This window comes from Danio rerio, chromosome 16 (assembly GCF_052040795.2).
Source record: "Danio rerio strain M-AB ecotype USA chromosome 16, GRCz13ab, whole genome shotgun sequence".
NCBI classification, from domain to species: domain Eukaryota; kingdom Metazoa; phylum Chordata; class Actinopteri; order Cypriniformes; family Danionidae; genus Danio; species Danio rerio.
In genome coordinates, this window is record NC_141036.1 from 12007458 (window position 1) to 12079546 (window position 72089).

Genomic DNA, 72089 nt, shown 5'->3' on the forward strand with positions numbered 1-72089 from the left:
TCATGTCATTGCTGTTTCTACATCATGTTGCGCTGTTGGTCTATTAGATCAGCAGATCGCATTCGCAATAGAGGAGTCAAGAGGGTTAGCATATTACCTGCTTTTCACCCACAAAGTAGACCTACCTGAAATGTTTATTTAGAAAAGCCTCAGTAATACATTGGACAGATACTCAACGCACTTATTTCTTCCATTTAAGCTGCTGTTTTTCAAATGAGAGTGTTGCGCCTTTGGGCCCTATCAAACACCAGGCGCAATATGACGCAAGGCGCGACGCAATTGTTATTTGCTACTTTCAGCTCGGCGCAAGAGTCGTTTTGAGGTGTTGCGCCACACTGTTTAAATAGCAAATGCATTTGCGCTCATATGTGCGCCCATAGGCGTTCTGGTCTAAAAAAAACAGGCGTGCTTTGGCGCATTGCTGGCGCGTTGCTATTTTTAGAAACTGTAATAGATTTTTCATTAGACCAAAACAAAGCTGGTCTAAACTCAAGTGCAGAGTTGCACCTCGCTTACACACTGCTTAATACACACAAGATGTAGAGCAATACGCAAATATCTTTACATATGAAAAACAATTAAAATATTAAGGATATAAATAGGATATAATAAGAATATATCTAGGACATAAATATAAAGGATTAAAATATTACCAAACATTATTTTCTAGCCTACATAAATATGAAAAACAACTGCTTTTATGCCTTCTTCATCTCGGGAGGCTTTTTCAGTTCATTCATAACAATTTGCTTTAGTATAATGTTATTTTTATTAGCAGTATTATTTATTATATCCATATTTATATTAGTTTTATTAAAAACAAGCTTAGATTTGCCCACCTGCAGGTTTTAGACCATATGGGGCACAGCATGTGTATTTGGATATAACTCAGGTTTTTGAAAACACTTCGTTATTATTGTTCATTTATTCGTTTGCTGGAAATTAGAACTGAATTTAGAAAAAGTTTTGAAACAAACGCTTAACAAACTAAATTAATTATTTATAGGCTAATTGATGTCTGTGCGTAAAGGTTTCCCTATCCAAGAGCGAAAGTGAAACTAGATTGATTATCTCTCCTTCTTGCGTGGTAGATGCTCTGTTTAACTGTTTTCTGTTAAAAAAAAACTGTTAACTGTTTGCTTGTGAAATGCTCAGTTTTTCCACTTCCACTTACTTTACGTCCTGTAAATAGCAAATGCGCTTATGGCGCATTTGCATTATGAAGGCAGTGGTTTTTAAATTCATGTAGGCTAGAAAATAATATGTTTTGTAATATTTTAATCATTTATATTTACATTCTTTTTCATATGTAAAGATATTTGCGTATTGCTCTACATCTTGTGTGTAGTGTGTAAGCCAGACGCACTCTGTGGCAGACAATAGACCAACTTTGTTCTGGTCTTAAGAACAGACGATTTACAGTTTCTCAAAATAGCAACGTGCCAAAACACGCCTGCTTTTTTAGACCAGAACACCTATGGGCGCACATATGTGCGCAAATGCATTTGCTATTTTTAACAGCGTGGCGCAATGCCTCAAAATGACCCTTGCGCCAAGCTGAAAGTAGCAAATAACAATTGCGTTGCGCCTTGCGCCACATTGCGCCGGGTGTATGATAGGGCCCTAAATCATCATAGCCTGTTTATGATGCAGCTCCAGGCAGCACAGAGGCGATAAGCATCAGTGCTGGTTTGTCAACTTGTCTGTCAAACTGTGTCCAGAAATATCCATATAAATAGAGCGAGAGATCAGAATAAAAGGGGATTATTTTATCAGAATTTTTTAAAATGAATTAAATGTATATTATTATGTTACAAGAAACTCATTCTGATGAGGCAAATGAGATAGATTTGGGTTTGTGGTTGGAAGGGAAGTACTCATTCATGGTTCAAATTTAAGTGCTGGTGTTCTTTTTTCAAAATTTTTGAATGTTGATATTTTAAAAAATTGAAGAAGTAGTAGCTGGAAGGATATTATTTGTTCATGCATAAGTTGAAAGAATTGAATTTTTATCCATTAATGTTTATGCACCAAATGTTGGTTCTGAAAGAATTTAAATATTTTTAAATATAAAGAGTCAGATTTCCAAATATGATAGTAGTGTTACAGTAGTATAATCATGGCTGGAGATTGGAACCTTACTGTAAATTTTAAAGTTGATAGAAACGGTAATGAACCTCATTTTCAGTCAGGTTATGTACTTTCTAAAGCACAATTTAATTGATGTTTAGAGAATTAGGAACAAAGATATAAAGCAATATACATGGGTTAAAGTAAATAATACTGAAATGAAGGTGGCTAGATTAGATAGATTTTATACATGTAAGTCTTTTAATAGTAGAGGGGTAGATGCTGCTATTGTCCCTAGTGGTTTCTCAGACCACCATATGGTAACTATAGATATAAATAAGAAAACAACATCTAGAACGCAATATTATTGCCATATTAATAAAAAATTTGTATATGAGAAGTTATTCTGTGAGAGTTTTACAGATCTTTGGGAAAAATGAAGATTAGAGAAATATAATTACGAAACTATATGCCAGTGGTGGGAAGTTGGAAAGGTGCATATATTTTGTCAGAGTTATGAATCTCAAATTTCTTTTAACCACCTAAACTCTGCGGACCCGGTACCGTGACGTCATCGACTTTCGCTTTCAGATTTAAAGGGCTAGCGTTGTACCAGACCCACGTAAGTGGTGTCGTTTGAAAGTGTAGAATCTATATTTTATGCACATATGCATCACTTTGGTTTTTTTTTCTACTGTAGAAAAGTTATCTACACTTAAATACACAGTATTTTGGATACCCGAGCTGGGTATTTTACATTGGTTCATTTTCATATTGTTCATATGACACATGTACAAGTTATAGCTCAAATGAAAGCTCTTGCCGGAGCTCATACAGTTCTAGCATTCTTTTTTACTGAATTATATTCATATGTCAAACAGTTGTTGAATGAATTGTGGTGTTTCCATGGCGCAGAAATGTAAACAATACATTCATGATCAATAAGCAGCCCCAGATAGCACAGACAGCTGTCATCTCTTACCTTATGCTGTGCCCTTCAGGGCCATTCTCCTCTGTTTTTGAGGTGATGTGCATAATAATCCTTTTATATGTCTGACGTGGTCCAAACACAGTGAATTATATTTGATCAAACAAAAGAATAGTGAAATATGTAAACAAGGATCAGTCTCTGTGGCTTGTACCGCACCTCTCATCAGTTGGAATACAATAACTTTTGCATAGATTATGGTAGACACATTTTTCTTTTTTCCTATGATTACAAACATGTGCAGGAACCAGCATAATTAATTACAGCACGCTAGACCACACAGAACCTAAAAGGTACACTTTCAAATTTGAGTTTAGAAAAAAAAAAATACAAAAAGCGCTTTTTAGGTGTTTATTATAACACAGACGACATATACAGTTATTTTAAACAGTTTCAATAGTGTTTTATGAAAATTCAAAGGATTTTCTTTGAAATGATACCAATTTTTTGCATTTACACCTCTGCATGTGGATTTGGGAAGGTTTTAGATTTGGGTAGACAAAATCCAGGCGGAAATCCCCAAATAGCAGCAGAGTTTAACTGGTTTAAAGTTAGGGATGCGGTAAAAAATGTCAATGTGATATATAGGGCAAATAGAAAAAATTATGTTAGACAATGAAGAAGGAACTGATAAAAGCGAAAAAATACATAAGAAGAAGTTAGAGTTAAAACAAATTTTACAAGAACAAGTCAAAAATGCTTTAATAAGGTAACGTTTTTGCACTGTTAAGGATACGGATGCGCCTAGTTCCTATTTTTTTAAACTGGAAAGAAAGGTGGGTTAACATAATCCTATGCTTCATTTAAGATATCCAAATGGAAATATTACGGACAATCCAAATGAAATGAAAAAAGTTGCAGTTGATTTTTATTCTGAGCTATTTAGTGCTGAGCAGTGTGATGAAGAATGTGTGATGGACCTTTTTAAAGATCTTCCTAAGCTGCAAACTAAACAAAGAGAAAACTTGGACAGTGATATCAGTTTGCAAGAGCTCACAGATGCATTACAACAACTTTCATTAGGACGTTCGTCCGGAATTGATGGAATAAGTACAGAATTTTAGCATCATTTTTGGAACATTTTGGGACAAGATTTTTATGAAGTGGCAAAAGAGTATTTTGAAAATGAACTTCTTCCAAGTAGTTGCCGAAGAGCAGTTTTGTCTCTTTTGAACCACTTTTTAGAAAAATACGACACAATGACAATAACTTTTTAGTACCTAATTATATAAATTGTGATAAGATTGTGTTATCTGCTTATGCTGATGATATAACAGTTTTTATACATGGAGAAGATGATGTTAATAATCTCACAAAACATATAGATTTATATGAAAAGACTTCTACTGCAAAAGTTAACTGGAATAAAAATGAAGCATATGCAGTAGGTCGATGAACAAATAAAAGGCTTCCAGATGTACCAGGAGGATTAAAATGGGGGAGGGAAGGTCTTAGAATTTTAGGTGTGTTTTAGGTTCTTCTAATTTTGAGGGAAAAAAATGGGAGGGACTGCTGGAGAAGGTGGTGGCCCGATTGTCTATATGGAAATGGCTAATACCAAAAATGTCTTATAAGGGGAGAGTTTTGGTAATAAATAATCTGGTAGCATCTGCCGTATGGCATAGGATGATGGTGGTTGAACCACCACAGGAGTTGGTGGTGTCTATACAAAAGAAACTAGTAGATTATTTTTGGACTGGTCAACATTGGATTTGTGCTGGACAACTGTATTTGCCTAATTGTGAAGGAGGGCAAGGATTAATAGACTTCAAAAGTAAAATTCAAGCTTTCAGACTGGTTTCACCCCAAAAACTTTTATGTAAAAGCAAGTTGTCATGGATTTATACTGCTTGCAAAATCTTGAGAACAGTAAAGGGGCAGAATTACAGTATGATCTACATCTTTTCTGGATACAAACTAATGAGATGGATTTGACAGGGATTACACCCTTTTTAAATCAGTGATACAAGCATGGAACAAAACTTTCAAGATTAAAAGAATATTTGACATCCCTAAATACTGGGTGTTGGAGGAACCCCTTTTTTATAATCCAGTGGTTCATGGCACATTGATATTTTCGAGGAGTGTACCAAACAACATAATTAAAAGGAACTGTACAAAGTTAAAACATCTGGTCACTGTGGATAGATGGAAGTCGGTAGAGTACATAATGGTTTTTACAGGATTGAGATCCCATCGTTTAGCTACACGATTCTTGGAGGAAATATTACCTTTTTTGCCTGGACACTATAGAGCGATTTTACAAAAAGAAGATTCGAATGAAGAATTTAAAACTCTCCCTCTGGTGGTATCTTCAAATTGTGAATTTGGTGTGTTCGAGGAAGAGACTGGAATTTCTAAAACATAGACAGTTGACGGAATGTCCAAAGAGGTTTTATACATCTTATGTGTTAAGAATGTTCACAAGGACATACTTAAAGGACAGCTATTGAAAATGGAATAAAAAGTTTGGACCTAATTTCCTATTAAGATATCAGTGGAGGTCCCTGTAAAAGTCTCCTCTTGAGAAAAGAATCAGAGATTTGCAGTGGAGACTTGTTCATGGGGGGATACCAACAGACGTGTCTAATCTTAATCCAACAAGGGGGGAGTGTATTTTTTGTGGTAAGGAAGAGAATGTAGAACATTTGTTTTTAAGTTGTATATGACTGGAAGACCTTTTTAATGTTTTAAAAGTCTGGTTTAGAGGTTTTGGTGAAACCTTTTCTGAATGTATTTTTTATAGAGGGAGTAAAATACAGAATGTAGCAAATATAGCATTTACTCTTTTAAATTATGTTATTGGTACAGCAAAATTGTCAATTTGAAAAACTAGAAAAAACAGAATATCAGGTGCTTGTGGAATAGATTCAGTGATGATTTTGAAAGGTTAATCGCAAACCAGAGCCCTGCAAAATGACCTCCAGCAGACCACAAATATGCATGCAATAATTTTTTGTGTAATTTTGTTGTCAGCACATTTAACTATGTAAAGAGCAGAGTATTTAATAATAATATTTCAATAACTAAGATATATGATGTGTTATTTTAGTGTTCTTTATTTATTTGTATGCATATAATGAGACAATATTTGTGTAAACTTGAGTGAACTGGGCCAGAAAAAAGCTATGCATGGGACACAACCAGTTTTCCTTCCTTTATGTTTCATGCTAGAATGATGATTTTTTGGTGGCCCAGATCTCCATTTCAAATGGACCACAACTAAAGATTTTATTTCATTTCTTTATTCTTTATCTTTTGCCAACACAGAAAAAATTAATCACCTCACGGTCAGTGGTCCACTTGAAACTGAAAAATTAATCGAGGGAGAATCATCTGCTAACATCACCTCTAAGGGAAACGGCAACGTCACCTCTGTGCAGTGGATGAAGGATAACAGTCCTCTGTCTCCTAGCAGCAGCATCATCTTCTCATCTGATAACAGATCAGTGTCCATCAGTCCAGTGCAGAGATCAGACACTGGAGAATATCAGTGTACATACAGTAACCCTGTCAGCTCTGAGACGGCAAAACTCACCCTGATCATCAACTGTGAGTGTGAAACATTTGATCATCAGATATAATGATGAAATCTAGACATTCTTCAGCTCTCAGTTTGTTCCTCTAACACAGATTCTCTTGTCTGTGTTGTAGATGGACCAGATGGTGTTTCTATTACGGGTCCAGATGTGGTGGATTTAGACGTTCAAGTGTCTCTGTCTTGTTCTGCAAATTCTGAACCTTCTGCTTCATTCAGCTGGACGTTTAATGGGTCAGACACTGGTGTGACCACAGACAAATACACCATAGAAAAGACTGACTTCACATTCAGTGGAGAATACATCTGTACAGCCTTTAATAGTGTCACACAAAAAAGAGAATCACACAGACATGCTTTACTAGTTCAAGGTAAGTGGATAAAGCCAACTAATCTACTATTTAATAAAAAACACTTTTTGTTCTATACAATACAAAACATTACACATCTGGTGGTTACACACTTATATACATAGGACAGTAATCAGATAAGAAAACATGATGACAAAAAAAAGATTAAGCAAAAAAAAAAAAAATATATATATATATATATATATATATATATATATATATATATATATATATATATATATATATATATATATATATTACAGCAACTGTAATGCACTCACACAATCTGCAGATTTGTGAATAATGAATCACCTAAACATTCTCAAAAAAATTATATTTTGTAGTTTTAAAATTGCATGTTTAAAAAAATATATACTGTTTAATATATACAGCCATTGTGACATTTTATATTACTTTAGATCTGCAACATAAAAGTGCAGTTTTTGTTTGATACAGCATAGAATTAGGAATAAAATGGACCATTTACAAAAACATTTCAAAATGTATATAGGGTTAGGTGCATTACAGTTTTTATTGTATACACTATATGATCTGCTGTCTTTCTGTATATTTGACAGAGGGTGGTGAAGCTGGTTTAGGAGGAGGACTGTCAGCAGGAGCAATAGCTGGGATTGTCATTGGGGTTTTATTGTTGGTTGGAGGCATCTGTGGTCTTATTGTCTACTTAACAAAAACCAACAGAATGTGAGTAAAGCAACATATTTTTAAATCATGCGTAATTCTTTTATAACTTTAAACTTTTCTTGAAAATATCAATGTTTATGCAGGGCCAGTTTTACAGTATCAGTACACTATGCTTAACACCAAATACAACACTGCTAACAACCAAACACAAGAGTGACCTTAGATGAAACTGCTCTAGTGTAGAGTAATAGTGTAACACAGGTTAAAAAAGAAGATGACTGCATTGATTTATTGCAGGGGTGACCAACCTTGTTCCTAGAGATCTACCTTCCTGCAGATTTCAGTTGCAACCCATATCAAACACACCTGCCTGTAATTATCAAGTGCTGTTCAGGTTCTAATTAATTGGCTCAGGTGTGTTTGATCACCCTGATTTATTGTAATATAAATAGAACAAATGTAATTTACAATAATTGTACTTTTAACATAAAAAATCATTAAAAGTACAAATATAAAACACCTCCTTTGAGATTTTTAAAGGAGGAGAAGCTAAAAATATACTTTGAATTCACCTTATCAAAGCAGTTAATTCCACTAATTTAAAAAGAGTTTTGAACTCAGTGTTAAAGTGAATGAGTTAATTAAGTGATTAATTACATGTTGATTGAGCATTAATAATGAACACCAGCTGTTAGCAAGCAGAATTACTGAAGAGTTAAGCTGCGATCACACTGGAATGCGTCAGACTGGTTGTGGGTCAAGTTTCACAGATCACTGCATTGGAAAGTTCAAGCTTGGTGAATTCTGACCTGCGAAATCGCATCACTTGATTGCGTAAGACCTATCGGGGATCAAAACATGACCTGTTTGGACAGGAATTTAAAACATGCAAATCATGTTTTAAATCAAATCAGGACATTTCGCAATTGTATTATAAGTGTTGTGTATTTGGGCTTAAATAGTGAGCCGCTGCAATTTTTTATCATACATTTATTTCCATGACAAGTGTTTCGAATTAAGTTTACTATTGGCTTGTCCTTATTTATTGTTTTCTAGCAATACCATACAGCACTAATCACTGAAGAGGCGCTTGTTCTTTTAATTTTACAGCAGCTTGTATGGAGCCACAATAACAAAACAAAATTATTTTAGCAAACCAACAATATTTTAACTGTCTATTGATGGGGAAAAAATGTGGTGACCAACTATTTGTAACAAAATGTTTGTCTTTTTGCTACAGCCCAAAACTAAGTCATCAATCAAAAGGAAACACAAGTGGAGGTATGTCTATTATTTATTCATAATATTAGGATGAGAGTGATCAAACTGATCCAAAAGAACTGATTACATAAAAAGAATAATTATTATAACCATATTGTAAATTTCATATGATATATTTGTGTTTCTTTGTTTAAACAGCACAAAGAGGACAAGATGCTGTGAGTTACCTGTTGTTGACTTTCTTCTCAACACAAGCAATTTTGTCTTTGATTATATGAAACCTAATTTAAAACTGTAAATCTGATATTAAATTATACATTACAAAACATACAGGTAAAGCATTTTTCAGCAGTATATTACATTTGATTTACTTCTTCACTCTCTTCTGTCTCTTGAATCTTTTATATCATTAAAGTATGCCTGTTTACGACTTTTTATAGCAGGACAAATGAGTTTATTTTACCATCAGCTCAAATGGACTTTAATCTTTCACATATCATTCCACTAAGACATACTATGAAAATAGAAACTATAGATATCAGCATATAATCAGTCATTATGATTATTATAATTATGACTTTAACAGTTAGCTTTTGTTTTTATCAGTTCAAGTAATAAATTCACATTTTCACACAACAACATCGTGTCTGAAATTTTGATTATAATATAAGAAAAACATTTAATTATCTGTAGGAGCTGAACTATGCAGACATCAGCCATTTTCAGAAGAACAGTGGAGAGAGAGTGGTTTTGGGAGATGTGAATGAACCGAGAACGGAGTATGCAGAAGTACGGCATGGATCAAAGTTGAGGGCTCCTCCACCTCCGTATGGAAGTCAGGTTAGTTGTTTCATAAAATAAATGTAGAACAACCATATGTGCACTTTGACTGAAGTAAAATTTTACTGCATCACAGAATAGCGTAACTGCTATTTATTCTGTCCTACAGCCATGCAATAAAACCATAAGTCCGTTGGTTGGTTTCTTTAGTGACATGTTTGTAAAATGTCTCTACTCAGGTATCGAACCCTCCTCCTGTGCGCAGGTGAGGAAGCGAAGACACTGAAACATCTACTGCACTGAGTCTTCCTGCACATTGCACATTTCACACACTTTGTGTTCTATTTAATTTTGTTTATTACTCTGGATATAGTTGTGTAAATGAAATGTAAATCATTATTTAATTATGGTTTGGAATGAAAGATTCAACCTTGTCATTTTCCACAAGTAAGAAACAGGAAGGGTTGTAACCTTTTGCTTTAACCGCTATTGCTCAGTGCTATTTACTTAACATTTTGAAACAATTCTCCAACATTTATCTGATAAGCATTAATGTTATTTTGAAATATACAGTGTAAAAGGAAGATGATGAACAAACTGTTGTTACAACATATCACCTACTCGATTAACAGTAGATGAGGTATCAACAACATTATAAACCTTATAGAATTATCTATGAATTCTGCGGATGCATTTATTTTCACTAAAATTAACTGGAAAAACAGCCTTTCACTGGCCAAGCTTGTTGCAACCCTTCCCTACTCAGAGATGATATTATTTTTGTTGTTATATATTAATGGAAACTTTGAACCAAGTTTTAAATCCTGTCCAGTTGATTAAGATGAAACTGAATCTGTCATTGTACATACATAAAGCTGAAACCACAATGAAACTCAGAAACAAAATGTTGATTTTTCAAATCTCTCAAATCTGTTTTTGTCCTATAAATTCTTTATATTTTTACACAGAGACTCACAACCTCTACTGTCACCTCAAGAGGATGGTGCTCATGTATGATTTCATCCCTGTACCCCATTTATGAGCAAATAAAATTACTGTATTACAACCTACACCTTGATACAACCATTCCTGAGACCTCATTTATAAAATGTTGCCTAAAAATCCTTCATTTGATCTAAGATCTCTTCTCGAATGTGCAAAAATGGTTTAGATAAACACAAGTACACTCTCAGAAATAAAGGTACGCGAGCTGTCACTGGAGTGGTACCTTTTCAAAAGGTACAAATTTGTACTTTAAAGGTGCAGTAGGTGATCAGCCAAAATGCTAATCGCTTAGCATATTATCTTTGGACAGCAGGGAGGGACTGTGTTTCAAAGCCACGCCTCCTGAACTCACGAACACACGCACCAAGACACGACAGCAGACAACCCTGGTTCATGTCATTCGCCAGTTAGAAATGTCAGCCTGATCTCACGAGAAAACTCAAGTATTTTACGTTTTGCCAGTTTAGTGGCTAATTCGTACGAATTCGTACGAATTCATACGAACCGTCATTGGGGGAAAAGCAAATCGTACTAAATTGTACGAATTAGATCATACGAATTCATACGAATTAGCCACTAAATAAAAAAGTTAGGAATTGCCGTGAGATTGTGTTGGAAATGTAGTCAGTGTTTGGCACGGCCGCATGCATAAATTTCATTAGTATTAAGCCACAGTTACATGCTATTTTAGAGCGAATATTCAGAGTAGCGTGATAAAGAGTATAAGGAGGCTGTCATTGTTCAGAAATGACCCAATGTAAATATAAAAGCAATTTCACCTCAGTAAACCAGCATAGCTACGCAGAATAGCACTATTTACAGAGTTTTTGTTGTTAAACTAAATATAAATCTACATTATCGATGCTATCAAAGGTGCCTTATGAAACTGAAAATAGTCAAATCAATCTTTCACCGGGAGATTTCAATGGCTGAACAACACATCTGTGCATATAACCCATCCATAACACAACACACTCTAAATCAACTCTGCGGGACTAAAAGAGTTTGAAACATAACATAACAGAAATACTTCAGCCATGGTTTTGTCCTTCCTCCAGTGTGCAAAAGTAACTCCAATACTTATTTAGGATTTTAAAAAGTTTTAATCCAGCATTTGATTTTTACGGCGACTGTGACTGGCTCGTGTGCACGTGTCCTGAATGCGCGGCGCTCATCTAGATGGGCATGCTAATGGCGGATATGCGTGAACAGAGATGTTCAAAGCCCAAATCCACATTTGTTGACAGACAGTTTGAGCTACTTATCAGAATTATGGTTGCTGTCGGCCCGACAATATGTAATTGGATGAATATTTTTTAGTTTCATGCCTTAACCAGACATCTAAACACATTTAGATTATTTACTGTAATCATTCCTATGGGACTGTAAAGAGAATTTCAACCAGCACAACAAAAATGTTTCTGAAGACAATAACCTACTGCACCTTTAAAGGTCCATATTAATGCCTCAGGGGTAAATATTAGTACCTAAAAAGTACACAAAATTTTAAGTACTAATATATACATTTTTGAGGTATGAATTCTTTTGAAAAGGTACTACCCCAGTGACAGCTTGTATGCACAAAAATACATGAGTATGCCATGAAGAAAGGTTTGCTTTTGTCAAACTTTGATTTATGTATGCAAAATTTACATAATAATAAAATGAAGTTTAATCTCAAACTTACTCAGAGGGTTAGCATGCGAATCCTTTACTTGAGGAGAGTGAGCAACAAGAATTGCTTACAGTGCAACCAAAATGCCTGTCTAGATACTTCATTAAGATTTAACTTAATTCATAATGGAATGAATGTATATGTCCCATGTTGTTGCTACATTTGCATTGTTTTCACTTCTATTTATAAACAATGAAAAGCCTAATCAGCAAAGTCGACTTAGTGAAATCTCCATTTAATGCAGTTTTAGAAACTTGGCTTTAGTAGATCCGGTTACTTTTTTAAATAAATATTAAGAATTCATATATACTACAGTACTTAGCTAATATACTGTTTTGCACAAGCAATATGTCAGGGATGTATGTGATCTTGTGTGCAGCATTAGGAAAATGTGGGGTACTTGTTTAAAAACAAACTGTTGAAATGGAATTTAGCATATACACACTTGAGGATCATATTTGAGCATACATGTTTTATAAATGAAGTCCCTGGTCTCCCTTCTAGCATATTTTTATGAAACGCACCTTCATAAAAGATCCATCATTTGTTTTACATAAACCACAAGCTTTTAATTGTAACCTGTTCCGCACTGGACAATATTCATTATAAGATCATTCAGAATGAAACTGCAACAAATGTGTACACAGCATGTATGTATTAAATTTATTAAATATCTATTATCTGCATCCTGATGTACTCTTTGTCTAAATATTTCTCTTATTTTCAGCATTTCAAAATCAAATGTAATAGTTCATTCTTATCTTTAGACAATTTGTTTACCGAATAATGTGTAATATTAATAGACTAGAGATTACGTATACTTTACATCAAACAGTTTCTCGGAAATCATCAGATTGATTTTCATTCTTTCATTCCCGCATGGGCAAATAAAAAAGGATAAAGGTTGATAGCTGGTAATGAAAAATAGTTTACATTCATGACTAAAATCACCTTTAGACCTGAACACACATCATCACTCAGGGAGAAGAAATGAGGAAGCAGCATTCTGTTCTGGTCGTAAACAGTGTGTTTTTCTGGACAATTTAATGTGGATGTCGGTTCTATTATCTGATTGTTATTTATGATTTATGTAGACTTTTGTCATAAGAATTTAATTTGCTCTAAATAAAGAGTATATTTATTGTTCTCTCCAGCTTCTGCTTCTTCTTCTTTTTTCAAGTCGTTTGTATATTTATTAGGTCACATACTGTATTTTTTTCCTTATGGTGTGATAACATAGAACCACAACTGATAAGCTTTTATCAAGGCAGATGGAATGAGTTAAACTTTAACTTTATTGGTGGGTTTTATTATGGCAAGTGACCTAAAAACAATGAACACAACGGTGAAAAATATACATAATACTTATTCGTTTTTAATGAGTCTTATTTCACATTAAGATAAATAAGGAAGGAAAAAAGCTTGATTAAGAAAGTAATTTTCATATAAGGACATCGTAAAAGTTTTTCAAATTCTTTAATCGCAAAAGAAGGGAAATGTTGACATATGCACTGACTTCACATTTGCTTCTTCCTCTTTTTCCCCCATGAGAAATATATAAAAGAATCTTCCTTCCTTTAACTATGAAGACTGTTCATTTTACATCCTCATCATTTCTTCTAAATGTATTGCTATCTTTTAAGGAACTTGCATTCCCTATGTCTGCACTAGCCTATAAGCATAGATAAACAACAATGATGTGATTATTTTATAGTTCCTATAAATCAAACTGAAAGGGTGTTGTTTAACTGCTGTTGCCCTGGTACAAGGACACAGACAAATTGCTTGAATCAGAGATTATGTTGAGTCTTTAAGCTGCAGGACAGATTCTCCTCTGCTACCCTCTGTTGTTTATTAAGAGTATGTTTTTACTGGCGACTGCACGTGTACTGAATACAACAAACATTTTCTATTAAAGTTCACCTGTTACCTTTAAAGACAAAACATTTTAAACATAAAAAACAATAACCACCACAATAATTCCAATATAAATCAACCTTCAGTGCTATTTTAAATAAAGAAAGCTTTGTTAGGATATTATTTAAATTATATCACAAACAGGGGTGGACTCAATAAGCGAGGTAAGCTGCCGCTTAGGGCACCAGGGAAAAAAGGGGCCGCGACCAATGCCAAGAAGCCTATATTAATCATATAGCTCATTTATAAATTTGCTATCATATGTAAAATCTGTCTATAACCATTAGAGTTTAGCGATATTACTTCTTTTCAAAATCAGTGGCCCCCATGAAGAGTGGAACGTTCCTTCCGTACTGCACATGCAAATAATAAAATTGAATCACAAATATGGCTAATGAACTGTACATAGTTTGAGCAGCTTATTATTTGTTAATTTATTGTATTTAATTGTACATTAAAAATATAAAGGTTCCACTTAAAATGTATTTTAACATGCTTATTCTAATCTACAGAGAAAAAAAAATATATATATATATTTATATAGGAAGAGAGTGTTTTGAGTTTCAATGTTAGGACCCAATACCTGGTATTGCTAGGGCCACTAAATTCACCCCTGATCACAAAATCTTTAGAAGCAAGTTGCAACACTGTGAATTTATGTGTTCAATCAAGTCAATACAACATTTTTTTTTTATTTAATTAAATATTCAAGACTGGCTTGTCAGTTTAATCTGTTAAAATGACTTTAACAGTTGACTTGGTTGAATCAAAATGTAAGACAGCAACTACACTTTAAAAAATTGCTGCTGGCCATCCCCCCCCTCCCCATTTCAAAATTACATAACAATAAAGTTGAATAGGAAATATGTTTTAAAAAGTATGCTGTCTTGCTTTTGATCATTCTGATTTCAATATCTGTCTTTCTATCATTTGAATATTATGACACTGTGGTGGTATCTAATTCCATTTCTAAACTAAGTCTATGTACACAGTTGAAGTCAGAATTATTAAATCCCCTGAATTATTAGCCCCCCTGTTTATTTTTTCCCTCAATTTCTGTTTAACAGAGAGAATATTTTCTTAACACATTTCTAAACAAAATAGTTTTAATAACTCATCTCTAATAACTGATTTATTTTATCTTTGTCATGATGACAGTAAATAATATTTGACTAATATTTTTCTAGACACTTCTATACAGCGTAAAGTGACATTCAAAGGCTTAACTAAGTTAATCAGGTTAACTAGGCAGGTTAGGGTAATTAGGCAAGTTATTGTATAACGATGGTTTGTTCTGCAGTCAGAAACAAATCTTGCTTAAAGGGGCTAATAATTTTGACCTTAAAATGGTTTTTAAAAAATTAAAAACTGATTTTATTCTAGCCGAAATAAAACAAATAAAACTTTCTCCAGAAGAAAAAAATATTATCAGACATACTACAGATACTGTGAAAATCCTTCCACTGTTAAACATCATTTGGGAAATATATATATATATATATATATATATTTTAAAAGGGGTTTAATAATTTAACTATTGCTAATAACTTCATCCTGCGAGAGGATTTTTACATAAATTCTGCACACCGTTGCCTGCTTTTGACTGTCAAATGTACAGTTTAGCAGTAGCGGCATAAAAAATGACATGTGGTGGAAACTTTTGACATAATTCGGTCCTTTTTTCTTTTTAATCACATACCAGATCACAAAAATGCTTAATTTAGCAAAAAAACTGATTCAATATTTAAAAAGCATAAATAAAATTATTTGTGGGAACATATTGGGAAAGTGTTTATAGAGTGTTGATTGTTTTACTTTAAATGTACCAGCAGAATTTTATTCATTCATTCATTCATTTCTTTGGCTTAGTCCCTGATTTATCAGAGGTCAGCACAGCGGAATGAACCGCCAAATTATCCAGCATATGTTTTACACAGCGCATGGCCTTCCAGCTGCAACCCAGTACTGGGAAACACCCATACACTCTCATTCACACATGCACTCATTCATTTTGGCTAATTTTATTTACCCAATTCACTTATAGCGCATGTCTTTGGACTTGTGGGGGAAACCGAAGGACCCGGAAGAAACCCACGCAAACACAGGGAGAACATGCAAACTCCACACAGAAATGCCAACTGACCCAGCTGAGGCTTGAACCAGCGACCTTCTTGTTGTGAGGCAACCACAGCGCCCAGTGGAAATGTATATATTTTATATTATTATTATATTTATATATTATACTTTTTTATTTGTTGTTACTGAGAATAAAACGTTTTGACACAAACTTTGTGATTATAACACATCAGTGTGTTAAAAATCTCAAATAACACACTGGTGTGAGAAGTGTTAAGTAATAGGTTTTGCACATTTTTTTAATAGTGTAACAAGTCCATTTGTGTTAGCTTAATTTTTATAAAAGTTTTATGTTCAAATTAGCATTAAAAGTATTCTGTAAATATTGTCATTTACTACTATATCACATTATGAGCTGATTACATTAGTCTGTTCATAAAATATAAATGTCTCATGATAAAACTTACTATATTAATGGAAATTATGATTACAATGAAGAAACATTATAAACCGTCAATTTTAATATATTCTGTAAAAAGCCACATAAATATACTAGAGTAATAGTAACTGTATGTTTTTAAATACTACTAAATAATAATATGGACCATATATTACAGACCTTAAAAACTCTTTAATACATTCTACGGCATACTGTACTGCGTACTATAGTGATTTGATAAACTATAGTTTGCATTTTACTGCAGTAAAATATGGTATATTGTAGCCTAATATAATACATAGTTGTAGAAAATGCAATACTGTGTAATTTGTTTATTATTATAGTTTTTGTAAAAGGCCAGGGGTTCCTTTCAGCCCACGATCCCCAAACTAACAATGTCAGTGACTCATGACCCCAATTTTCCACGGTGATTATACTGTAAATATATAAACGTTGCAGCCACAACTATAGGCAAATAAAAACATGAGCATATTGACAACACAAAAATACAACAGCCTATTAACCATATAATGTTCTTTTTGTCATTTATTAATTTAATAACATTTTAATATAAAAATTAAAGGCTGATGGTTGATAAAATATGGTAATTCAAATAGTTTAATAGAATTTATTTGAGTTTTGGAAATCACCAAGCGACCCCTTGTCATTGTCCCGACCCTCACTTTGAGAACCACTTAAGGCTACCACAGCAATTACAATTGCTTACAAAATATTTCTAGTATGCTAATTACATAGTATGGTTCAAAAACAACTACATTTTACTTCCTTTTTTCATGTAGATAGTAAGTAAAATATCAATATTTGATTAAATCATCTGTGTAAGAAAATCAGCTCAAGAATGTGAACACTGTAACATTACAGTCTAATATCTACTGTTATATTTTACTAACATTTCCCTCAAGATTTTATCAATCAGGCGCAAGATGGCGCCAGTTGCGTTTGTATGAAAGAGAAGTCACAGACAAAAGTGAGAGCAGCGGTTTCAGATTTCCCGAGTGATTCAATCAGTATCGAGAAATCCAGAAGCCAGTCAGGCACCACATACTTATCCATCATTGTGCTCGTTTGCACGGTTGCTTGTATTTGCATTACAGAGCAAACATTTTACCCTCCACACAGAGAGCATTGCATTCTGTGCGTCTGTCCTGAGGTTTAGCCTACAGATTAATAAAACCAACAGATGCCTTTGTCTCAGATGCAGTCTTGCGACATAAACGCAAACATACATCACCAGACAAATATTTCCAGACAAGTGCATTGTAACATTAAAGGTTATTCCAGCCCAGTCAGAATAACGAGGCTTTGGTATATTATTTGTTTTCTGATCACTCGTTGAAGATATAATTGTACCTCTTTTGGTGTCTTATTACTGCTTTGTTACTGACTTTTTACAGATCCCCATACTCAAAGTGCATAATGTTATATATTTTCTATACTGGTTGTTTGTAATTTTTTTTTTTTTAAATCGTTTTTATATGTATTACAGACCTAAAAAGGATACTCACCATGCCAGATACAGTTGATTTCACAAAAGACTAAATGCAAATGATTGAAATTATGGTGAAAATTATTTTATTTGATTTTACAGATGTGCTTAATTTCGGGGGGATAAACTTTAACTTTTCAATCAATAAATTGTCCCAGTGGTGCTGTTTTTCTTTCTTTTTTTTCAGGGATGACAGTAAAATCACAATTTCATGCAAATGTGTCACTATAATGCTTGCTAACTACACTATTTACAAAAATTACAGTAATTAAAACTCTAATTCTTGGTTTAACAGTAGTTAAATATAAGAGAAGATCAGATAAAACACAAGAACACCAAAACCGAAAATATCGGATATTTACTCAAGGTGTGTAGCAGGAGGGATGACTTACCAAACTAGTTCTTGTATTCTTAGTTTGTTATAAAAATAGATATTTAAAAAATTATATAAATAAAGGTATTTAACAGTATAGTTATTTTTTGGTTCTGTTCCCAAATATCAGTTTTTATCCCATCAGAAAGATTTTTTATAACAGAAATTAATTTTAATAACCTGACTATAGGTGAACCAGATGCAGTACATGTTTGCTTAATCTCAAATCAGGGTGTCTGACATGAGTTACCTTGAATTGTCAAGGTAGGCACAGTTGAAAAATTCAACAACCAAGTATTTAACACACAAACAAAGCTATGTGGCTATTTTTTACCATCAGTTTCATGATTAAAACCTCTGTTGCAGGTTTCTCTGTTGCGAGTCCTTTCCTGTCTAGACTACAAGATCATATGACAGAGTTTTATCATACACTTGTTCCACTTCCCTTCTACTGCTGATTTCTACACAGCATTTCAATGTGAATTTTCATATTTGTGCACAACTAATCTTTGTCAATTTAACATTAACAATTAACAATTTTAATGACGTTTCCATCATACTCTGGGTCATTTGACAATATTTTGTTTTCAATTTATACAATGTATATTATCTACCAAGCATTGAGGTGTCTTTGCACAGTATGCCTTAATAAGACAGTTGTGTAGCTATGTAACAGTTATGACTGCTAAAATGTTGTATAAAAGCATGGTTTACCTCAGTGCTACATTGAGAAAAACATACTAACAAAGAGAAAGTATATAGTAGCTGATACAGAGTATCGCAGAGTAAATTTCAAATAAGCAAGTCAAATTACTCAACAAACAATGTTATCTTTGCATAACAGAATTTACTTAAAGCAATAGTTCACCCAAAAATGGAAATGTACTCACCATTTACTCATGCTTAAATGGATCCATTGGGAGTTAAAAACAAAACAATATATACTGAAGAAAGCTAAAACACTGACTTCCAAAGTAGGAAAAACAAATACTATGAATGTCAATGGTTACAGGTTTACAACTTTTCATTGTTTAAAGCAGAAAGAAACTCAAAATGGTTTGGAACAAGTGAAGGGTAAATGAAATGATGAATACAGAATTATCATTTCTGGGTGAACTATCCCTTGAGGAACCTGAGCACAAACACTTCCAAAAGTAAACCTGAGTATTTTTTTTCAGTGTGTATAGGTGCTTTTTTTAAATAAATAAACCCATTTTAAAGGGAAACATGGTTAAAAATCTGCCATCTTTATCTTATCAATTAATAATTAATCAATATCTTATCAATCCACTGATCAAACATTTAACAACCCATGGTTTACATATTGATATGTAACCTTTACTGTATGTACAAGAGGTTCATATGAATGATATTACCCCAACAACTTGTACTACCAGTTCTGAAGTACAAGGTGGGGGAAATTCCACAATTAAGAACAATGTGTTTGTACTCTTGAAATGTAACATATATAGATGTAAGTTATATAAGGTATATATATATGTAAGATGCCACCATTGGGAATATAGGAGTAAAAAAGTTTTAAGCATGTTTAATCAGTTGCATACAGTATATTCTGAAGCACAGTATAAAAAAATACTACATAAAATATCTGAAAGAGAAAACACTGATCAAAATAATAGAATATTTTCAGATTGTATCCTTAAAATCCTCTAATTGTATGGGCCCTATCATACACCCAGCGCAATGCAGCGCAATGCAGCGCAAGGTGCGACGTATTTGTTGTTTGCTAGTTTCAGCAAGAGTCATTTTGACGTTTTCCGCCACGCTGTTTAAATAGCAAATGCATTTGCGCTCATATGTGAGCCCATAGGTGTTCTGGTCCTAAAAAAAGGAGGCATGTTAAGGCACGTTGCTGGCGCTTTGTTATTTTGAGGAACTATAATAGGCTACACAATAGACCAGATCAAAGCTGGTCTAAAGTCCAGCACAGAGTGCATTAGTTGTGCGCCTTGCTTACACATTGCTTAATACAGACAGGATGTACAACAATACGCAAATATCTTTACATATGAAAAAGAATGAAAACATTAAGGATTATTTAGGATATAAATATAAAGGATTAAAATTATTACAAAACATTTTATTTTCTAGCCTACATAAATATAAAAACTACTGCCCTCCTGTCTTCTTTATCGCAGGAGGGTTTTTTAGTTTATTTATAACAATTAGCTTTTGTATAATGTTGTTATTATTAGTAGTATTATTTATTACATCCATTTTTCTATTTGTTTTATTAAAACAAGCTTATATTTGATCATCAAAATAGAGCCCACAAAGTCTGCCATGTAAACAGCAACTCTTAAAGGGAATGGGAGATGAGACTCTGATTGGTTTACTCTCAAAACACACCAAGTACTCATTAAGGGAATAAGCTCAACCTTGTTAAACCATGCGCCACGGCGCAAAGCAGATTTTTCCGTCCTTAAATTTGCAAAAGTGGATTCTGACACGGCCTTATTGGTTTTGAGCCCTGCACTTTGTACTTTGCAAATGGATCGTCAAAATAGAGCCCACAAAGTCTGCCATGTAAACAGCAACTCTTAAAGGGAATGGGAGATGAGACTCTGATTGGTTTATTCTCAAAACACACCAAGTACTATTTAAGGGAATACGCTCAACCCTGTTAGACCATGCGTCACGGCGCAAAGCGGATTTTTCCGTCCTTAAAATAGCAAAAGTGAATTCCGACATGCCCTTAATGCTTTTGCATCCTGCGCTTGGATCGTCAAATAGTAAATAAGTGTTGATCTGCACCTAGTGGTCATTTCTATAATTATCTGACAATACTGAATCGGCAGCTATACTTCACAGTTTTCACTGACTCTGTAAGATGGTGAGCCGCTTTAAATTGATTGAAAGTTTCTGACAGCTGGTTTTCCAGATGAAATATGTTATAGCCTTTTTATTCTCATGTCTTCATCTAAGCTGCTTTGACACAATCTACATTGTAAACGTTCTATGGACCCTTTTCAGATTTCCAGGTTTCTCAGCAGTGGAAGGTGTCATAGTTGAGTAAGCTTAGAACGCAGTGAATGGGAGAGTACCACAAATATCTTTTTAGTATCCTATTTGCTTAAATAAAAAAAGAAAAACTCAACAATATAGTGTTATCAAGACTTTCAGGAAAAAGATGTTGTGAAACAATGTGTGAGACTGATAACAGCACCCAGATTAGAGAACAACATCAAATCTTTTGTTCCGCCCATATGACGCTACATTAGAAATGCTGGTAATTAGCGGTATATTTTGTAATTTGAGGCAAAGATGATATTATACATATAAAATGTAAATATAATTTTTTAATAAAAATATTTAAAACTTTTTTAAGAATTTAAGATGCTGATGATCATTAAATGTGCCTTAACAATGTTGTTAAAAGGGTTCATAAAAATTAAGATGGTTTGACTTTCTGGGCTTTGAATGAATCAGGACCCTTGCTGTCTAATGATGGCCAGCAAGCTCTCAGATTACATCAAAAATGTCTTGATTTCTTTTCTGAAGGCAAACAAAGATGTTGCAGGTTTGGAAGGATATGTGGGTGAATAATTGATGACAGATATTAGATTTTTGGGTTAACTATCCTTTTAATGGATGTAAACAGATAATAGTTTTCAACATTCTTCAAAATATCTTCTTTTGTGTTCAACACAAGAAGGAAACTCATGAAGGGTCGGAACCTAAGTTAAATGACGAGTACATTTAAAAAAATGTTGGTAAACTATTAGATTGTTCTTCAGCCACGTGTTCATTCACTGCACCCCATCTCCCAGTAAATGTCATGCAGATCAATAAGCCCCAGCACTGGTAAAGCAGTTTCTGATTCCTGATCTAAACTTGATTAGGGATCGTTTTATGGCACAAAATGTATGGCTAACCATAAGTTTCCTAATTTTGACAGGATAAACCTAAAGAAAGTTGCATTGTAATTTTTATTTGTGCTAAATTTAATTATTTACTCTTATTCCCATCTCTAAATATTTTAATAATCAAAATAATAACTTGTCTTATAACACCAGCTTGATGAAAAAAATTCGACTAACCTCAAAACTGTTTTGACTAACAATACCTCACAAATTATGAATAAAATGAAATGGCAACACTAGAAAATAGAATGTTGTGGCATGTTCTTGAGGGTCATCTTACCCTGTCTTATGCTAAAGAACAAAGTATAAACAAACATGCATACTGTACCAGCCTGGAGGCATATTTTTATCACAAATATATAACCACTGTATATTGTTGTCTACTGATAATGTCTTTAAAGATATACTGGTGATTAAAAATAGGGTTTATCAATGTCACCTCATAATAAGGTCCTGAGATGCATGTGACAAAGCAAAGGACAATATAATGGATTAATAGATATCGTACGTCACTAAAGTTTTTTCAGTGTCTTTCTTGATTATGTCTGATTATGATTCATCTCAGATCAAACGAACATTTCATTTGTTATTTTTAAACATCTTTATTAAAGTGTAAAAAAAAATAATTCCTTTGTGCGTCGGCGATGACGATAAAAGCCAGACAAAAGTCTCTATATACCTTTAAGTAATCACATAACAAACAGTGATTCATAAAAAAACCTCCATTAAAAATGATGTCAATCTGAAGTAATCTTTTAGAAGGCAAATAAAACGATGTCAAACATGGTTTTCAAAGACATCAAACCCATGTTCGGTTTACATCCTGAGATAAAAAAACGCTCAATATACTACACTGTAAAAAATTTGACCTTAAATTCACAGTAAATTACTGGCTAATAATTGCATTACTTTCACAGTAAATTACTGTATGTAAATTCACAGTAAATTATTGTGAGGTAGTTCACAGTAATTTACTGTGGTTTTGTCACAGTAAATTATTGTGAAATTACAACTATATATTGTAATTTTACAGTAGATAATAAAGTCCGTTACTGTGATTTCACAGTATTATCTTGTGGAATTAACTGTATTTTACTGTGAATTTGCAATATGATTACTGTGATTTAGCAGTAAGTTGCAGTTTAAATACCTGATTTAACTGTAAAGTTACAGTCATATCCCGGATTACTGTAATTTAACAGTTTGGTGCTGTAAAATTTCAAAGCAAATTTAGGTCACACAAAAAGGAAAATTCTATCATGATTTACTCACCCTCAGGTTGCTCCAGCTCTGTTAAAAATGATTTTTTTTTGTTAAACACAGGAATAAAAATATTAAATATTCCTCTTTGTGTCCAAACAACCTGAGGATGCGTAAATGACGACAGAATCTTCATTTTTGGGTGATCTGAGAAGACTCTAAAATCAAAATAAAAACAAACACACATACATTTTACAGATTTATTTAACAGTTTAATGACATCCGTGTAAACATTTCAGAAAACTTTCAAAAGGTGAAGGTGAAGCCTCAAAAAATACTATAAGAACATATTAATAAAAAAAATCTGACATCATATGTAGCATACATATAAAAAGCAGTGCTTTAGAGTGCGCTCTCTCTCTCTCATTTTATATATATAAATATATATATATATATACACATACATACACACATGAGAGAGAGAGACAAAACTTCTTGCTAAATTAGGCAGTCGTCTATTCAAGGTCAATCATTTTCCTGATAATTTTACACACTTGCTGGTTGATGTGTCTTCTCTGCTTCTTGGACTTCGTCTGTCTCCCATCTCCAAACTGGTGCCCAAAAAGCACCTATAAGCAAAAGGGCAGACAAACAGTTAGCTTCATACAACACTACTGGGACACTACTGCTGCACTACAGAGCAAAATTACTGTTAGCTCTGTTTGAACATGCTGACAATACTGTAGCTCAGTCAAACTGCAATCATTTAAACAAAAACATCTGAAAAACATTTCCATCACAAACACACAATCAAGAACAGTCCAACAACAAATAGTGGTTTTAATGACCAAGGCAGAGCATTTTAAAACAGTTGATTTGATTTACACCTTCTGTTTACAGACCATAATCTAATGCTGGGTTCACACTTATTGCAAAGTTAACACATGCATCACAGAACTTGCTCTTGAATACTAGCAGGATGTTTCTTGCATCAAGCTAATTTTTCATGATTTGAATATTAGGAAAATTTTGCAAAAAAAACTTGATTGAAGTGATACAGCACTTGTGTTGTATTCATTTCAATCAAGTTTTTTGCAAACATTCAAAATATTTTGAATATAAACGTTTTTTGAGTTTTACTTAATTTGTGCCGCCCAGTAAAAATTTCCCACTATTTATGCATTTGCAATGACTTGTATGTAATCCACTCACCTGAATAGGTAACTTCACATATGGTATAAGAGCCCCATCCTTTTAAAGACAGCTTCCCCTCTGGTCTCCAGCACAGACAAACAAATTGAGTCTGCAACACACCCCTTTATTACAAGGGGACAAGGGGAGTCATGACTTGTGCTCCTATACATTCCTTGTTTAACCCCCCCAAAACAAGCCCTCGGTTACAATATTTATTACCTTAAATTCCAGAGTGCAAAAGGCATCTTCAGCATACTTCAGTTTCAGACCAGATCCAAAGTCAGTTGTGAAATCCAGGTGAGGTCCCATGACCACTCGACCCTCCAAGGAATAAGACTAAAAGGGGGAAAGAAGGACTAAATTAGAGGTGTTTGTGAATAATTAAATTTGTTTGTAGAAACAAAGTTGACATTCCATGCTCTGCCTATTAAAAACCAAGCAAACAAACACACATGCCCAGTAAAATTGCTAATAAAAATAAAAACTATAGTTTAAAAAAATCTTTGTCTAATATTTACTACGACTGGAGGTACTGGTGGAACTTCTGGAAGAAGAAAAAGAGTTTGTACAAGAAACTGCTCACAACAAATCTGTGAAAAACCTGACATTTAAAAATCTAATAAAAATGAGGAAGGCATCAACATTACCTTTAATAATCAAGCAAGGGTTGATTGATAGCATCAGTGTTTCAACATCAGTGACTGAGGCTGCAAAAAAATATGAATATAATAAGAGTAGAATAAGACTCAACCTAACACACGCACACACATAATCTATATATATATATATATATATATATATATATATATATATATATATATATATATATATATATATATATATATATATAACTTATATATAGGTTTAGATTGTGATAATGAATTTAGCTTATATTTGTGTACTCAGAATTTACACTCACCTCACACTTCAGCTATTATCAGGTACACCTGAACACCAAAATATAAAATCTACAGTTAGTGACAATATACAATTAGTTCTCATTAGTAAATGTTAGCAATGCATTAACACCAGTGAGAAATATACAATAAATACTGTGTTAGTGTTAGTTTAAAAGAATACAACTGAATTGTATTATAAGCCTCATTTAATAAAACAGACTTGTTTCATAATGAGTTTAGTTTATTTAACTAACTTAACGTTAACGTTACAGTGAACAAAGTTAACGTACATGATGGTGAGTAACCGTAACGTTAACTTAAGTGAAGGTCAGAGCTTACCTTAGTCATTTCACCTTTACTTCAGTCTTGTAAAGTTACTGAAACAGAAAATGCAGTTAACAAGAAGTTAATTAAAGAAAATTCCCTTTCTTTTTTCAGGAACTAACGTTAACGTTATGCTAATACCTCAGAAAACACTACAAGCACCATCTGGCGTCGTTATTGTTTTAAAAAAAGGCGGGCTTAAACCCTGTACGTGCGAGTACAACTAAAGTACTCGGTAAATTCCTGTTAAGTGACATGCACTATACAGAAATACACATACAACAATCATTTTTTTTAGTTAAAAGTCATATTTTAACACTTACCGAGGATGAATCCGTTGGGTGAAGAGACTACGCAGGCGTTGTCTGTGGTGATGGCGCTTGTTGCGGTCGAGTCGAGTCAGTTCTGTTCAATGAATCGGCTCCTTTAAGTGAACAGTAAAGAGTCGAATTCGGCTCCTTTAAGTGAACAGTAAAGAGTCGTATTCGCCTGAAAACGATTGCTTTTTGTATAATATTGTAAAACGCAGACATATAATTAATTAATATTTCATCATATTGCTTGGTTCGTATACTGCTTGTACACGAATTGCTTGTTGATGACTATGAGCTTATGAACACGTCTGATAAAATATCTGAATCTGATTCATTGTCACACGAGTCCTGAACCGAAGCAGTGCAAAAGTGATATATCGATTGAAATATAAAGTTAATTATTTTCTTCGCCATTCAAAATATTACATATCTCTGACTTTAACAATAAGAATAAAGTTCGTTTGGAGTGTATTAATTGAGAATTATTATTTTTTCCTCCCAGGATTCATTTTGCACCAAGCTGCATCAAGCTGTAATGGTGGATGAGAAGGCACATACTATTATAAATATTGCTTTTAATATGTAATGAAATAAAGTTTTAACACTTTTTCATGCGAGAATGTAGTTCTTCAAAACTCAAATCTGTAGATTGTTAGTAAAGATTGTGTGTAATTTTAAGTGTGTTTTGCCGGTAGCGGAGATCTATGACCTCCAGGCGGTAACGGCGCTCATTACTCATGTATCCGCCGAGAGGCGCCTGTCTTCAGGCAAGACATTGGGACAATTGCCCCGTCTTCGATGGCTCTATATGCGTCCGAAAATGAAGTTTTAACTGTTTTTCATGCTAGAATGTAGTTGTTTAAAACTCTAATCTGTGGTTTATATATATATATATATATATATATATATATATATATATATATATATATTCTGAGATTAGTGACCTCCAGGCGATAACAGGTGCCCAATACTCATGAAACCGTCTAAAGCAGACATTTCCCTTGACATTGAAATAATTGTTGGCTGTTCAACAGTCTTTGGTTTCATTAATTAATTACATTTTATTCCAGTTTATTATGTTTTGGCTAAGCACACAGTTATGTTCATTAAATATTATTTCCTATTCTATGTTAACTGTATAAAATTAAATAAAGGTGCAGTACAACCAAAAAGATGTTGGTAACCAAAAAGTTTTGGGGGCTATAACATCCTGTTATTATCTGTTAAAAGTTCATTTGTATTAATTTCTACGTTGAGTTAAAAAAAGGTTTGAATATCTAACTAACGTGCAAAAGATATAGCCCTTTTCACAGTAATTTGCTGTAATCATGCTACCTGCCGTAATTTCACAATAAAGTTATGAATACAACATATTACTGTGAATTTTTCAGTTAAATACTGTGAAGGGATACTAATGTAATTTACTGTGAAAAATTACAGTAACTTGTTGTGAAAACCTGGAAATTTTTTACAGTGTATGAAAAGACACTATAACATCCACAACCCGAAACCAGGAGTGACGCTAAATGCTGTGAAAGAAAACATCAATCATAAACCATCATCATACGTCACTCCATGGTAATATCAACTCTTAGTGTTGATAGTCCACAGTTTTTACAAACCACAGCTCTTTTCCTACCACAACACGAGCTACTGAAATAGGTATTGCTTGACCTTCAGTTTGACGATAGCATGTCAACTGGGTACCAGCAGTCCGCTTCCAGATTACAGCCAACCACAACAAACACACCCTTCACTCAATGTGAATGTGTGTGTGATGAGGACAAAAGGTGCACCTTTTTGAGCTTACTCACTGGAGAACCTTGTCATTGGTATAGCAAGGTAAATATTAGCAGTATGAAAGTATAACGATGATTAGTTTCGGACACGTCTGAGGTCTGAGGAAGAAGTCAGGAATACTCTAGTTAGGATTTCCAAAATGGGATATAAAGTTCTTGCCTTCTTCGTCTTATTCTGTGCACCAGGTATTTATTTTCCTTTCATTTAATTGTTTTTTTTTTTCAATTATTCTAAATGTTGTATGTATTTTTATTAACAACAACGCAGAGAGGAGAACTGTTTGAATGTTGCTGGAAAGTAATTTCATATAAATATTTAGTCCAGACCAATTTAATTAGTTTGCATTTTTAACGCTTCTGTGGGACCACAATTCTACAGCTATATCTGATTTTCATTAGTTTATTCATTAGTTAGTTCATTAGTTGATTTTTCAGTTAGCATTTCAGTAACCACTGTCATTTTTTTCTTCAATAGATCCATTTTGTCCATGTCTAAATATATCAGTTTGGATTTGGAACAGATTTTACTTGTAATGTTCCATCTAAGACTAAGTAATATTGATCTAGGATTAGATCAATATTACTACCATATGATATTAGAAATATTTAGTAACAAATTGCTTTTTACGTTCAATGTTTTTATTATTTTTAAGTCATATGAAGTTAATAATGTACTGTACAATAACATTTATTTGACTTTATTCTGGTTCTGTCTTCTGACTGCAATTGTATACATCAACAACACATTTGAAGTCAAAGTTATAACCCCTTTTGAATTGTTTTTCTTTTTTAAATATTTCCCAAATTATGTTTAACAGAGCAATTAAATTTTCACAGTATGTCTAATAATATTTTTTCTTCTGGAGAAAGTCTTATTTGTTTTATTTTGGCCAGAATAAAAGTCATTTTTAATTTCTTAAAAGCCATTTTTAGGTCAAAATTATTAGCTCCTTTAAGCTATATATTTTTTTTTCGATAGTCTACAGAACAAACCTTTATTATATATACAATAACTTGCCTAATTACCCTAATCTGCTTATTAACCTAGTTAAGTCTTTAAATGTTACTTTAAACTGAATAGAATTGTGTCTTAAAAAAAAAATATCAGTCAAATATTATTTACTGTCATCATGTCAAAGATAAAATAAATCAGTTATTAGAAATGAGTTATTAAAACTATTATGTTTAGAAATGTGTTGAAAAAAAAATTCTCTCCGTTAAACAGAAAAATAAACCGGGGGATTAATAATTCACAGGGGTTAATAATTCTGACTTTAAACTGTATATATAGTGTCCAGATTACTCCTAAAGTTAACAATTCCTTAATTTGATATATGCTGTTCAGTAAAATACTCTGTACTCACCTGATTGGATGATCACTTCGCTATTCTTCTTTGTCTTTTTAACTTCTTCAAGATCAAACACACTACATATAAAGAAAAAATATATAAATACAACTACTGGAAACAAGCAACGAATATGCAATGCAAAAGCCACATGTAAATCAGTAGACTTATTTCCATTCAAGAGTTTTTCTTACTTTCATATCTGCAGTATGGCTCTGACCGGCTCTTCTGCCTCCCCTTAGGTCTTTGTCAAGTGAATGTGGTTCCATCAAATAACCCAGTGGCAGTCGGGAGCAATGTCACCCTAAATGTGAATTCGTCCATGCCCATTACAGTTGGGCTCTGGTTGTTTGGGCCTAGTACATTGTTCATGTGGTACATGGGGGACATTATTCCGGGTAATAGCCTCCAACCGGGAGTATATTTTAACAGCTCTACATATCAGCTCACCTTATCGGCAGTAACCCTGGAGAGTTCTGGCGTGTATGTGCTGGATGTATATAAACCCAACCGGATCAGATCAGAGATTACGTTGGAAGTTCAGGGTAAGTGGAGTTTCTTACTGTACAGTACAAAACTAAATGAAATATTGGAAGAATTCATCCACACACAGAAAAAAATAATTGTTGAATAGATTTTTATACAGATACTATAAGGGAATTTCCTAAATAATAACAAATCAAAGCAGGTAAAAGCAGTAGACTGAAATTGTATTTTCTTGTACAAAATACTTCGAGTAAATTAAAGTTATTTAAAAAAATCCATTGATTGTAATGTTTTAGGTTCTTTTAGTAATGATTACATTCAGCTAAATTCAGGATAGATTTACAATTATCGCTTGTTTATACAAATCTAAAGGATCACTCAGATCAATAGGACTGCATAAATTAGAGATTTACTCAAAGCAGGTGATTCTTTCAGATACTATTCCACCCAGCTGGAATCAGCTGCCAGGAGCAAATGTAACCAGGGCTGAATTTTCCCGTATATAGTTGACTTTTAGCAGGCTACTAAGACTCTAAATGTACATCTTAAAGGTACCTGTATACCATTTTTTGGTGTGTTCCTCAAACTGTATCTTAAAAAGGCTGCTTAAATTCCTTACTAACAATGTTGCAAGATGCTGTCCCTGGTGCTGATGCTGAGTTGTTTGATATGGATGGTATGACTGTTTACATAATCCTGATCTAGTCCACTCTTGCAAAATACAGTATAATTTTGTATAATAAAACTATGGTCAGTTTCTGTATAGCCGAAATCTAGTTTTTAACACTGAATATTATCCATATAATTACTTCATCAGGCAGACAAACAATAACAATTACTACTAATAATAATAATAATAATAATAATAATAAAAACAGAAATATAAACAAAAAACTATCAATCAGGAACCTAAAAATGCAAGTGCCATCAGAATTTTTCTCTTTTCTTAGGCTCCTGTGTGTAGTAGTTTCAGTTATTTCAATTTTATGTCAAAGGATAGATACATTTCTTTGTTTAAAATAAAATAACTGAAAGCAAACATAGGGAGTTGAGAAAAATGCTTATTTTAGAAGAAAATTTCAGACAGAACAACTGGTTGTTTTCGCATCTGAATTCTTATTATATCAAAATTTTTCAACTACATTTAAACGTATTACATTACCTATGTCTACAGCAATTGTTTATGGTGTCAACACAGATATCTATTGGTCAAAGATTTATTGATCAATAAATGCCAATAAAAAAAACAGACTAGTGTGAAAATGAATACCTGGCATTTGTACAAACTCAGAATGTACAACTGCAAAGACTTAATCTTCTTTTACCTTCTAGAACCCGTCGGTAACGTAAATACAACTGTAAACACAACAAACCTGGTGGAGGTGAACGACACCGTGTACTTCACCTGCTCGGTTACAACTTCGCCGGTGTGGTTTTCGTGGCTGAACGGCAGCTCTGCAGTCAAAGATGGCGGGAGAGTTCAGCTCCAAAACAGTGGACAAACTCTTGTAATTAACGGAGTGACTCGGTACGATGAAGGACCGTTCAAGTGTGTTGTGGTAAACAACATCAGCAGCCAGCAGAGTGTTGAAATGAAACTCAATATAAGCTGTAAGTATGACACAAAATACATGTTTCAATACATGCAGTTGGGAAAACCGAGTGGCTTTTGTAGAATAAACAGACAAAAAAATTAACACATCAAGATAATCTCATTGGATTATGCTGTTAATATGTCTATCTTGAACGATTTATATATATATATATATATATATATATATATATATATATATATATATATATATATATATATATATATATATAATTAAAATCTAAATACCACTAGATAGAGACTTTTGCTTCTTAAGTGCATGTTTGAGATCTGAACCCTGCTGAAAAATCCAGCTTAAACCAGCCTAAGCTGGTTGGCTGGTTTTAGCTGGTTGACCAGCCTGGTTTTAGCTGGTCTGGCTGGAAAATGACCAGCTAAATCCAGCTAAAACCATCTTGACCAGCCTGATTTAAGCTGGACATAGCTGGTTTTGGCTGGGCTCCCATCCTGGCTAGGCTGGTCAAGCCGGTTTTAGCTGATCATTTCCCAGCCTGACCAGCTAAGACCAGGCTGGAAATGGCTGGAAGCCAGCCTGGAAATGGCCAAAACCCCTCTAAAACCAGCCTGGTCGACCAGCTAAAACCAGCCAACCAGCCTAGGCTGGTTTAAGCTGTTTTTTTCTGTAGGGAAAGAACTTGGACAATATGCACAGCTAGTGTTTCTCAGCCAACTTCCGGTGAAAGCTTTATGTGACTATTTCAATTTCATAAGGTTCCTTTTGCAGCATTGATGTTGTAACGTAATTCAAATATAATCTGTTAAATAGACTTAAGCATCCACTTAGCGTAAAAGAGACGAAAGACAGCAGAAAGTGCAGAAATTCCATTGAAAACACTGGGGTAAAATTAATATCCATATTTTAAAGACCAATATCATGTAATGCAGTGCTTCTTGTTTGGTCTGATACCCAATTTATATCGTATCTCAGCCAGGCAGTGAAGGTTTTTAGAGAAATCAGATTTTAAACTTGGCGATTTTGTAATTTTGTATGGGATGACAATTTACCGGAAGCCCTGGGACTGGCTGACTGAAATTAGAAGTCCATGTGCATATTCTCCATTTAAAAAAAAAAAAAAAAAAAAAAAAATTATTATTATTATTATTATATTTTAAGTTACCTGGTGGTTATGAAGGACAATTGGGAAAAATGTTAAAAAAATGTTGCAAAAAGCATGGTGAAGGATGGGCAGCTGACAATAAGTGGGCAGTTCATGCTTCAAAAGCTCAGTGGTCATAGTTTAATTTTTTTTTTGTGTTTAGATGGGCCCGGAAACCTGACACTTACTGCCATGCCAGAGAAAACAGTATACATTTCTGGTTCAAACTTTTCTCTGTCATGCTCTGCTGACTCCAAACCGACAGCTACTTTCAACTGGATGTTGAATGGCAATCTTCTGAATGTCAATGGTCCGGTTTACGTATTTACAAAGGCTACTCAAAACCAGTCGGGAGTGTACACCTGTGGTGCCCAAAACGCAGCAACACTCAGATATGCTGCAGTGACAAAAACTATTCGTATAGTTGGTGAGAACACACTCAAAATATGGTCTTCTAAATTTCCTTCTGATTATGCATATCATTTTAATCTCCAATACATCTTTGTTTGTTTATTTAGATCCAATATCAGAAGTGGTAGTGAATTCAACAAGCTTCCCAGTTGAAAATGTACCTTTTAATCTAAGATGTAATGTTGTGGGACCAGTGGACTCCATTCAGTGGATGAAGGACGGAGTGTACCTGTATACTGACAACACAACCACGCTCTCTAGTGACAACTCAACCTTGAGCTTTAAACAACTCGCTCTTAGCGATGACGGACTGTACCAGTGCACAGCTAGTAATGCAGTGGGCGACATGACCCAGGCCTATAACCTGACTGTCAACTGTGAGTATGATTGAAAAGACCAGGACATGCTTTTTCCCCTTGTAAAATACTGTATGATTTCCTCCAACCACAATTTTCTTTTTCTTGGAAATTCTAAACTAAAAATTCTGTCACATCCAGAGTGCATGGCTATTCACCTTTTTTAAAAAAATGATATTTCGCCTGTCACTTACCTAGAATTATGCTCTAGGATTATGCAAAACCAGTTTTGGTTCAGATGATGAACTTAACGAAAATTAAGGTGTAGGTTGTATAGTGTTTGTTAAATGCAGAGCTTCTCTATAATCAAAGGTGAAAAACACCTGCAAGTTCTGAAAGAGATCAAACCTCAGCCAGGTAAGGAAAAGTAACTCAAAAGTAATCCGTTTGTTAAGTGTTACGTCACGCGAAGTGGCTTCCGGGTCTAAGCGCTCTATTCAACTGTATGGGGAGACTCATGAAATGGTAACTAGCGTTTACAAAGCGATTTAATACTTTCGAAAATCTGAATGTCCATGCCTAATATCCAATGGCCAGAAAGTGATTCATTTTTTTATAAATTGTTAAAATTTTGGTTTTTGTTATGCAGTAAGCCCAGAGATTGTTCTGTACACTATGGCTGTGACCAAAACCACCTACTACTCAGTAGGTACTGCATTTGAATTTAAACATACTACTAAGCCGTTAGAAATGTATGTTCCATACAGTATGAATGCGAAATATTGCATGGTCATGTGACCTACCTGCGTCAGTTGCGTCGCTTCACTCTCATTCATGAATTCTCTCGTGGGGCATCACTGGATAGTGCAGCATGCATGGGATGCGCACTGCAGAATATCGCCAGATGTAATAAGTCATCCGGGTACTTCTCGCATACTGATTTTGGAATTCTATGAATTCGGGCCTACTGCTCGACTCGCATACTGATTTTAGCGTACTGTATAGAATGGAAGTATGCGGACTTTATATAAAATTCACTTTAATGTGTGATTTGAATTAAAAGGGATCATAAACGGATAAATTTTCAACCCAAATGAGTGGCGGCTTGGACCCAGAAACAGTATTATATACGTCGCAAACACGTCACCATTTAACAAATGGATAAAACACATTATTTTCCATAAAAAGTAACGCAATTAGTTGCTTTCTTGGGAAAGTAACTCAATATTACAATGTACGACTTTCAAAAGTAACTTTCCCCAACACTTATTACACCTTCAACTAAAATACATGAATAATAATAGTAATAATAATAATAATAATAATTATTATTATTATTATTATTACTGCAATTTAAAATTTGAGACAAATTTATGAGACAAAAATGAGACATTTAAAATTCTAAGACATGTATAATAATTATTTTTATTATTATTATTATTAATAATACTTATTTTTGAATTATTAATTAGTGTTATGATAACATGTTTTTATATACTCTGCTTTACTAATTTATGCTGGACAGGTCTTGCTTATTTATGAATGGCAAGGGTTGGTCATATCTGTTTGTCTTATACATTGTCTGTAAAAAAATTATGAGTGCACTAGTATCCGCTAGTTAAGTGTGACGTCACGCGGAGCGGCTTCCGGATCCAAGCGCTCTATTCAACTGAATGGGGAGACTCATTAAATGGTAATAATAAACGTTTACAAAGCGTTTTAATACTTTCAAAAATCACGATCGCAATATATATGTCCATGCCCAATATCCGATGGCCAGAAAGTAATTCATTGTTTTATAAATTGTCAAAATTTTGGTATTTGTTATGCAGCAAGCCCAGCAATTGTTGTGTACACTATGACTTTATATACAATTAACTTTAATGTGTGATATAAATAAAAAGTGATCATAAACGAATGATTTCTCAACTCAAATGAATGGCGGCTTGGACCCGAAAACAGTATACATACGTCACAAACACGTCACCACTTAACAAGCGGATAACAAGAATCATACAATTATAAAGTTTTTGTATTTTGTAGATGGCCCAATCAACACAGCGGTCTCCGGTCCATTTGTAGCAGCAGTGGGAGATAGTGTGACCTTCAGCTGTTCCTCTAACTCTCGTCCTCAAAGTCAGTACAGCTGGTATTTCAATGGCTTTAATGTGTTCAACGGCCCAGTGTACGTAACTGCAGCTCTCCTACAAAACCAAAGTGGACTGTACACCTGCATGGCCTTTAATAGTATCACAGGCAAAACCAACAACAATTCAATGACATTAACCGTCCTTGGTAGGTCAATCAATACAGTACATCGCTTAACAAATTTCTTTTAAATCTGAAATGGTTGTGATTATGGTTTTTGTTTTGGTATGAAATGTAGTTCCCGTGAGCAATGTTGTAGTGAATATTAGCGATGGACAGCAACCAATCTTCAGTAACCCATTCACATTAACCTGCACGGCCAGTGGAAATGTTGATTACATTCAGTGGATGTTGAACGGCGCAGTCCTTTATCCTCAAGATGGAATCACTTTCTCTGGTGACAACTCAACCTTGAGCTTCAATAATCTCACTTTCAGTGATAATGGAAATTATCAGTGTGAAGCAAGTAATGATATCAGCAATATGACCAGCACAGCCTATGACTTGATGGTCAACTGTAAGTAACATTTTTTTATCCGTCCATTTGAATCAGCGTTCATTGAAACCATTTTCAATGCATTGCACATATGGTATCTTACAGATGGTCCATGGAACGTAACACTTAATGGCCCAAACATGGCAAGAGCTGGATCCACTGTGACTTTCAGCTGCACTGCGGATTCTTATCCTGCAAGTCAGTTCAGCTGGTTCTTTAACAGCTCGTGGGTGGGAAATGGTCCAGTGTATGTGACTGCACCTCTGTCACACAACAGCAGTGGACAGTACACATGCATGGCCTTCAATGCCATAACAGGCAGCAACAGCAGCTCTTCAGCTGTGCAGTTAAATGTAATTGGTAAGATGAATCTCTGGGTACAAATTGTCTTTTAAATATTCATATTTAAAGGAATTGTATATTTTGCTTAATTAAGAAATTCTCTCTTTTTCCTAAATGGTTGGTTCACTCAAAAAATAAAATGATTAATTACCCTTGGGTCCTTCCAAAACCCATGAAACCTTTGTTCGTCTTTGCAACACAAATTAAGCTATTTAAAATGAAATTTGAGAGTTCCCTCAACCTTCATAGACAGCAACTGTCCGACTACCTGTCCAGAAAAGTAAAAAAAAACATTCTTAAAACAATATGTGTCCTCAGTGGTTCAATAGGAATATTATCAAGGTACAAGAATACTTTTGTGTGCACAGTAAACAAAAAATAAACATCTGATGAACTGCATCCCAATCATCACAAATACTGCATAACCTGCCTATTGGAACCTGCATGGACCCAAGATTCTCACAGAAATCAGTCAAGTTTGGTGAAGGAAAAGTAATGTTTTGCAGTTACATCTAGTATGGAGACATGCAAGAGATCTACAAAGTGAATGGCAATATCAACAGCCTGATGTATCAAGACACTTGTGCTGCCCATTACATTACAATCCACAGCAGAGGACAAATTCTTCAGCAGGAAAGCGCTCAGTCTCATACTTCAGCCTCCACATCAAAGTTCCTGAAAGCAAAGAAGGTCAAGGTGCTCCAGGATTGGCCAGCCCAGACACCAGACATGAACATTATTGAGCATGTCTAGGGTAAGATGAAGGAGGAGGCACTGAAGATGAATCCAAGAAATGTTGATGAACAAGAACTCGTCTTTGCCATTTCAGATGACTTTAAGTTATTTGAGTCGTTGCAAAGATGTATGGATGCAGTCATGGACTTAATGACCCATGGGGGTCATACACAATATTAACAATTTTTCCACTGCACCATGACTTTATATTCTATACTGTTCATTAGTTCAGTTAAGTGACAAGACTTTTGTCGAAGCAAAGTGAAACCTTGCTGTCCTAATTAAATAACTAAAAAGGCATAATCATATTTTATTTAGGTAAAATAAGAGGAATCTAGAGGCTTGAGGCTTACTGATGCTAAGAAGAAGAAACTGTTGAATAAAGTTTTTAGTTTTGTTCTATGTGTGAACAAAAGTTTTATAGCTTGGTAATATTCTGAATCACTAAAGGTATGTATTCTGTTTTGAGGAGGTTTTTTGGTATACTTCTGCACTTTGCGTCGGGACTATTGCTGTTTGTGGAGGCTAAAGGGAGCTTGCAAGTTTAAATGAAAAATATCATAGTCTGTATTCAGAAGAAAAACAAAGGTCTCAGGGATTTGGAACAACATGAGGCTAAGCAATTAATAACATGATTTTCATTTTAAAATGAACTAACCCTTTAACTTTTTATGCTAACAGTGCATTAGTTCAAATATATTTAAATTGCACAGCCAGGTTGCAAGAGTAATTAATTACGCAAATTAGACTTTGCTTGTTTGTGTTTGATTTACTAAAAAAACAATTAAATAAGAATCATTAGTTCTGTTTTCTGTTAAAAAAGAGCATGTTTCACATACAGTGAAATTCAGAATTTACCATTTAACATTAGACCACACTTACTTTCAATGTATGTGCAAAAAAAAAAAAGTTTTTTTCGGTAACACTTTATAATAACTACACACTATAAATCATTTATTAAGCATTAGCAAATAGTGAATTCATTATTTGTTAAGCATTAACTCTACAATAATAAACGTTAGTAAGCAGTTTATAACTGCAGCTACAAATGCTCTATTCTTGATTTAAAACCATATTTAAAATGTGCGTAATAATTGTATTTTCATACTTAGTAAATGATTTATTTTTCATTACTAAATTAAGTATCACATTATTTACAAACCAGTTGTATTTATGAGTAGTTGAGGGTTTTTAGGATCATTCAGAATGAGTTAGTAAACGATTAATAAACTATTGAAATTAACGTTTATATGTCTTATTATTCAGGCATATATTAATGGTTACTAAGTATATTAATAAATGCTTTATTAACTCAACTTCACCTAGTTTTGTGACCTAATCTAAAGTGAGGACTATTCATGCTTTATAAATACTTTATAAATGACAGATAAAGGCTCAGTTAAATTCTAAACAGGAAAAATGACATTATTCATTCCTATTTAATTAAAGATACACAAATGAAACTGTACTTCAAATAAAAAATAAATCTTTGCAACCTTATCTAAAATAGAATCACTGTAGACTTTAAACATTACATTTTATTACATTGTTTAACTATTATATTGTTGTTTTATCCAGTTTTGTTGTATTTTGACACTACTGTTATTCAGCAATGTTTAAACTTTACAGTAATTTTACATTTTAGAAAAGATTGCTAAGATTATAGTTCATTTGATTCTAAGCCTTTAATTGTCATTTATAAGGGATTTATATAGCATGAATAGTCCTCACTTTAGATTAGGTCACAAAACTGCATGAAGTTGAGTTAATAAAGCATTTATTAACATATTAGTTGACTATTAGTATATGCCTGAATAATAAGACATATAAACGTTGATTTCAATATTTTATTAATCATTTACTAACTCATTCTGAATGATCCTAAAAAACCCTCATCTACTCTTAAATTCAACTGGTTTGTAAATAATGTGATACTTAATTTAGTAATGAAAAATAAATAATTTACTAAGTATGAAAATACAATTATTACGCACATTTTAAATATAGTTTTAAGTCAAGAATAGAGCATTTGTAGCTGCAGTTATAAACTGCTTACTAATGTTTATTAATGTAAAGTTAATGCTTAACGAATAATGAATTCACTATTTGCTAATGCTTAATAAATGATTTTTAGTGTGTAGTTATTATAAAGTGTCACCGTTTTTTTCTAAATAACTTGTTTTGTGAACTACAGATAATAAATTAAAAATGAATATGCATACTGTAGTTGTTTTGAATGCCATTAGGATGAATAAACAATGGTTAAATGTATACATTTGTTGGCAGACTCATTTAAATAAGTAATTTATCATGTCACTTTCTGTCTAAATTCCAGATCCAATTAGTAATGTTGCTGTGAACGTGGGCAATCAGCAACCAGTCTATAATCAACCATTCACTCTAACCTGCACTGCCAGTGGAAATGTTGATTACATTCAGTGGGTGTTGAACGGCACAGACCTTCTTCCTCACGATAGAATCACTTTCTCTGGTGACAATTCAACCTTGAGCTTCAATAATCTCACACTCAGTGATAACGGACATTATCAGTGTGAAGCAAGTAACGAGATCAGCAATATGACCAGTTCTGCATATGACCTGGTAGTCAACTGTGAGTAATGCATACATATTTCTAATGTGATTTTTTTTTTAATCAGTGTTCACAGAAATCATTTTCAACATACTGAATATGGTATCTTTCAGATGGTCCATGGAGGGTAACAATTAATGGCCCAAGCATGGCAGAAACAGGATCCAGTGTGACTTTCAACTGCACTGCTGATTCTCTTCCTGCAAGTCAGTTCAGCTGGTTCTTCAACAGCTCATGGGTGGGAAATGGTCCAGTGTATGTGACTGCACCTCTGTCACAAAACAGTACTGGACAGTACACTTGCATGGCCTTCAATGCCATAACAGGCATCAACAGCAGCTCTTCAGCTGTGCAGTTAACTGTAATTGGTGAGCATCATTTCTACATCTGGGACCATATGCTGCTAAGAGTAAAATTGTAGTCTTAAGTATATCAATAATTCTAAGAATTACATAATTTTACTTGTGAGATAAATGTGACCTAGGACGACAAAACCATAAGGTAAGGCTTGATACGGCTTTTAATAAGGCTTAAAAAAGGGTTTAAAAAAAATCTAAATATTGAGCAAATTGCTTTTAAAGTTGTCCAAACTAGGTTCTTTTCAATTAATTTTACTACATAAAAATTAAGTTTTGATAAAACTGTGAGGGGAAATTCAGAAAATGTATTTAATATTCTAATGTTTTTTTTTTTTTTGCATAACATTAAAATGTAATATTAACTTATACATTTATACATTCTACACATATGCATTAGTGCAGTGGTTCTCAAACTGTGGTACATGTACCACTAGTGGTACGTGGGCTTCCTTCTAGTGGTACGCGGATAAATCAAATATGTCATATGTACATGCTACATATATTTAAATAAATTATCAAAAATGCTTTATATATGAATATGATGACATAAAGCCTATATTTATGAGGTCCAGGCAACATTTCCAGGAGCTGATAAACCTTTTTTCTTTTTTCTTTTCTTTTTAAGAACAGTAACCTTTCATTTTTAACTTTTAAAAGCACATTTTAATTTAAATGTTCTTAATTTTAGGAACTAAAATGCCTCGTTTTTGAACTGTACAGAGCTTTAGCTGCTTTACTGGACCTAATACGCTACTGTATTTCAATATTGCTCATTGTGGTGGTACTAGCAAAGACAACTTTTTTCTAAGGTGGTACTTGATGAAAAACGTTTGAGAACCACTGCATTAGTGTATTTTTGGCTGTTCCTACATATATACACTCACTAATCTCATTATTAGGTACACCTGTCCAACTGCTTTTTAATGCTAATTTTTAATTAGCCAATCACATGGCAGCAACTTAATGCATTTAGGCATGTAGACATGGTCAAGCCCATCTGCTGCAGTTCAAACTGAGCATCAGAAGGGGAAGTAAGGTTGTGGCATAGTTGTTGGTGCAAGGTGAGCTGGTCTGAGTATTTCAGAAACTGCTGATCCACTGGGATTTGCATGCACAACCATCTTTAAGGTTTACAGAGAATAGTCTGAAAAAGAGAAAATATCCAGTGAAAAGCAGTTCTGTGGGCGCAAACACCTTGTGGATGCCAGAGGAGAATGGCCAGACTGGTTTGAACTGATAGAAAGGCAACAGTAACTCAAATAACCACTCGATACAACAGAGGTATGCAGAAAAGCATCTCTGAATGCACAACACGTCCAACCTTGAGGTGAATTGAGTACAGCAGCAAAAAAATCACACTGGGTGCCACTCCTGTCAGCTAAGAACAGGAAACTGAGGATACAATTTGCACAGGCTCACTAAAATTGAACAATAGAAGACTGGAAAAACGTTGCCTGGTTTGATGAGTTTCGATTTCTGCTGCGACATTCAGATGGTAGGGTCAGAATTTGGCATCAACAACATGAAAGTATGGATCAGGCTGCTGGAGTTAGTGTAATGGTGTTTCTTGGCACACTTCGGGCCCATTAGTACCAATTAAGCGTCATGTCAATGCTACAGCCTACCTGAGTATTGTGTCTGACCATGTCCATCTCTATATGACCACAGTATACCCATCTTCTGTTAGCTACTTTCAGGAGGATAACGTGCCATCTCATAAAGCGAGAATCATCTCAGACTGTTTTTTTGAACATGACAATGAGTTCACTGTACTCAAATGGCCTCCACATTCACCAGATCACAATCCAATAGAGCATTTTTGGGATGTGGTGGAACAGGAGATTTGCATCATGGATATGCCGCCAACAAATCTGCAGCAACTGCGTGATGCTATAATTTCAATTTAGACCAAAATCTCTAAGAAATATTTCCTGTACCATTTAAAAATTCTGGTAACACTTTACAATAAGGTTCATTAGGTAATGTATTTACTAACATGAACTAATCATGAACAACACTTGTACAGCGTTTATTAATCATAATTGAACATTTACTAATACATTATTAACATTCAAGTCCATGCTTGTTAACATTAGTTAATTCACCATGAGTTAAGATGAACTAACAATGAACTACTGTATTTTCATTAACTAACATTTACTAACATGAATAAATACTGTAGTAAATGTATTATTCATTGTTTGTTCATGGTAGTAAATGCATTTATTAACATTAACTAATGAACCTTATTGTAAAGTGTGACCAAAATTCTAATCATGGGTGTATAGAAATAAGTAATCAGACTACACTTATAATTAAGAAAATAAAGTTCTGTGAATGAGACAATGCTGATTTGTGCTGAATTATACAGCATGTTTTGAACAACAAGAATCGCTTTAAATGAGTCAGTTTTTCCAGAAACAAATTTCATTTGTGTCTTGGTTTACTAAAAAATATATCTGGAAATCAGTCTGCGTTTGTCACACATCATATTTCTGATTGTTCAAAAAGTATCATCTTATGAGAATCATTTGTTGTGGGAATCAGACTTAATTAGTCAAGTTGTACGTTTCTGATTCACAATCAGGACAAAGCAACCTGAACTAAACGCAAAACTCTGTCTCCTCCACAGATGCCATCACCACAGTGGACGTGACGGCCAGTCCTCTCATTCCTCTGGTTTCTAAAAGCCTGCAGCTCACCTGTAATGTGAATGGACCCTACATCAATCTTTACTGGCTTCGAAACAACAATAATTTCTTCCCATCAAACAGAATTACGTTTTCTGCTGACAACACCACAGTGACCTTCAGTTCTTTGCAAACCACTGATGATGGAAGATACCAGTGTGTCGCCGCCAATGCAATAAGACATCACGTCAGTAATCCATATGAACTTATGGTCATCTGTGAGTAACACAAGCCATATTTTAATCCCTTTGAAGCAAATCTGACTCAAAATTAGCTTTTATTTTGCCAAACATCAACCTCTGTGTGTTTGCAGATGGACCACAAAGCGTGCAGATCACTTTGCATCCTGGGATTCCTCCAGTCCTGACATGTCTAGCAGTGTCTCAGCCACCCTCTGTGTATTACTGGATACTCGACAACAACACAGTTGTGGGGGATCAAGCTTCCATTACGATTCCTATTACATCTATCCTGGGCAGCAATTACACCTGTGTGGCCAAAAACCCTCTGACCAACTTGACTCTGTCCATCAGCCAAGTCGTCAGCTGTGAGCATTACTACACATACAGCAGTTAACATGACAAGTAGTTGTTAAAGTGCTCATTAGATGCTTTTTCAGACATTACCTTCCATAGGTTATGCATGAAAGATGTGCAAAGTGCATGATAAAAAAGTTGATGTAAAGTTGAATTGATTCTGAAATGAGTCATCAGGGATTCCAGTATCATTAGTATAATATATCTATGTAAATCCGTATCACGTGCAAAATGCAAGCCTGTCCTTTTTACGATTGCATTCATTGTCAAGACACAAGACTAAAAACTATGGATATAATTACTGAAGCTGCAAAGTCAGTCTTCTACTTGCATGATATTTAAACTTTAAATATACGCCATGTAGAGCTTAATGGTGCAGTAGGTGATCTGCCAAAATGCTAACTGTTAGCATAATAGCTTTGAAAACACAAGAGCTGCATCCCAAATGGCACACTATACACTATGCACTCATAGACTATGTACTTATGTACTTACACACTCAACAGAATAGTATATGTATGTAGTGTCGCCCCAGATGGCACACTGATGGGTTTTTTTTCTAAGCGGAAATTCGAACCGTTTCATTGATGACGTTTGACGGTTGCCAAACAGGTGAAATAAACAACCGAATTATCAAATAATTCTGGGTATCATGAGTATAACCGCATTCACCATTGGGAGGTGCTGCTATAATCACTCTCGTAGGAGGTTATCCAGTGGATTTTGCTTTCACCATCCAAAACAAATAAAGTTATCTAACATGTGCGCCCAATGGCTCCGCCCCTTCCGCTACTTGAGCAAACCTGTGGTCGTTGAGTGTGTGAAGTGTCCATCATTACACACTTCATTTTAACGGCTGAATGAATGCATCATCCGCGTAATTAAAGTGCACTTATTATTTTTAGAGTTTTCAGTGTGAACACACTACTTACACTATTTATACTACAAAATGGCGTAGAATAGTGCATAAGTATGCGATTTGGGACGCAGCTAATCCTTCCCCTGCCATCCAAAGCCACACCTCCTGAAATCAAGAACTTGCACCGTAAAAGATGACGGTATACAACTCATTATATTATGTTATTCGCCAGTTTGAAAACTTCATAGTACTTTAAAATACTACAATTCTGAATTGGAAAAACTGCATTATATCTACTTAAATCTTCAAATAAATCATTTGAGACTCTAAAAAATTAGGTAATTTTAAAAGTATATTATGAAGAATTGACTGTGTTTTTGACCTTTATTGCATATAAATCTATTGTAGGAGACCTCCAAAACAAAATGAGGAGCATTTTAAAATGACATAATAGGAGCACTTTAAATGATTGTCATTTCACAGACTGTTTCTTGAAGTAATGAATCACAATGTTCTCTGTCTTTACTGCAGATCCCAACGCAGCTGACAGATTCCAGGCCAGTCATATGCTGATGGGCCTCCTCGTTCTGCTGTTCTCTTTACTACAGGAATACCTGTAATTCTGACACTGCTCTCAGGCCTATATATGAGGACTAACTGTCTGAATGAGGCTTGTAGGTATTTATCCCTTAACAGTGAAAAATAAATTAATTACTCCAACCTATGAGGCAATCATAGTTCAGATTAGCTGAACTGCATCTTAATTCTAAAACATTTAAACATTATTTACAGACATGCAGAGTAATTATTAACTGAACACATTTGGCAAACATAAACCAACATACTGCATTATTTTTTTATATATTTATTTCTAAGAACTATAAGTGATCAGTTATTTAACTTGGTACTCTAATTTTATTCTGTTGTGAAAAGCGGAACTTTAGAGAGGCTGGCTTATTTCAGTTTGTAGTTTTTTGTTTAGAAAAGCCGACATCTGATTTAAGCAAATGACTTACCTGAATGAGCAACTATCCTAGCTACCTTTCTGCTTCACTGTTGTTTCTCATATCTTGGAATCAAAAAATCTTTCCTTAAAGAAATATTATGCAAAGTGTTTAAGTATATTCAAAATGATTATTCCGAAGATCAAAAAATGTGAAATGTCATATATTTTCATTAATAAAATTAAATAAAAGCACATTATTCAAATGAACTGCTCTTTTTTATCAGCATGTTTTATTTTTAATTCATTTAAACGTCTTTATCCAATATATAACTTTTTAAAATCTGAAGTTAGAAAACTGGACTGAATAAATGTTACATAATAATACAGATACAAAAATAGTTGAGTATACACGACTTCAGTATGCACTGCTATAGGTATTGTGTAAAAGATACATAGCTTTCTGTGTGCCAGTGAATGCCAAGGTCTTATATTGGCAAACTGGCTCCTTTGGCGATCTTCTTGTTTGCACCCATAAACTGCAGGCATTTTCTAAATGTCTTAATCTTCTTCTTTAAGCACATGTTTTTCTGCTCTGGGTTGAGGGTTGGTCCTGAAAATAAAGGTAAATTAATAAATAAAAATCTTATTTCAATACTGGCTGTTCGTTTCAAAATAATACACATAAACATGAAGATACAAAGATTTATTTATTGCAATGTTGCCATAGAAGAACTCCCAGCTAATCAGTGAAAACCCTTCAGTTAAAATGAACCAGTTTCTGTGAAGATTTGAATAACCTATATAACCCTTTTTTTTTACAAAGAACAATTTTTTTTGCAAAATCAGAGCAAAAAACCTTTATTAATATAGTATCATTTGCAGCTAGTTTATTTATTCTTTTCCTAATAATACTTGTATAAAAATTGTAAAACCTATATTAGTTAGGCTAGCAGTGTTTGTTTGGAATTGAATTGACTAAATGAGAATAGCAGATGGAAGGGCATCTGCTGTGTAAAAACATGTGCTGGATAAGTTGGCGGATTAATTCCGCTGCATGTGGCAACTCTGGATTAATAAAGTGATTAAGCTGAAAAGAAAATGAATGAATGAAATAATTGAGAATTATGGATTGGATTTTATGTAAATTTTTGGTAAGGGTAACCTTATTTATTAAAATACAGGTTATTATGGGTCTAAAACCTTTTTGGCAGGCCAAGTAGAAATCAAAAACCACTTGTTCAGTCCTTATCACTAAACGGTACAAACGGTACAGCTCAATGTGACTTAATAGAAATATTATTGGCAGTATAGTAGTGATACTGACCTTTATTCAATAAAAAAGAAAAAAGACTAACCTGCCTTTAACTGGGTAAAAACATGAATCATCAAAATATTCACAAATCACATATTTGTCTGTATAATAAAAAACGATTAATTATACCTGACCTTAAAGCATTATAGTAAATATAACAAGCAAAGGAAGTGACCATTTAATGCATCATTTTCCTTATCACACCCTTAGCCAGGGGAGGTTTGGGTGGTTCGAAAGACTCACCTCCCACTGACAAAGATCTAGAATTTGCCCAATACATGAGCTCATTTGTCCTATTTTGACTACTATGCCATAATCAATTGTGGAAATAACCTATCGAAGACTTGAAGACCAGGCAGAATCAAATGTAAGTAAAATCAGCTTTCACTACTGACCTGCTCTATTGTTAAATACAGAAAACATGGTAACACTTTACAATAAGGTTCATTAGTTAATGCATTTATTAACAAACTAATCATGAACAACACTTGTACAGCATTAATTAATCATAATTGAACATTTACTAATGCATTATTAACATTCAAGTCTGTGCTTGTTAACATTAGCTAATGCACCATGAGTTAACGAACTAACAATGAACTATTATATTTTCATTAACTAACGTTAACTAACATGAACCAATAAAGTAGTAAATGTATCGTTCATTGTTTGTTCATGTTAGAAAATGCATTAATAAACATTAACTAATGAACGAACCTTATTGTAAAGTGTGACCGAAAACATTTTACAAAGAACTTTTATTCTAAATCTTGGAACTTATTCTTGAAAGAAAAAATAATCAATGAAAATATGCAAAGCACGAAAAGCGGCCTATATTAAAGTTAATTTTAATATTAATTAGGCTTTTGTTGTTATCCATGAATTTTCCAATTTACTTCTTTACAAGAGAGGCTAGAAAAAAATAATGAAGTTCTACATCATTAAAATGATGTTTTAATTTTTTTATTTTTTTTATTGAAATGGCCAAATTCTAACTGAGGAAAAAAGTTGATTGTGCTGTCCAGTTTGTTATTTGCCTAATAAATAGCAATAGACTACAATTTTTTTTCTGAATGATATATTTATTCATTCATTTTCTTTTTGGTTTAGTCTCTTTATCAATCAGGGGTCGCCACAGCAGAATGAACCACAAACTTATCCAGCCTATGTTTTACGCAGCTCATACCACTCCAGCCGCAACCAAACACTGGGAAACACCCATACACACTCATTCACACACATATACTATGGCCAATTTAGCTTATTCAATTCACCTATAGCGCATGTCTTTGCACTGTGGGGGAAACGGGAGCCTGAATGATATATAATGTAATAAATTTGTATTTAAAAAAAAAAAAACAAAAATATATATATATGATTCTAAATCTTTAGAAAATATTTTTGGTTTGATTACCATCCAACAAGCTAATCTAGCTAAAAATAGTGCTTAAAATGTTACTAAATGGAGTATTTAAACCTCATAATTACATACCAAATGGGGCGAAAAATCATTTTCACACGCCTGATTTTTTATGCAGATTTTTATAAGGCTGTTTGTTGTACATTTACATACCAAACAGACAGATATCTTGGTAAAAGCAGCTTGTTTGACTTACTAGATTTATGTGGCATCTCACAGACACAGTTCTGATCCAGAGCAGTTCCCCTCTCTACACAAAACAATACATCAGTCAGAAAGAAAGGACTCTCATTTTACATTATAAGCACTTGAATGTCTCACAACACTTTAAGCAGCACATTAGGGCTTCTTGTTTTCTTTTTGAATGACAGGAGAAAGTACTTCACCACTTACCTCGACAGTTGCATTTCCTAGGCATAGCATGGCCTTTGACCTCTGCAGATTTGTCTGAGTTTCCCTCTTGAGGTCGTGCTGCATAAAACAGAAATTGTATTAGAAAAAAGAATAATATTAATATTAATAATGAATTCAAAATATTATGAGAATTAGAAATATTTCTTTGGCATATACAATACAGTGCTGAGCATATGAGTACACCCCTCACAAATCTCTCTTTTAAATTCGTATTTTAATAGGAAGCTATACAATATTATCTTTGTGCATATACATTAGATTAGTCAGTACTAAAGCCAAAGAGTACTGAAGCTTATCTAACAGAATACCTCATATAAAAAATAGTACACCAAAATGTCTATGTTTTAGAAAAAATTAAATACAAATTTAAAAAATAGGAAAAATCAAGAGAAGCAAATATGAAAAATGTTGTTGAAATTTAGTAGGTTGTATAATTATTATTATTATTTTTATTTTGCAATATTTTCCTAGAGTTCAATTGTATTATATTTCAATTTCTAAACATGTTTGGTGAATAAAATATTATTTTGACAAACATATCTGTTTAATAAATTAATTTTGTTTAAAAACACCAAAATTAATGTCCTGTTTTCACTGCAGAATGGATAAATTATTCATTTTTGAAATGAGGTGTACTGGGATGGGAAAAAAAGAAACTTATTATTCACATACAGTCAGAATTATTAGCCCCCCTGAATTATTTGCCCCCCATTAATTTTTTTTCCCAATTTCTGTTTAACGGAGAGAAGATTTTTTTCAACACATTTCTAAACATGATAGTTTTAATAACTCATTTCTAGTAACTAATTTATTATATATTTGCCATGATGACAGTAAATAATATTTTAGATATTTTTCAAGACACTTCTATACAGCTTAAAGTGACATTTAAAGGCTTAACTAGGTTAATTTGGTTAACTAGGCAGGTTAGAGTAATTAGGCAAGTTATTGTATAAAGAGCGTTTCTTCTGTACACTATCGAAAAAAAAATTAGCTTAAAGGGGGTGTTTAAAAAATGTATAACTTCTTTTATTCTAGCCAAAATAAAACAAAGAAGATTTTTTGCAGAAGAAAAAATATTATCAGACATACTGTGAGAATTTCCTTGCTCCGCTAAACATAATTTGGGAAAAATTTTAAAAGAAAAACAAATTCAAAGGGGGGCTAATAATTCTGACTTTAACTGTCCTTCAACTTTATTTCAGATTATTTTTGTATATTTATGTTGGCTAATAACCATGCATAATGCTAATTTTTTTAGAATTAATTGTAACATGTTGATTTGCTGCTATATTGTTTTCACTGTTGCTTGATCTTTAATAATAATTTACAGTAAAACGCTGGATGAGCACAAATATCAGCTGGAAGAGCAAATATATAGAGAGGAGATTAAATAGATATAGAGAAGCTGGAAGAGCAAATATATTATATAAATATAACTATATAAATATAATATAAATATACAGTTTATTAATTCATTTTTTTTTTTTTTGGCATAGTCCCTTTATTAATTAGGCGTCGCCACAACGTAAATGAATCCCCAACTAATCCAGCATACAGTATGTTTTACACAGCGGATGCCCTTTTAGCTGCAACACATACAGTCGCATTTACACAAATACACTACAAACAAATTTAGCCTACCCAATTCACCTATATAGCGCATGTCTTTACAGTTGTGGGGGAAACTGAAGCACCCAGAGGAAACCCACACAAACACGGAGAACATGCAAACTCCACACAGAAATGCCAACTGACCCAGCCAATGCTCGAACCAACGACCTTCTTGCTGTGAGGTGGCAACGCTATCCACTATGCCACCACACCGCCCGAATAATTTTAACTCAACTTTATAATTGATGTAAATTATATGGGGCGGCTCCAGTTTCCCCCACAAGTCCAAGAACATGCGCTATATGAATTGGGTAAGCTAAATTGTTTGTAGTGTACATGTGTTAAGGGGAGTGTGTGGGTGTTTCCCAGTGATGAGTTGCAGTTGGAAGGGCATCCGCTGCATAAAACATACGCTGGATAAGTTGGCGGTTCATTACGCTGTGGCAATCCCTGATTAATAAAGGGACTAAGCAAAAAAAAAATGTATGAATGAACAAAATTATTTTAGTTTCAGTTTGTAAGACAGTCGAAGCAAAAAATATTCTTTTAAAATGGTAAATTAGTTGTTTTGTTTTTTTAATGTTGACTAAACACATATAGCAAATATTATAATCTTATTTTAAGTTTTCAAATTTGGACATACTAAAAAAAATGTTTTTGATTAAATAATTGTATTTGTTTATAAGCATGTTTTGAATACTTATCTGACACTAAACACTTGATTATTGAAGCTAAAATTTTAATTTTGAATAAAGTTTGAGTTATTTTAAATTAAAATAATATTTTACAATAATACTTTATCACATAAATGCAGCCTTCATAAGCATAACTTCTTTCAAAAAAGTAAAAAAAAAATAATAATATTTACTTATTTATAAACTTTTCACTGATAATAATATTAATATAAATTCAGCAAAAATGTTTACCTTCACACTGGATGTTAGTGACAATCACCGCAGCAAAAGCCAGCACAAGTATCTGGAAGTTCATGGTTTTCATCGGCAATCAGAATCAAAATGAAAAACAATGTCTAAAAGTCGACTTTTAAGTCTTCAGTGTTCAGATTTACAGTTTCAGTATTTATATGACAAAGCTCTGATATCTGAGTCTCAAAAGTCACGTCTGATAATGCCTCAACTTGCCGGATAGACTTTTAGAAATGAAGTGTAAAAGAAATGTTGACAGTGTTTCTCATTTGCTGAGAACTGTCAAGATCTGTGATAAGGGCTGCGTGCAATTTGGGAAGGAGAAAGAGATTATTTTACTGAATTTCAATGTCTCTTTTGTAATTCAAACTGTGGTAAGCCCTCACACAATTTGTCCTCACTTTTAACATATCACATTTACAATTCACTTCAGTTCAAAGCGCAGATATTTGGTCCAAGACCAAATGTTCCACATGAATCCGAAAGATCAGATTTCACTAGACCTTAAAAGAAATAAATCATCCATTCTTACATCTAATAACATATTATGCTGCAATTTTGTCATGGAAAAAACATGACAGATGTTCTTGTGAACAAGCACCTGGAGGTCTGGGTCACATTTGATGAACAACTTGTGAACCATTAAAGGAAATTCCTTACCAGCTAAAAGATATCAAGCATGTTCCCCATAATCAATCCTGTATTCACTCAGATTCAATAAACTGTAAAGACATGCAGGTCTGACAAGAAATCATTGTATAAATGCTGTATTAAAATAAGGGAAACATTTTTGAAAACAGGAAAAAAGATCTTGTGGGGCTCTGACCTGAACTCAACTCCTTTCCCAAGTCGGCCTAAATTAAATAGTTTAAAAACATGTTAATCAAGTGAAAAATATCATTAAACATGATGAAAAAAGACAAACACAAGACTAACAGCCTCATTCAACATGATAGACCCTTACGGCAATAATGTGTCCAATGAAAATAAAACTGGGCACAATATTGATCCCTGAAGAACACCAGAAGTCAAAAAGGCAGAAGAGGAAAAGATGATACCAACCACAACTGAGAAACTCATTTATTTTCTTGTCGGCTTAATCCCTTTTTTAATCCGGGGTCACCACAGTTGAATGAACAGCCAACTTATCCAGCACGTTTTTACACAGCGGATGCCCTTCCAGTCGCAACCCATCTCTGGGAAGTATCCACACACACATTCACACACACACGCTCATATCCTATGGACAATTTAGCCTACCCAATTCACCTGTACCACATCTTGCACAGGTCTTCGTCTTTGGACTGTGGGGGAAACCGGAGCACCCGGGGGAAACGCACGCAGACACAGAAACACCAACGGAGCTGAGGCTCAAACCAGCGACCTTCTTGCTGTGAGGCGACAGCACTACCTGCACCACTGCGTCACCCTAACTGAGAAACTACAACAGATAAATACGATTTACAATTGCTAAAATTTGCCAATCCCTTACCATAAACTTTGAATATATTTCCACAACATATTTTAGATTCTAATACCTGACGTCTAGACAGAATAAGTGACCCTGTCAGTAAAGTTTAAAGCCAGAAAATTTGCTTTTTACATCATGCCTGGAATAAAGTTAATATAGTTTTTTTGAGGTTACATATGAATTTGAGCACTGTGTAAAAACACAGCTTAGTTTAATGCTTTTTACTACTTGATCATATGTTCTGCTGAAAACAAAATACAAATACAGCCCAAAACAAAATTTCAAGTGAGTAATTTGTTAAATGATGCTGTGCTTGCACCTTCTGGAATGATTACTGCTAACAACATGTCCTATGATCAGTGGCGGAGTGAGACTCCCATTCAGCCCTGAAGTTTCAAGCCTAGACCGGCCTACCTCAGTGCAATATCGGAGTATATAGTCTGTGCTTAATTTTTTATAGATATCCAGTCCTTGGTAACGGTGGTCACACAAAAAATAAAAATAAAATATGTACACCTAAATATGTAACACAAACAGTATTATATGTCTTAACACTATAAATGAAAAAAAAAACAACAACTTAGAACTCAGGTCAGCGCAGTCAACACAACGTGCTGACCACTAGACCACAATGTTATGCCAGAATGTTCGGAAAATAAGTATTTCACTATTCTCTGCACGATTCTCAACCACAGTGTTGCTTTCGATTGATGGCTTAATCTTTTTCTCCCCTTTTTAGATTTTTGATCAAGTTATGTCAGATTTCTTAATGTAGTGAATCATCTGATTTTCATTAAGCAGGTGTAATATTAATTAATATTAATTATTCAAATTCTTTTATTCACTAAAGTGCCGCTGTTTGGGGTTAGATGATAGTTACATCATCATTAACCTGCAGGCTGCATTTTACTCATGGGGCTGCGAGAAAATAAAAGAAGTAGAGATGCAGCAAAATAATGAATAAAAAGAGTGAGGCTATAGTCAAATAAATAAATACATGAAAAAAGTGCGACTGCTGAGAGTGCAAGCAGCTAGGGACACCGGCCCACAAATTCTCCCGGTCCTCCTGATTAGCCAATCTGGGCCTGCGTTTGAAGTATGAGCTAGTGACGATATATGATGATGACTTGAAATGGTGTCCCATTTCTTAGAGGGTATATTTTCGTCCCTACCCCTTCACTGTACCAAGAAGAAGGTATAGGTGTACGCCAGACATATGGGTATAAAACAGAATTGGGATTTGTCCTATTGCAACATTGGCTCTGTAATAAGATGCACATCACATCTGAATCAGATATAAGATCACACATTCCTATTGGTTACATGATTCAATCCAAGGCTGAGGCTACCTGTTATGGTGTTCATCAACAATGCTTAATAATCACTTAATTGTCTCATTAACATCAACATACTTCAGTGATACTTCTAATAATGCTGGTGGTCCCCATATACTGTTAACACTAAGGGGTGCCCACTTAAAGTCATACTGTACAACCCTGGGTTAAGTTTTCTAATAGATTTATGTGTTTTGAAAATCAATTTAGACAACATTAGCATCTGTTATCATTAGTTGCAGTTTATAACTGGCTAATGTTGAGCTTTTTCTCATTTTCTGGGTTTCAAATCCATGTCGGGGTCCATCACTTCGGTATTGTAGCTTAGCATTTTACATGTCAAAGTAATCTAAATTTTTCTTATCCTATGAGAAGAGCTACTTCTGAATTATTTTGATAAACTGTGAGGCCACACACTGGCATGAAGACGCAATCATAATGGGTCAAAGTGGCGACATGATCAAAATTATAAGCCTGATCTCATGAGAAAACGTAAGTACTTTACGTTTTATCAGAATAGTGGCTAATTTGTAAGAATTTGTACGAGTTCAGTCAAACATAAAAGTACGATTTTAAAAACGAGGCGTGGCACCCAACCCAACCCCACCCCTAAACCTAACCATCATTGGGGGATGAGCAAATTGTACTAAATTGTACAAATTAGATTGTACAAATTCATACAAATTAGCCATTAATTTAAAAAGTAAAAAATTGCCATGAGATGGGGTTTGAATTACTAACTTGTGTTTTTACAAAAATTTATAAAAATGTAACAATAGTAGCATTTAACACATGCATTCAAGATGTCCTCACTGCACTCTGTAGTATGATGATATACTTGATTAGGTTCAGTAAACGAATTACCAACCTACATCACCCACATGACGTCACATGGGTCCCCGGTTGCAAAAAAAGGCCGGCTGCAATAGAAAACATGTTGTGTTGTGCAGAAGGATGCCAAAGTCCAAAAATAGAAAACTTAACTTTAACTATACACCACACTGCTGTAATGCCAACTGCAGACGTCTTTGGCTAAAAGGGAGCTGAATTAAGTGACGGCCTAAATATAAATGCTGAACTCTGCAGTTCTCGTGTTATATCAGGTAAGTTCACGTTATGCTGAATCATAAACATTTCTCGTTTTTGATTGCAGCAATTTCAGCAAAAACAGTTACATGTGGTTAATTAAACTGCGGACACTGAATGCTAAGAATGAAACGTGAAAGTTATTAAGGTAAAGTTGGTTTTATATTCACACATTCATTCAGTAAAAACTTGTGATGCACTCCCTATATTGTTTACCACGGCACTTTGAATATTGGTCTGAAATAACCTGCAAGTGTGACTTGAAAACAACATTAACAGTTTTTTTGACTGTGAACAAAGTTGTACTTAGTAGTCATTGGCTGCTAATATGATTTCGCTATTTAGAGTTTGCAAATAATACTTTTATGAAATTATATTATTAAGGAGAAAGTCTGAATGTGCGAATATAAAACCAACTTTACCTCTATGAGTAAGTTTATATAACTTGCCATACATGGGTGTAGTTCACTGTCAGAATGCAGCAGTTTTGCTTGTTGATGATTACCCAGGCCTTGTATAGTCCTGTCTTCTTTCCTTGTCGTTGGCTAGGCAAAAACTTGGTTTTTAGCACTACATAGTTTTGAATCTGGTAATCATGGAGCATTATTACTTGCACATGACCACACAGAACAGAACTGTAGGCATCCAAAGACTTGTAGACCTTAAACTTCTCTCTTTTAAAATCTCTTGGAGCTTCCATGAGATTGTACATATGGGGCTGGATGCTTGGCCATTTTGTCTTATCCAATATTCATTCAGAGGGTGCAATCGCAAATGAACCTGTCAGACGAACGCCGCTCACTTTAACTTTAATTTTGCCAAATCACTGTGATTATCACTGGGTGTCAAGCTGTTATAATACGCTGAAAGCACATGCTGCTGTGACGCTGGGGTTTAGGGTTGGGGAGGTGTAGAAGTTAATAACACACGATTTGATGTGTAATTTAATAATTAATATAAATATTGTTGCCAAAATTTGCTGGCATGCACGTCCATTACGTTTTGGATCTAGTCCTGTACATTATCAAGCTGCTGGCTGCAGCAAGGACTATCTTCTTGCACTTGCAACATTACTGAACGGATTCTTGTGCACCTCAAATTGGCCATTGTGTTCATGTGCTCAACAGACACGATTGTGAATGGCTCTAATAAGTTTTAAACTTAAAAATGAGTTTCTATTTTCTGTCCTGTCATAGCAGGTATTATAAAAATCTCGCATTTTCTCAAGTTAGCTCTGATGTTTAGTCAGAGTCAGTATGGGTCACTGTCAAATTACCATTGCTTACTCTGATTTCTTTCCTGTTTTGCACCATTATGACCACTCCACCTTTGTTTGGAGCTTTACATGTCTATTCAAGTTGCATTTTTCAAAAATGTCTGAGGTAGATTGAACCTGAAAGGGGAATTAATGACTATGGGGTAAAAATTGGGTCATGTTGAACAAGATGTTGTGCTTAGAAAATAGGTAGTTCCAAATTACGAGTTATATCAAATATGAGTAACGATTTTTACAAATAGGAATCTCGTATATGAGACAATGTGTACACAGCTATAAATAGACTGTAACATACTATAAGCAAGGTGAAGGAGAGAATGACATCTGTGTGTGGGTGTGTCTCTATGAGAGAGAGAGAAAGAGAGAGAGAGAGAGAGAGAGAGAGAGAGAGAGAGAGAGAGAGAGAGAGAGAGAGAGTGAGAGAGAGAGAGAGAGAGAGAGAGAAAGGGGGGGGGGGGGGCGCTTTAGATTATGAGCTTTGGCCTAAACCTTTAGTTTTTATGTTAGATCCTTTAAAGGACCTTTAAAGTAATTAAATCTTTTGGAGAACTGTAAGGTAGTCAAAAGAGATCTGGCATGGATCTACTTCAACACACTTACCTGTAGGTTACAAACAAGCCTGAAGCACTCAATTAGTTTGATCAGGAGTTTGAACTGTCTTTAAATAGGGTGTAAACCAAACCTGCAATTCTCAATCCTGGTCAGGTTTGTTCCATTTAAGGGCCCTGCTAAATGGACATGACTGGATATTATGCCAGGATTCCAGATTGAATGTGTGTTCAATTCAACATGTGCAAGATATGACTTCGATGCTAATCACATGATTACAGATGAAAAATGCAGCAAACAGTTGTGTAGAGCTACTTTTTTTCAACCGATTTCCTGTGTGGAGAGGGAACAGAGCAGAGAACACTATGTAGAGAACATGCCTATAAAAACTTATGACACTGTTGACGCAAGTAACGATCATCAGCATCTTAAATCCTTGAAAGTTTTAAATAACACCATCGTGGAGTTTTTTTTAATTATTATTAATGCAGACATTAGGATTGTAAAAAACAAATATTTGTTGTACTCTCCCATTCACTGCATTCAAGTTTACCCAAATATGACGACTTCAGCTACTGCAAAACCCGCAAATGTGAAAAGGGTCCATCTCAGCACATTTTCTTCATGGCTCTTTTTTTCTAATGAGCTGCCTAAAGAAAAAAAAAAAAAAGAGCAAAAAAGTAGTGCGGGTGGGGCCGCAAAGACCAGGATCAAGAACCACTGAGCTAAATTGTGAAGACCTGTGGCCCTTCAAGATCAACATCTCTGCCTTATAATATAAGAATATTCATCATCCATCAGAATTGTAACCCTGGACCACAAAATCAGCCATATGTGCTTTTTTTAGGTTAAGATTTAGAAATCATCTGAAAGCTGAATAAGTTTTCCATTGATTTATAATTTGTAAGGATATTTGATTGAGATACAACTATTTAAAAATCTTCAATTTGAGGGGTCAAATATTTAGAACGCCACCTTTCAAGTTGTCTATATGAAGTGCTTAGTGATGCACATTGCCACACAGCACATTGAGTTTTGATGCAGTTACTGTAAAAACATCTAAATATTGATCATTTCCCAAAAATAGTCATAAAACTAGTTTTGCTATCTAGGCAGGGTTACAATTTGAAACAGGCCTTTTGTATAATTTACAATATTAATAATTATAATAGTTGTAAATACTTTTTTATAACATAATAATTTCAACCCCCATCAATGCATAGACCGAACAAAGTTTTGAAAAAGACAAATGTTGCAGAAATCCTCTTGACTGCTCCGTGGGTTATTCACAATTGCAGACACCGTGAATTTATTGCTCAGTTATTAATAACATTTATTAAACCCATAAACACCACATAATTTCAAGTTAAGCCCTAGTCCTGCCTTGTGAATATTTACACAGCTTGTCTATAAAGATATAAATGCTTGTGGGCAGACTGTCTGTTGTTGAATATCAGAACAAAGTACTTTATTGCAGAGAATCAGTTTTTATAGATTTGAACTGTAGGCCAACCTCAAAATCTTGAAGTGGGTTTTCAAAACACATATAACCAAGAGAAACTTATTCTACCTGCAAATCTACCTGTTATATGCTGATATGCTAGATGTATAATGTGATGGACATTAGAGTGTCTAACACTTGACACTGGCTGATTTATAGATGTCCTGAAACTGTAATTTTACCTTTGACAGTCTGAATCACAGCCTGACATCATGTGTCATCTGACACTCTTTTGTGTATACCAATGACATGCCCAAGCCAGTTTCCTGAGGCTTATCAGATTATGGGCATCAAGAGTTACTTAACTTTATTTGTGCAGTGAAACAATATCAAAAATCAACTGACTTCAAATCACACAGCCTAAGGAGACTGACTGTTCTCAGCATAACAGACCCTTCTGAAAATAAGCTTTCTGAAAACTAATTTGAATTTACTTTCTTAGTTTCCTAAATTTACTCGATTTATCTATTTCAAACAATTGATAACAATTAAATTAAATGGTCTGTTAGTTTATCTATTTTCTAACATGAACAAAAGATTAGTAATACATTTATTACTGTATTTATTCTTATTCGTTAACATTAAATGTAATTTAAGTTAAATAACATTAGCTCATGTTAACTCCTAGTGCATTAACTAATGTTGACAAGCATGATTTGGCTTTTACCAATGCATTAATTAATGTTGAACTATGCTTAATAAAGTTAATGTTAGTAAATACAATAACTAATGGATCATTAAGTGTTACCTATGTATTTAGAGGTCAGTTGCTTGTTTTGTAATGTTTTAGGCATTTGTAATGTTAAAATATATTTTAAATGAACCCAAATTAAAATAAAAAAATAATTTAAGATTATATATAAACAAGATTTGCACAAATATTAAGCAGCACAATTGTTTTGTTTTTTTAAACAATAATAAAAAATAGCATTGATTAAGCATAATAAGAATAACTTATTACACTTAATACTAAGGGTCAAACAATAAAAAATAAGGTCAATAAACTTGGTGTGATTCTAGAGTCAGATTTGAATTTCAATAGTCATGTCAAAGCAGTCACTAAATCGGCATACCATCCTCTCAAAGACATTGCAAGTATTAGTTGCTTTGTTTCCATTGAGGACTTGTTCAAGCTTTTATCAGCAGCAGGGTGGATTACTGTAATAGACTCCTTACTAGCCTTTCCAAGCAGACAATCAGACAGTTGCAGCTTATCCAGAACGCTGCTGCCAGGATTCTGTCCAGAACCAGACAATCAGAGCACATCACACCTGTCCTCGGGTCTTTACACTGGCTCCCAGTTACATTCAGAATTTTAAAGTATTACTTTTTGTCTATAAATCACTAAATAGCCTATAGGACCTCAATACATTACAGATATGCTCACTGAATACAAACCTCAGATCATTAGGATCAAGTAAATTAGAAATTCCAAGGGTTGAGTCAAAGCAGAGTGAATCAGCCTTCATCCACTATGCCCCCTGCTGCTGGAATCATCTTACAGAAATGATGTGCTCCATCATTGGGTACAAATCAAGACAAAAATAAATAAAAAAAAACATCTGTTTAGCTGTGACTTTATTAAATGACCACTGTGCTATGTCCGACCGATCACACTAATATGTCTTTCTTTTCTTTTTCATTGAAATGTTAGCTTTGCTTCAGGAATAAATATAAATTCTTCTTTTTTAAGGCCATTAAATAATCAGAAACCAATGTACACCTGAGGTGGTGATATAGTGATCATCATTTTAAGTGAATCAAAAATGTTTTTCACAACTGTCCCAAGACAAAATGGGTGTTTTTCGGACAACTTTGAGTTTTGATCGATATATCTATAGTGAGTTCATATTTTGTGTGTTTTAAGTTTCAAGTGATTAAAAGATTTTTCTAACAAAATAAGCAATCTTTTAAAACTTCTTTAAAGAACCTGATCCCAAACATCTGGACAGTCCAGTATATTTGAGTAAATAAAATGAAAGTATATTAAACGAACTTAATTTCTGTCCTTTCAAACGTTTTCATATTTTTAACTTGTTTGTTTATAAACTATGTAGTGAACTCATAACCTAAATGTGATAAAGGAAAGTTTTTCGAAAGAAATTCCAAATCAATACATTTAATTTGTTTCTTAAGGTTTATTCCACCATTTAACATGACAATTGTTTATCGCAGCACCAGCCATGACATGTAACCCCTCAGACTGGAATCTCAACACCATGAGGAAACAATTCCTGGAATCACACAAGGCTCCTTGAGGATGACGACGTTCACAAGACACAAGTACAAATACAAGGATAAAGCAGCAGCAGAATCACACATTTAACCACATTCGACACCATTTGAACGTGATGACTGGTTGACTGTAATACATACAGCAATAAAAACAAAGACAGCAATCGGCCACTTATGATTTAAATTCTCTGCTTTTTAGCAGCTGAGTCATGCACAGACCACCAACACCCAATCCTGGTCTTTAGTTATGAGATTTTAAGACTTCATCCATAGTGTGAATATTTCAGACACTCTTGGTGGCAAAAGTACAGAACTTAAAACATTCTGGAACAAAACACTAAATTAACTAAAGACATATAAACCGGACATGCACGGAAGAGAGAATTCATTTCGAAAATACTGTACAGAAATAAATGAAACTAATTCAATGTTCATCACAAAGAATCTCCAGCAAAGAGCAAAAGGTTAAACTGTAGGGAATCATTTTAAAAGGGTAGTTCACCAAGAAATGAACATGTTCTTACTATTTACTCACCCTCAAGTGGTTACAAACCTTTATAATAATTTCTTTATTCTGCTGGACACAAAAAAAAATTTTAACGAAAGCTCAAAATTGACTTCCATAGTATGAAAAAAAATATACTAAAGAAGTCAGTTGTCATTCTTCAAAATATCTTCTTTAGTGTTCAACAGAAGAAAGAAACACATGAAGATTATAAACAAGTAAAGAGCGAGTAAACAAATGGCAAAAGTTTCTTTTTTTGGATGAACTATCCTTTTTATCACAAGTGCATCATCACATGAGTCGTCTACTCTTTTCTTAGAAGAGAGCCTATGGGCATGTAAAGATCCAATACTGGCCAACAAAAGCAAAATAGCCCGTATTGTTCCTTTCAACAAACAAACAAATGGTTGTCAGCCTCTGAAGGGCAGTAATGTCTGCTGTTGTTTCCTACACAAAAAGCTCAAGAAGTTCTTCCGTCAAACCAAGTCATTGTGTCATCGAGTTCAATATTACACTGCAAAATACACGACTATATTGTTACTTTTTTGTTTATACAAGCACAGGCTTTGGAATGTAGTATCCATTTTGTGTAAAGAAATTAGTTTACCAAAAAAAAGGAATTTTTAACTTACCCTCATGTTGTTCCAAACCTCTATGACTATTTATTTTGTCTGACTAAATAACCTTTTTTGTTTTAGGTCAATGTTTGGTCGGTTCTCCAAAGAAAAACTTGTCATACAATATTTGGAATGGCATGAGAAATAACATGATATATTTCTTATATTTAGAAGAGTTCTCCTGTTATGTACCTCAATAAAGAATAGCATAATTGTAGTGACCATAAAGCAGTAACGCACACTGACGGAAAGCATGTGATGTATGTTTATGTGTATTAAACAGTCATGGGTTTTCCTGAGGGTGTTTGTATCTCGAGAAGGCTCTGCTTGTAGAGCATAAAGGATGAGACATCTGTCGTCACACAGGAAAGGCTGTTTTATGCTGTATTTAGTGTGTTCAGGGAGCGTGTTTTTCTAACAGGGATTTAAGGTGTTCGTGTAAAGGCTCACAGACCCTCTGGTAGGCATGAGGCGTGAGGTGCAGGTAATCATACATGTCCTGGTGTGCGATGGAGCCGTCTGAGTGAACGAACCCTGGGTCCATGTTCAGGAAGGAGACGTGAGACAGAGATGCTACCTCAGCTTGGACTAAAGCATTCACACTGGCGTTACGCTCGCGGAGAGGGTTTGGGCTTTTACCTCTCGGCAGTAACCCCTAATGGAGAAAAAGAAGAGTATTACATTCCATTATATCCAACACGTTTGATCCATTTATGACAAACATTGCTTAATGTTGATGAAAAAAATGAATAATGAACATTGACAAAATAGAAAAAACATTTTTTTTCCCCAATAATTAAATAAAATGAGTCACAAAAAGGTTATATGTTAAAAATGATGGTATAAACACTAATATTTATAAATAAAGATTTTATGCTTTTATTAGTCTTTTATGCCAATCAATGACCAACGGAATACTTTCAGTGCTTCGAATAGTTTGTAAAGCCTGGCTCATTGAGGTCAAAGTAGTTGATTAAATTAATAAAAGTGAAACTGACGGGCACAATATATATATAGTCATTAACAGAAAATTATTTAGCCTAATTTAGACTACTCTGAAATTGTGAATACTTCACTGTAATTTTATTTATATCAATATTTTATTTAAGAGAGCAGCTTGTATTTTGATTAGGGTCAATAGATGTAGCCTATTACAGATTTCAAAGGGAAATTTTTATATTAAAAAAAGAAACATAAGCTGGAGCACAACAGATCAATATCATAACAAATGCTCAAATAATGTAGCCTAGTTTACAGCAAGCATCATGTTTTAAGTTAGATTGTGTGTCTGTAACATACAGTAGGCCTGGGTCTGTTATTTTTCACTTAAGACAGTATATAATTTGAGTTTAAGTGCAGGAACAACAGAAACGGTTTTATGTTTAAAAAAAAAATAAAAAATGGCACAGTATCGAGATCGGATCTGTATTGGTCGATACTCAGAATTTTGATATTGGGATCGGATTGATTTAAAAAAAATGACATTGGTGCATCCCTAGTCGCATTTGCATTCAAGCTTCTATGGAAATACTAAATTTAAGCTTTGAATGTCTGTCCATATTTAAATCATCACCCTAATAATCCAATCTTTTTGGTAATACAGCTTATAAATGTATAGTAAGGCCACTTGACCACTTGCGAATGTCTGCGCCTCAATTTAATTTTCATTTTCTCAAGCAAGGCTTATTCACGGCACTAAATATGCTGTTTTGAAAGACAAATATGAAATGTTTTATGTATTTACCAACACAAAGTTATGTGAAGTGCATGCGGTCATTTTGATCAATATAGTAGTTCTAGGTAAAAATACCCAGCTCTTTCTTGTTTTGTAGTTTTAATAAATTAACTATATTAGAAAGAAATATACACACATATAGGAAACGTCAGGGTATTCTAGATATGTGTTTCTTTATTTCAACAAAGATATTAAATTAAAAACTTTTAAAAAATAAATGAAAAAATCTGATTCAGTAAGCTTAGAAATTGAAATCTATTTTAATGACATGCAAGAAAGGGAGATCCCTCCACCTGTTGGATGGGTGAGCAGGTGCAGTGGACAACTCTTGGTCAATTACTGTTCTTGTGTGTATAGAGAAGGGACTTATGTGAACACACAATGTCTTATAATTCCATTGTATTTCTATGCAAATATTGATGGACATGCATGATCATTCAATTCAATTCATATTTATTTCTATTTAACTTATACAATGTAGATTGTCTCAAAGCAGCTAAGCATAGAAGTTCTAATAAAATTAAAATGTGTCAGTCCAGTTTTCAGAGTTAAGATTGTTATACGCTCACATATTTAGCAGAACTTCGTACTCGACTCTCATCATTTATGAGGTGCTTTTACATGCAGCACCACTCATTAACGCCAGTTTCAAAGGAGTGGCCCTATTAGAAGAACGTGCAGTGGTAACCACTGAAAGCTACTGTTAATAGTAGTAAGTTGGCATGACATGGCAGAACCTTCCTGAATGCTGCATCTCACATTTTCAGATGCAAAAACATTATTCTGTGTGAATCTGCCGTGGCATTTTTGTGTAATTTCAGCGATTGGTACAACTGGTTTAACTGTATTCGTTGTCAGAGACTTTTTTTATTTTAATATTTTTTATTTATATTACAATGAAAATTATTGTATAAAAATTATTTAAAGCTTCTTTGTTTCCGATTTCTCTTCAGATCAAGTCAAAATAGCCTAGAACATGTTTTCAATAGATAGGCTATGCTAACACACTAAAGAAAATATAAATTAAAAACAAGCAATAAATAAATATGAGAATATAATGAATGCTGTGAGTGTGAGATAGAAGCTGAAATAACTAACCAGTACAAGAGTGTGAGAATTGGGCAGCTTTTGATGGATCACATTGATGATGGCCATGATTCCTCCACAGATCTGTTCTGGTGTTTGACCATGATTATTAGTGCCGACCCACAACACCACCACCTGCACACAAACAGACATAAAAAAACCATCAAATTCCTCTATTCTATTACAACAAGGTCTCCTTCATTTGTTTCTGTTAGTACATTTATTTAATTACATTTGAGGGATTTTTTTCTCCTTTGTTAATCCTTCATTGAAAATAAAATAATAGCTAAAAAAGCTAAATCTTAAATAATGTACCTTTGGGCTGATGTAATCCAGTTCTCCATTGATGAGCCTCCACAGCACATGCTGTGTAGCATCTCCACCAATCCCAAAATTTAGAGCGTGGAGAGGAGAAAACAATTTTCTCCAAACCTGCCAACAAGAAAAGATATTTTATACATGTATGCGAGTGTCTCAGCAGGTCACATTTAAGTGTTGCATTACACTTTTATTGTTTTGAGGCTTGAATACCCTTATCCCCATTGTCTATATGTGTGTGTATCAAGTATGCACACTTTGCTATACCTCAAACTCATGCAGAAGCTGGATGAGTGAATCTCCAACAAACAGAACATCGGGCTCTTTTCCTTTACTGTCTGATACAAATCGATTGTGCTGCAAAGACAAGACAATGTTATTATAACTCTATTTGCATATGAGAAAAGCAGACAATCACATTTTAGCAGCATAATACAGATATCTTATCTGGACGGAATATATAAATCTCTTTTTAATTCTGATGTTATTCAAAAGAACCACCAATGACATCCATCGTCCATCTCCCTGTATGTCCTGACAGGGGGTGGGTGTGGCTGCAGGGTTTGAATCTCCACTCATCACTTCCTGAAGAAAGACAGAGGGACATGGCAGGTCACATTTCCTCCATGATCTTTGCTTTAAACAAAACAACATCTGATGTTTTACAGTTAAGCCCAAAAATGCTTTAAGTAATGCAAAAATATCAAATCCAAGTTGCATACTTGAAGCAATTTTTGTGTCTAAACGTAAAAAAAACTATAAATATGTTAAATATCTCATTTAAGTTGTACTGGGGTTAGATTATGTGTTCTTCATGTCCTGTGGCAAGCACGAATAGAGTAACTTTTAGGCAGCTTTACTTGTCTGTTTGTGCTATTCTGCATAAAGTTTGTATTTCAGTAACGTCAATATCTCCACAAACAATCCGGAAAAAACATTATGGACATAATGTGCACATTAACTGGTTTGCCGTTTAAATATTATTACAAGTTTACAATATAAGGTCCTAAAACTAGTTAAACGTGTTTACAGATTAGCAACTAACGTTAATATAGCCAATGTAGCACTTAGCATGCAGATGCTTTTCATTTACAACCCGCAAACGCGTTTGGATATTGCGTCACATAATAATGCAAATAAATATATTTGAATGCACGTTATCACTTATGTCGAACCATTAATTTAAACCAAAAAAAATATTACCGACAAATGTTCTACAGCAGAGTTTTGTGTTGAATCAGTCAGCCAGCGGTCAGCTGCCAAACCCCGGAAACAGGAATATCGAACCAGGCATTACTGGCAGATAGCCGAGCACGATCGACCTATGAGATAACATTAAACTCCGATTAACGCCATATGGACGTCACATTAAACGAATTTCGTTTATAAGTTTGCAAATGTACGTAAAACATTTAAGCATTACTTAATAGCAACTCTCTTGACAAAAATATTTATTTATTATTATTTATCTGGATGCGCTTTTGATGATTTATGGAAGCACGTTGCCGAGCAACGTAAAGGTAAAACCTAACGGCATTATACTTCAGCTACATACCGAGTTCATTTGGTAAATATTTTACAATGAATCTGTATTTATTTTAACAGTTTGGACACAAAGAATGTTCTTTATTTGAGGTAGGTTGGTAAACTCGTTGAGTTTGCTCAGTGTTAACCACACTGTTTTAACAAATTGTGGATATTATTAGTTATGTTTACTTATAGTCTAAATTATTTTAGTTTGACAAATTATTTGATTGTTTATAACTTTTGTTTTACAGCCTTAACATGAAGATGAGCCAGCCTTTCACCAAAAGCTTTAAACACAGCTTGCCAAAGACATCCAACGAACAGCACAGTAGCAAAGCCAAGTCTTTGTGCCATAACGTTACAGAAAGCAGCAGCTTGAAAACAGACGTGCTTTGCAACTCTGCACATAAAGTGAGGCGTCTTAAAACCAGGAAGGAGAGGAATCAGATTCGAGGTCAAGAGAGAAACAGGTCTCAGCCATGCCCTCAGAAAAGCAGAAAAGAAGTTGGTGAGAAAGCCCAACGCCACCACATCCATCCAATGTCTGGTTCTAGAAATGAGAGGCCATTCGCCAAGCCATTCATCCTCCAGAAGCCAAGCATCATAACTGAGGGACGCCTTACCTCCATCAAAGGCCTTTTCAGCAATGAGGTTAGGTCGTTGGATATTGAGCGACTGGTGAGCGAACAAATAAAGCAAGATAACCAGAAAAAGGAGCCGAGAAAACAGTCTATGGTGCAAATTAGGTCACAGCTACCTACATTGGTACCTGATTCAGACCAGGACTGCATTCTCAATGATGTACCAGGACCAGAGAACAATTCAACCCCACAAGTAAAGAGGAAAATTTCAAGAAAAGAGCTCACTGGGAAAAGGGGTTTTCAGACTAATAGAAAGTTAGATGCCTCAGTTCCTCTAGCATCATCAAGTGTGGATGGGAAGCATAAAAGAAACACCAGAACTGAAATGGAAGGTAATAATAGCAAAACAAAGCAAAATAGTGCCAAAGAACCTGAACAAGTGATTTTGTCATCCTCAGAAAATGAACCTATTCCCCAGTTATGCTCTACTCCAATTGAAACTAACAAGCACAACTTTAATATTTCACAAACAAGCACTCTCAAGACCCCTGATGATGGAAAACATGTTCAGAGATTTGAAGAAATCTCTACAATAGTGGAATTCCCGAACATGGAAGATTTGCAGCCTTTAACCTCTCTATCTGGACTGAGCTCTGGGACTGGACAATTAGCAAACAATGACAAGCAGCAGGAGGAGGAAATGTCAGTGTCTTGTAGAGAAGAAGTAAAAAGGCTGGCTAAACGTTTGTGCTCAGCTTCAGATCTCTATGTGCCAAGCTATCAGCGCTCCCTACTGGATAAGTGTAAGAAGACACTAATGCAGACTTTACAAAAAAGACATAGCTTCCAATTAAATCACAACCTGCACAGGCTACGTTCATCCTTGAATGGAAAGCAAAAAGCCTCTCAGCCAAGCACAGAACAGACATGTGAAGACCGTTCACCATTTAGCCATGCAGTGGAGATTGAGGATAGGTGTAACATCAGCAACATGCCGATTTGGACAGGTATGGGACTTTTTTTTTAACTTTGTGGAAAGTGACAACTGAGAGTGTCCCACCTAAAGGATAGATACTTTTGAAATGCAGCTTAAACAAGTTTCATAATCTTATTTTAATCATTTTGGTTTATATAGTAAAAAAAAACTTCCCTTTAACTCTAATGCTCAAATCAAAGCATGCATGAATAGCATTGTTAGATTTGGAGGGGAAAATGTTATTAAAGTGTTATTGAAATATTGTTGTGTACATCCTAGATAGAGCTGTACGGCAAGATTTCTTGCCAGATCAAGTTCCTCGACATCAGGACAGGGGAATGTCCACCAAGAAACGTAAGGTACAAGAGTGGAAGATCTCTTCTCCTCAATTTTTCCTAAAAGAACCACAACAGTCACCGGTGGACATGGTGAGTCAATGTAATCTGTCACTGTTTAATTTCTCTAAACCAAATAACTAAAGCCCCAGTCAGATCACACGATTTTTATTGTCTGTTACGAAAGTCACTACCAGAGTATGAGATTTTGTCATGATAAAATCTTGACTTGTTCTGGATAACAAATGTTCCAGACTACATGTTCCTTCATGATCAGTCATCCTTTGACGTCTATGATGAGCTTTATTTTCCAAAGCAGTCACAAGTTTTGCTATAACAACATTTCTTATCTTACTCATTTCAATGTTTTTTTTTTTTTTTAAATCTTATGTCAATCTCAATAAACACTCATGCTTGCTGATAACTAGGCTACATTATTTAAGGGCATTCATTATGACTTTAATAGAATCAAACGTATATTTCCTTTTTAATAATAGGATATTTTCTATTAAATCAAAATGTAAATTTCCCAGCTATGAGTTGCTTATTAAACACTCCCTCACGTGAAATTACTGCGAATGAGATGGGGGAAGTAAAAGCACATCAGCATCAAGGAAAAATCAGATGCTCATGACAAAATAATGACATATTACAAAAAATAGCAAATATTTGACAGAGGTTTGTGATACAACAATACCAGAGAAGCGTTAATTAAACCCTTTTTTTCCACGGCATGAAACAAATCATCCACCTGCACAGTTGAGTAGTGGATAGGCACAAGCTATCAAAATATCTTTTTGAAACAAATTTCATTTGGTATGATTTGTATCTTAATTTTAATGTATTTTTGTTCATCAGTTATCTACTAGATAAACAAGAATAATGAATAAAATCAGAGGTGAAGTGCTATAAAACCAGTCCGCTATTGCTTCAGTGCGAAAGCCCAAATAGGTTTGTTTAATAAAATAAAATCTAGCCTAAATAAAATTAAAGTAAAATATTCACAGTTTTAGCGAAACTTATATCAAACATTTAATTTTTAATGACAAAATCATCCATTGCCGGTGAGTTTTAGTTTAATCAAGTAATTTGAATAAGCAAGATAGGCTTTTACAGTGTATTAGCAGCACTAAACACGTTTCCAGATTACCTCGAAAAAACAAAGTCAGTCAGAGGCTGAGAGAACTTAGAAACTAGTGAGAATGCATATTTGTGCCAGTCTGTGAAATAAAATGGCTTAAACACTTTACTGTTTTAGAGAAAGTAGTTAAAGTTTGAATAACCAATGATTGATCTTGTCCACCCATAAGTAAATATGCAGTCTATTTTTTGATTAGTTGACCCATGGATTAACGGCAGCACCTGCAATATAACTGAGCAATGATGTGCCCCTGTTGTCCACTGTCACCCACATGATGGAACTCGTCATGAAGATCGAGGAAAAAATGAAATATGCTAGACTATCTGCAATGGTGTTGTGAGGCTTCACAGATATGGCATCCGTTGTCATGAACTAAGCCACATTACACAAGAAAAAACAATTGAATCTTGTGTCATGACGCTCATTTTTTTTGATTCCCCTTGACACCCTACGTCAAAGAAATCGTGCCAAAATAGTGACAAAATCGTGTGATCTGACCAGGGCTTAATCCTAGATTTGTTATAAATAATTACAGAAGCTAAGAAATTGTAAAGTTAAGAAATTCCTTGCATGTCAAACTTTAAGTTTATGAAAAATGTTTTTTTTTTTTAAATCTAAGTTTTTACCAAAATAGCAAAACTCTTTCCAAGTTTTTTTTTGTAGGCTCAAAAAATACTCAAAAATATTTGTGTTTTGAAAATAACATTTTCAAATTATTTTATTAAGTCATACAAGTGCCAATTTCACAACTGACACTTCCCCAATAGGCAGATTAGGAAGTCCATAACAAAGCTTTTTTTTCATAAATGCAAAAATGTAAAATAATATTAATAATGAAAAAAATATTTGATTATAAAAAAATAATAGTAATAATGAAAAATACTTTTGTTCCACACAAAGACGACTCTTATCCCTTTGATTAGAATTGTTTCTATTGAGTTGCGCAGTTCAATTCACAAAGTATGTTTTATACTTTTAATTAAAAAAAATATATACTATGCATACTTTTTGGTCACATCCACAATGCATGCTAAAATAAAAAACAGGTTTACAGATTGATGTTTTTCTGATCCTATAACTACAGTACATTCTATGTGAATTTATGTTTCAAGTTTTTACTGCAAATCTGACATCCATAACCCTGTAATTTGCTTGTCAATTTTTGCATGTGATTTTGATGAGTTTGATTTGATGGTCTGTCTTTTGCAGTTTGACCAGTGGAGACCAGCTACGTTGTCTCAGGATAGCTTCAGACCTCATCAGCATCCCATCGGACAGCTTTTCAACCAGGACCAGACCTTCACTCAGCATGCCGCACCTATACTCAAAGCCCCAACCTGGGAGGATCATCCAGTAAATCCACATTGCCAGCAGCAGTTCCGCAGCAGAGGGGAGAGTTGGACTAATGTGGATTTAGATCTGTCCAAAATCTCTCAGCAGTTTAGAGAAGACACAGATGTTAATATCGATTCATATCAATTTTATGACAGGAGGAAACAAAGACCACAAGAAGCTTCTTTTGGAGGATCCAGCTTCTGGTCCCATCAGTCACAAACTCAGGATGAAAGAAAAAAAACTGCTGCTTTCTCGTTCTCAGCATCTTATCTCACAGAGGGATTTCAGTATGAGCCTTTTTTTCGCTGTCCACATCCATCTAACACCCAACGCAGGTCAGAATATCCTAATATGACCTTTTGTCCCAGGTCACAGTCAAACACATTATTTTACCCTCACCTTTTCCTTTAGAGAAGAGTATTGACCAGAGCGAATCATCGCTGGTTCAGCTAAGCAATTATTTGCTTACTGTTTATGTGTGAATAATTTCTTCCCCTTCGCAATACTGATTTAACTTTTTTATTGTTTCAAAAAAACCATCACCTCAACATGTGATTTCAGTTTGGGAGTTCAGCGTGCTCACATTATGTATAGTCATGATTTCTTTAGTGTATACTACTTAAAAGGTAGTGAGAGTGAGTAACTTCTTAATATCTAATCACTCTTTGTGCTGCACAGATATTGAAACCTAGTTTTTGTTGATTCTCCTGCTTATATGGGGTAAGTGTGTTATCTTCAACAAATGATGCTGCTTGTATATTTATTTCTTTTAGGTATTAGTTTAGTCAGATTTCTTTAAAATACATTTTAGGCTGGACTTTTATTATTTCCACTCAAGTTCAGTATTCTATGAAAAAGGTCACACGATTTTGAGATAATCCTTTAATAAGGCAGTACAAAATTGAAATATTTACATAAAACTAATTTCACAGTTTACATTAGTAAAATTATTTGTAGTAAACTAAAATGTAAACATTAAACCGTGTAACACTCAAAAGTAAACAAACAGCTATTTTACACGTTGAATTTCTTATTTTTTAGTTTATGTAATTATTTACTTTTTGCATTATACAGCTTTTTTACATATTTACCACAAAAGCATAATAAACATTCAAAGTTTCAGAGTTCCAGATTTTCCTGTGTTTTTTTCTCAGATTATTATTTTGTTCATCTTTGTAAAAGACTTTAAAAAAAAGAAAAACATGCACCACTTTTTTGAAATAGTTGTTCAAATAGTAATCAAACATAAAACAAGCTACAAACATATTCATTGTATATATACATATGCATCATTTACAGGCTGTCAAATTCTTTGAAGTCAGTTAATTAGGTTATATCTCACCGACTAAATTTGATCATATACACAGTTGTAAGTCAGAGTTTTTAGCCCCCCTGAATTATTAGCCCCCGTTTAATTTTTCCTCAATTTCTGTTTAAAGGAGAGAAGATTTTTTTCAGGACATTTCTAAACATAATAGTTTTAATAACTCATTTCTAATAACTGATTTATTTTGTCTTTGCCATGATGACGGTAAATAATATTTGACTAGATATTTTTCAAGACACTTCTATACAGCTTAAAGTGACATTTAAAGGCTTAATTAGGTTAACTAAGCAGGTTAGGGTAATTAGGCAGGTTATTTTATAA

General features: G+C 34.1%; 5 protein-coding genes and 1 long non-coding RNA gene across 11 annotated transcripts in view; 3 read left to right on the plus strand and 3 right to left on the minus strand.

The window, feature by feature from the left end:
• The window catches only part of si:dkey-250k15.7, a 36542-nt gene extending 25821 nt beyond the window's left edge, over positions 1 to 10721 (plus strand). For both annotated transcript variants that reach the window (XM_087286710.1, XM_087286711.1), the window contains exons 3-10: positions 6329 to 6610; positions 6713 to 6967; positions 7525 to 7651; positions 8832 to 8872; positions 9011 to 9030; positions 9506 to 9652; positions 9832 to 9857; positions 10561 to 10721. In XM_087286710.1, coding sequence (XP_087142836.1) covers positions 6329 to 6610; positions 6713 to 6967; positions 7525 to 7651; positions 8832 to 8872; positions 9011 to 9030; positions 9506 to 9652; positions 9832 to 9857; positions 10561 to 10609 — 947 coding nt within the window. In that variant the 3' untranslated portion in view covers positions 10610 to 10721. The remainder of the gene's footprint in view (positions 1 to 6328; positions 6611 to 6712; positions 6968 to 7524; positions 7652 to 8831; positions 8873 to 9010; positions 9031 to 9505; positions 9653 to 9831; positions 9858 to 10560) is intronic.
• Positions 10722 to 23914: 13193 nt separating this feature from the next.
• On the minus strand, positions 23915 to 26486 carry LOC147840182 (uncharacterized). Its single transcript, XR_015512344.1, has 7 exons — positions 26409 to 26486; positions 26101 to 26138; positions 25782 to 25809; positions 25510 to 25569; positions 25082 to 25198; positions 24881 to 24984; positions 23915 to 24297 (listed from the first exon to the last, which is right to left on the minus strand). It is a non-coding gene; the product is annotated as an uncharacterized LOC147840182 (long non-coding RNA).
• Positions 26487 to 28281: 1795 nt separating this feature from the next.
• Positions 28282 to 44842, plus strand: ceacam1 (CEA cell adhesion molecule 1). The gene is given in 13 exon segments (NM_001113794.1): positions 28282 to 28384; positions 29787 to 30089; positions 31363 to 31641; positions 32903 to 33166; positions 33258 to 33527; positions 35490 to 35741; positions 35833 to 36111; positions 36196 to 36450; positions 39503 to 39778; positions 39871 to 40125; positions 42749 to 43024; positions 43120 to 43353; positions 44733 to 44842. Coding segments are annotated over 13 exon segments (3078 nt in total). The 5' UTR covers positions 28282 to 28338; the 3' UTR covers positions 44822 to 44842.
• Positions 44843 to 45418: 576 nt separating this feature from the next.
• On the minus strand, positions 45419 to 50981 carry cxcl17 (C-X-C motif chemokine ligand 17). 2 transcript variants are annotated; one of them, NM_001144821.1, is given in 5 exon segments: positions 45504 to 45757; positions 48076 to 48127; positions 48266 to 48270; positions 48273 to 48350; positions 50834 to 50940. In NM_001144821.1, coding segments are annotated over 5 exon segments (333 nt in total). In that variant the 5' UTR covers positions 50907 to 50940; the 3' UTR covers positions 45504 to 45632.
• Positions 50982 to 60178: 9197 nt separating this feature from the next.
• pafah1b3 (platelet-activating factor acetylhydrolase, isoform Ib, gamma subunit) lies at positions 60179 to 65844 on the minus strand. Its single transcript, NM_201058.1, is given in 6 exon segments — positions 60179 to 62062; positions 64241 to 64363; positions 64544 to 64660; positions 64814 to 64903; positions 65048 to 65131; positions 65750 to 65844. Coding segments are annotated over 5 exon segments (666 nt in total). The 5' UTR covers positions 65126 to 65131; positions 65750 to 65844; the 3' UTR covers positions 60179 to 61804.
• si:dkey-250k15.4 lies at positions 65103 to 71571 on the plus strand. 4 transcript variants are annotated; one of them, NM_001442442.1, is given in 5 exon segments: positions 65103 to 65158; positions 66152 to 66181; positions 66325 to 67661; positions 67910 to 68058; positions 70316 to 71570. In NM_001442442.1, coding segments are annotated over 3 exon segments (2016 nt in total). In that variant the 5' UTR covers positions 65103 to 65158; positions 66152 to 66181; positions 66325 to 66331; the 3' UTR covers positions 70853 to 71570.
• The last annotated feature ends 518 nt before the right edge of the window (positions 71572 to 72089 follow it).

Coding starts and splice junctions, on each gene's coding strand:
- cxcl17 (XM_087284933.1), bottom strand. CDS start 50,906: ATGAAAACCATGAACTTCCAGATACTTGTGCTGGCTTTTGCTGCGGTG. Junction 48,351..50,833: donor CACTAACATCCAGTGTGAAG/GTAAACATTTTT, acceptor TGTTTTATGCAG/CACGACCTCAAGAGGGAAAC. Junction 48,130..48,272: donor TAGGAAATGCAACTGTCGAG/GTAAGTGGTGAA, acceptor TGTTTTGTGTAG/AGAGGGGAACTGCTCTGGAT.
- si:dkey-250k15.4 (XM_087286351.1), top strand. CDS start 66,332: ATGAAGATGAGCCAGCCTTTCACCAAAAGCTTTAAACACAGCTTGCCA. Junction 67,662..67,913: donor CAACATGCCGATTTGGACAG/GTATGGGACTTT, acceptor CATCCTAGATAG/AGCTGTACGGCAAGATTTCT.